The sequence below is a fragment of the Protopterus annectens genome, chromosome 8.part0 (genome assembly GCF_019279795.1).
Source record: "Protopterus annectens isolate FY-2018-M chromosome 8.part0, PAN1.0, whole genome shotgun sequence".
Lineage (NCBI taxonomy): Eukaryota > Metazoa > Chordata > Ceratodontiformes > Protopteridae > Protopterus > Protopterus annectens.
Window position 1 is genome coordinate 698,972,814 of NC_056741.1, and position 72,089 is coordinate 699,044,902.

At 38.6% G+C, this 72,089-nt stretch overlaps 1 pseudogene; it reads right to left on the minus strand.

Moving 5' to 3' along the window:
• Positions 1-364: 364 nt before the first annotated feature.
• On the minus strand, positions 365-485 carry LOC122809853 (annotated as a pseudogene).
• Between the last annotated feature and the right edge of the window lie 71,604 nt (positions 486-72,089).

Sequence of the window (72,089 nt, forward strand, 5' to 3'; positions counted from 1 at the left end):
TCAACCAACAGAATGGCAACATCAATTAAAAATTCAGTTACTATATTTATCCTAATTAACATTTAAAAACACTTGCAACAAACAACTTGCCATATCACTTAATAGTCCTTCTACTGTCTTTTAAAAACATTTAATATTTACTGTTTCATTTTGTCCAGGGAACACATCAGCAGATAACTTTATTTGCCATTCAGTTTCTATTTGCTCAACTTTGTTTTCATAATCACCTCTCTTTCTGTTTTAGGAATGTGTTCATAGGTTCATACGTGTGTACTAGGCTAATGGCCCTGGAGCCTTTACAAGCCTAGCCCCAAAAAATTGCCCAGTCACTGTGCCACCCAATGTTAGTTCACAGTGCCCATATTCAGTAGGGCAACTGGAATGATCCCTGGAGTGAACTTTCTGTTACCCATCCACTCGTGATCACTTTTGAAAGTATCTCTCTAGTAACAAACTATTGAAATGATCCCTGAAAGTATAGTCTAACACACAAAATAAAAACGTTTCATATTTAGTACAACTAATAATGTGTTTATAAAGTGTATTGTTGCAATTCTGAGTTTTAATAGAATAGTAATGTTCTTAAACACATTTACCAAGGGTACTAGTGGGCATTCCCACATAAAATGCTTCACAACCTGAACACTTACTAATATACACAATTCCTGTAGTAAGACAGTTGTATCTGCCAGGAACTTTGATAATGTATTGAAGGTAGTCTAAAGTAATCAATAGTCCTTTATAAATAAATCTGCACACTACACACCTACCACATTTAAATGTACCTAAGCTCCTTTCTGTTTTAGGACATTCAATGTTAGTGTGGTTTCTTTGCAATATCTGTTTAAAACCAATATTTTTCTTACAAACACAAGATGGCTGCAGACCCACTACCTTAATGTAAGGGCACTTCATTTGTACTACGTATGATGGATTGGTACATAAACTCAGTTTGCTCTGATCACTAGAGTGAATGGCGGTACAATAAACAGGGCAGCTTCTGCAATCAGAAAAAACAGGAAATCCCCATATCCTGAGGGTGAAGCAACCTCAATGTTACAATAACAGGGTGCAAAAGACAGGCTGCTGCACAGGTGATGTTGTGGTCTTTATCCCCACAAAACAATTGGTATGAATACTGATTCACACTGTTAAATCTCTGCAAAACTGCATCTGAACAACAGGACCATTTTAAGAGGTAAAAATAAAGCAGAGCAGATGCTCTGTCTTTCTAATACGTGTTTTCATTATTTTCTGCTGAGCTCATCCTCGACTTGAAAAGCAGTCTGCAAATGTGTAAGAGGAAGCAGAAACTAAACATGTAGTTCTTCATTCTAGTACAGAGCGTAGTTTGAGGTAACAAGGCTGTAAAAGTTCACAAAAGATACAGTTTACTGAAGCAACTGTTTCCAGTCCTCATGATATTCTGCACAGGATGGCATCCAACTCCTGCGGCAGCAAAAAATTGACTGTTCCTGTTTTGAAGGATTAGTTTTGGCCAAACAGGGAACTCAAACAGGCAATGAAAGGATCCCTCATTGCCCTCGGTCTGAAGTGCTGGTGGATGGCAATTCTAGGTCAGTGCCCCACTAGAAGTTTGAGATTCGATACTATGAGTCTACAAAAAAATGAAGTGCAACAAAGGGGAAATAACAGCAAAGTTTTACAATCATTGCTACACATTTAAAGCATTTTTTCGGTGGCGCAGGTCACTACAGTCATACTACTTATATTTACTGACTCTGTGGTCGCTGCACTTTAGAGAATAGGGAGTTCTGTGACATACACATATATACATACACATATATATATATATATATATATATATATATATATATATATGTATATGTACATGCACACACACACACATACATATATATATATATATATATATATATATATATATATATTAAAAACTATATATTAATATATAATTATATATAATATAATATAATTATATATAATATATATATAATTAATATATAAATGGAAAGTGTACTAATGTGTTCTCTGAGAGAGCAGCTGATGCATGTAACAAACTACCAAATTACATTAAAGCAAGTAGTAGTTTAGATATATTTAAGAGCAGTCTGGACACATTATGGGAACAACTGTTCTGGTATATTGGCAGGCTAGAAGGGTATTAATGCCAGTGCTTGAAATATTTGTATGTATGTATGTAACTGGAAGTGTGTGTGTGTGTGTGTGTGTGTGTGTGTGTGTGTGTGTGTGTGTGTGTGTGTGTGTGTGTGTGTGTGTGTGTGTGTGTGTGTGTGTGTGTGTGTGTGTGTGTGTGTGTGTATGTATACCATATCAGCAACTTCATAGACAAGGTGAAGGATGTATGCATATGCTCATTAAACCTCTTGGGAATCCTGGACATGAGGCTGGGGTTCCTCCTGAGGGCTGCTACAGAACAGTCACATCATCCTTTGGGTGAGTAGCTGTCCACAATGAGCAGCCCTAGGAATTAGACACACAATCAGCCTTCCAGGGAATAGGGGTCAAAATGATGGTATGTGGCATCTCTTATCATATCAGCCAAAAGGGAATCACCCAGGAAGACTATATTCTTGACCTGCAAGCTTTTTTCAACCTCTACCATACTGTGAAGGACCCAACTGTACTTGGTCCTATACTTACATAAAATAAATGTCTTTACAAACACTCAGACTAAAAGATTGAATCTTTATCTCAAACTTTATAAGATACACTGGAGATATTTATTACTCAGCACATCCCTACCCAGACTAATTGTCCACTACATAAAGCACGTCTTGATGATTGGATGGGGACCTATAGATTCATACAGGGCCTAATCATACCTATCAACTGTCCAGATTTTCGCAGAATGTCCAGATGTTTGCCTCAAGTTTTTGGTGTGTTCCTCATAAAATTTTAGTTTTCTGGCAAATTATTGGCAAATCATTGAGGATTGAAGTCAGAAAATAATGACAGACAATAAATTTCAGACTGCACACCCTTTAAAGAGTCATGCTGATGCAAAACTTGTTATTCTATCCACTTTCCAAGTTTATAGCAGCAATATTTAAAACTTGTCCCTATTTTAGGGCCTGTGTCCCCCCAGTGTTTTTTCTTTGTCCATTTCTTGTTCTAAGAGATTGAGAGGTATGTGCCTGATTTGTTTTGCCCTTCTGAAGGTGGGAGGTGTACTCAGGGGATGGGTTATGGCAAGATGATTATGGTACATAGATTAATTCTCTTAGAAACTCTACAAGCACAGGAAAAAAACACTTTTCCTCCATGATACAGATCATTTCTTTAAGCTTGACACATCCTCCGGAGTAGAGGACAGAGTAGACACTGCTCATCCTCATAAGCTCAGAACTGCTGAAGCTCCTAATAATGTTTTGTTTTAGTTATGCACTTTCAAGGCATCTGGGGCTCAGGGAGGCTGAAACAGAGGACTCAATCTACCTTTTAATAAGCAAGGTCTCACTGATATGGACAGGGTTCAGGGTGGCAGGGTGAAGCTTAAATGGGCACAACGGGTGGTAGTAGAGCAGGAAGGGCCTGCATGTACCAGCTTGAAGCCAGTGAAGTTGTTAACACTATGACTGGGTTCTTTGCCAAATAGAGCAATTATTTAGTATAGCAGAAAGAGGATAGTGCCCATGTGTTGTGGCAGAGTGATGCCTGCTGCTGGGTAGGCATGTTTTATGGACACATACTGAAATGGAATAAGAAAAAATATGCTAGGAGTGCCAATGCTTGCAGCACCAGTCTTGGGTAAACTGGTGCCAGGTAAACAGATAGAGAAACAGATGCCTATGGAGCCAGTGTTAGGGCACACCCTTGCAGATTAGGCATCATGGACATTCCTCGAGAAGCCTGAAGTCAGGCTGAATTGGCATCTGTGCTCTGATTGGGGTCTAGGAATGAGTTAGGTTGCTGAATTGGGGGAAAAAAAACAGATGACTCTTCATCACAGTGATTTCCATAACAGTAGGGAGTTTCCTTTCTGAACTTTGTATCTTTTCTTCATCTTATTTAAGTAAGGTACTACTCTCACAGTTTGTTTTGTATACATCAGTATTAGAAGCTTAGGAAAAGGCAAGCTGAGATCCTTGAGAATTCTTTTTCAGCTGGAAGAACGTCGGTAAATTAAAAAGAAGGATAGTGTTTTGTAGAGTCATTGAATCTGATACAGATATGGCAGTTTGTTAATGTGCTGTAGACCTGAGCAACTAGTATGACAGTGGGTGGTGGTGGTATCTCCTTTCCACAAGCATATTCTGGGGAACATGAAGCTACATGTAAGACAGTAGGGCCTAGGCCCACTAAACAGTCATTAGATTCTAATGGGTGAGCCCAAAACATGCATCTTCAGACAACAGACTTACAGTAGTAAAATCTCATCCAAGTGTGAAATACAGAGAAACCAACAACATTATGTAATCAGTCTGACCAATACTTGTCACTGGAAGCTTTCACAGTGGGAAAATTTGACAGGCAACAATAAGCAAGGCATTACAGGATAGAAAACAAAGGCTAGGAGCTTGGGAAAGTCCTGTTTGCTAAGCGGTCCTAACATGTGTAGCACAATCCTGCCATTTCCTGTATGTGCTAATATGAGCAACAGAGATAAAGTGTTTACAAAAAAAGAAAATTCACCAAGTTCAACTGCTCCTGGAACATTTGCTTTACTTCCTTTTTGTTCATCTTAGTTTTATCGCCTTCTTTGCCTGCATATGTCTGAAAGCAGACCATTATGTTCCGGATAGAATTAGCCAATGACATTCTGAATGAATGTTTTTCACAAGCACTCAAATACCTGTGAAAAAAATGGAGAAGTTTAGTCCAGCACATTACTTTTAAAATACCTCTTACTGCAAACAGCAAATGTGTGCAACTAACAGCATATAGAGTTCTAACTCATTTGTGGAAACACTAAGCCCAGATTGGAGTATTACAATCCAAAAAGAAATTAAGCTAATGTTTCTTACTGACCTAAAATCAAGTGCTCTGCCATTTCATTTTGATCCAAAATACATGGTAAAAGGTCTGACTTTACTCATAAACAGAATGCCAAAATGAAATAACTCATTGGTTCCAACCTTTTAATCATCATCATCATTATCATCAGCCCCCTTTTTGCCATTTTTCTACATGGGGTCGGGGTATCGTGTTAACTGGTGCCAACTCTCTTGATTCAGTGCCACACTCCTACCTTCTTCAACACTCATGTCTAAATGTTGCAGATCTTCTTTCACACAATCCAGCCACCTCTTTGCTGGACATGCTTACTTCCTCTTACTTTCTTCCTGTCTGTCCCAAATCTTCCTCACCAGATTTTCTTCTGCTTTTCTACACGTGTCCAAACCACTGTAATCTGTTCTCTTTTCTGCAATTGGAGCTACTTTAGCTTCTGGTCTTGTGTCCTCATTACTTCATCTGTCCCACAGTGTTCATCCTATCACCTTTCTCAGGCACTTCATTTCCATCACCTCTAGCTTCCTCACCTGTTCTGCCTTTACTGCTCAGGTTTCTGTACCATACAGTAGTACTGGTCGCACCACTGTCTTGTACACCTAACTTTTCAGCTTCTTTGGCATTCTTCTGTCATATACTACACCTGATACTCTATGCCAGTTGGCTGCAGCCCCTCTGATTTTAGCTTTCACCTTTTCATTCAGACTACCCTTCTTCTCAACAACTCCTCCCAGATACTTGAAGCTGTTCACCTGTTCCACTATCTTCCCTTCTACCTCTATTCTTAGCTTCTTCTGATTTCCCCATTTGCTGCCATTACCACCATCTTATCTGTGCATAGTTTCATCCCATGTCCCTTCAGATTTACATTCCATTCTCCTATCTTTTTCTGAAGTCCTAACTCAGAGTCTGCCTGTACTGCCACAACATCTGCATAGAGCAGCTTTGTTGATCCGTCCCCTCCAACCTGTTTGCTAATGTAGTCCATCACCAGTATGAACAGCAGTGGGCTCAGAGCTGAACCCTGATGTACACACCCACACCCACTAGGAACCCCTTTGTGAGGCTGAACACTGTTCGTACATGAGTCACTAGGTCCTTGTACATAGCCTGCACTAATTCTACCAATGTTTCTGGGACTTCGAGCCACTGCAGTATTGCCCAGATCAGCTTTCTTGGGACCTTGCCATATGCTTTCTCCAAGTCTAGGAATGCCCAGTTGGACTATCTCCTCATCTCTAGCTTCTTCTCAAGTATCTGTCTCAGTGCAAACATCAGGTCAGTTGTGCTGCATCCTGATCTGAATCCAAACTGCTCATCTCCTATCTTGCATTCTACTACTCTGCATATCCATTTATCAGTCACCCTGTCTAGAACTTTCATGCAATGTGATAGGAGTTTGATGCCTCTGTACTGTCCACAGTTGTGGATGTCCCCTTGGTTCTTGTACACTGGCGTGAGTATGTTTATTCTCCAGTCATCTGGGATACGCCTTTCTCTCCACACTGCTATGAGTACCTTCAGAAGCCATTTCTCCCCTATCAAATCCAGCATCTTTATCATATCTGCTGTGACCTCATCTGAGCCTGCTGCTTTCCCTGACTTCATCTTCCTTAGTGCTGTTTTTCTAGGGTGGGCTCCTCTTCTTTTCTCATTGTAGGCTGTTTCTGGGGCAGTACAGCTTCTGTGGGGATTTCCTCATTCAGAAGCTGTTGGAAATACTCCTATCTGCCTTTGATGTCCTCTGGGCTGGTGAGCAGGTTGTTGTTGGCATCCCTTATGAAGGGTATCTGGCTATTTTCTTTATCTTTCTGTCCTTGCAACCTGATATAGTTTCTTTGTGCCCTTTACTGAGTCACTTTCCAGAAGGTGGTACAGAGCCTCCGATGCCCTAGTCTTTGTTATTGCAACTTCTTTCTTAGCTTCTTTGTTAGCCAACCAGTATTCCTTCCTAGCCTGGTTAGTCTTTTCTGTCTCCCACTTCTTCCTGCACTCCTTTTCTCTTTTGATGATTTCCTGTACTTCTGGATTCCACCACCAGCTTTCCTTATGTACCTTATTTCCATACCTGGCTCAGCCACATATCTTTTCTGTAGTCCTAACAAATGCTGTTTTTAGGCACTGCCATTCTTCTTCAACTCCACCTATTTCCTCCTCTTCTTGGGGTGCTAGAGCCCTGAGTAATTCCTTGAACTGTTGTACTTTCTCTCCAGTCAACTTTCAGGTCTTCAGCCTGGTCTCTGTTAACCTTAGAGCCTTCTCTGACCACTGCTTGCAGCTGATTGTGGCAACTAGTGGTTTATGCTGTGGGATGACTGTTTCACTGGGGATGACTTTGCAATCATGGATTCTGCCCCAGTGCTTTTCCCTTACTAGGAGGAAGTCTACCTGAGTTCCATGTTGGCTACTCTTGTATGTGATCTTGTGACTGTCTCTCTTTCTGAACCATGTGTTGGCTACTATCAAGCCATTTGCCAGACAGAAGTCTAGAATGGCTTCTCCTTCTTTATGCCTGTTGCTCCACCCATGTGGAACCAGGCAGTCCTCATATCCTGTTCTGTCTGTTCCGATATGTGCATTCAAGTCAGCCATTATCATCACCAATTCATGTTGTCCTGCTTTATCTAGTAGGTCCTGCAACTGCTGTCTGAATGCACTCTTTTCCTCACTATCACAACCCTGCTGTGGGTCATAGGCTGAGATTATGAATACTGCCCTATCATTACATTGAATACTGCCCTATCATTACACTGGAGTCTGACTGCCATGAGTCTGTCATTAATTATAATGATATCCCTTACTGCCTTCTGAAGCCTCTGTCTCAGCATTTCTAGCCTGCCCTCCACCTGAGTAGTAGACTCTGGATCTCAAGCCAAGTGGCTTTGCTGCACTGCCCTTCCATCTCATCTCCTGGATACATAGGATGTCCAGGCTCCTCCGTATCATCATGTCATCCACTTCCAAGCTGTGTCCTGTCAGTGAACCTACATTAAGCGTTGCAATTCTCAGTTCATGTTTGGCAGGTTGGTTGGTTTTACATCCAGCTTTCGCTCAAAAGAGCTATTCCAGGCAACCCAGGCTGGGCAACTAGACACTGGCTAGCCAGTAGCTTATTGACCTAGGGCTGCTGGGCTTTATAGTGGGCACAACAGGGGCACATATACCCCTCCCACCATTAGCATGGGTCCCTGGCGTGGGTCAGAGTAGGCCAGGTCCTCAACCCACTTATCACCGGTAACTACCCATGCCCATTTTGGGCAATATTAGTCAATATGACTGAATCACCTAGAGCCATATTTTGCACCATTGAGTGGCTAGCCCTGCCAAGGCACGCAGTCTGTGATCCGTGATCTCCTATCTTGAGGATACTACGCACCATGGTAGATGCCAAAAGTGGATGGTCTGCACAACTCTTCCCCCTATAGAGCACCATGTAGAGTCTGTGCTGCTGCCAACAGCTCCATTCATTTGTGAGTTTGAGATGGAAACACTCAGCATGTTTTTTGGACATGGGAGAAACCTCATGAAGACCCAGGAAGAACATACAAACTCCAAACAGGCATTGGTTGAGGGTCAGGATCAAATCTTGTACCTTGTGCATGGAAGGCGAAGACCTTAACCACTAAGCCATCTGGTCTCTTTTAATGACCTTTTAATGACTGTGGTAAACCAGTTACAATTTTATTTGCTCATAGTGTTGTCACCTCACAGTAAGACGTTGTCCTGTTTGATTCTCAGCTAAAGCGTCTTCTGTGTGGGGACATGCGTGAATGGGCGTACCTTCGTTGAAGGTTGTGCATCAGGGCTGGCAACTCGGCACATAAAAATCTACTGCCAATTATTAGCAGACCGGAGTTCCACTGTGGTGACCCCTACCTGGGAAAAGCTGAAAGACCCAACAAGGTTCATAGATTCATAGGTTCATAGGTGTGTACTAGGCTAATGGCCCTGGAGCCTTTACAAGCCTAGCCCATAGAAGTGCCCTGGCATTGTGCAGCCCAACGTTAGTTTCCAGTACCTCTATCAAGTAGAGCTACTGCAGTGATCCCCGGGGTGAACTTTCTATTTCACATCCACTCATCAAGATTTCTCTTAAGAGGGCCTGTGAGGTGCTCTGCTTGACATGTATGCGAAGTCTATTTCAGAGCGTGGGCAGTCTCTGGGTTATGAACCTGTCCCTCCAACATGTCCTGTTGATTATGGTAATGAGGTTGAGGTCTCTGAAGTGTGCGGTGCAGAGGGATTTGGATTTCGTTACATGTAGCATTTCTAACAGTGCTGGGTCAGACATGGCTTTCTAAGTCAAGCAGAGATCGTCACTTAGTAGACGATATGAGACAGAGAATAGGTGAAGTTTTTTGTCTGTCCATGCAGGGCATGTGTTTAAGACCTGGGATCCTCTTCATGAGGTACTTTTGTGGCCTTTCCAGTTGTTGCATGTATCTAGTGAGGTACATGCAAAATGGGGCATTATACTCGATGATTGGCCTAATGAGGGAAGAGTAGAGAGAGATGATGGCCGCTTTCTTCCTGGATGCAAAACCCTTGGTAATGCTAGTTTAAATCTGCCTGGTTTTACTTCCAAAACAATGGGGAACCTTGGGCTCAGTATGCTGCTGCTTTATGTAAGTGTTGTCATAATAAAAGGTCACGTTTTTCCTGCCTTATTCATTCAGGTGTCTACAGTACAAATGGTCTATCTCCATCATTACCTCTCTGCAGAATCCAACACCTGAAATTGTACAATCGGCTGCTCTCTTGCATTGTTACACATAAACAAACTTTGACCCACAGGTTACACTCTGCCTCACTGCTGCCAATTACACCGTTGTTTCCATGTCACACTCTTTTGAGTCCCTGTTGACTTGCACTCCCTCCAGGCAGCAATTTTCAGGGGCCCACAACCTTAGAGGAAACCAATTAATCCACTTCCAGCTACTCTCCTCCTCAATCTTATATCACTCCCTGCCTGTCCTCTGTGGAATGCAGATTCATCTCTTTCTCTTTCTGCTTCTCTTTCTCTCTCTTCAAGTATGTGAATGCACACTGGAATCTTTACTCATATTTCAGCTCCTCCTCTTCTAGATTTATACTGTCTGTTCTAAATTACCCAGTAAGGCTAATGTAAAGCCGTATCCAGACGTAGCCTTAGTTTCCTCTTACAACAGCAGAAAAAATAGTCTGCTCCCTGTACAAAAAATATTTAGGCATCTACCTGTCACTGCACAGGGCAATTCAACATATCCAGTATTGCAATGTAATGGATCCTGGATTCTTTTCCTTCTTGTCTCCCCTATTGCCACAACCCTGCTTGCAAGTCCTACAATCCCCTTCCAGAAAAAAATGCCAAATTTACCCATTTTTGCATTAAAACCTGGTTGTCATTTACCCAAAATGGAAACAATTGTGTATTAAGCAGTCAGACCATACCCAAACCTTTAAAACAACCAGTAGTGACCAGGCTAATTTTATTCAAATCCTCACTGAGATAACCTAAATGCTGAGATTGGTTCAGCCTTAGTGAGATGACAAAATATTAGTGAAGTTTTATCAATGACTTCTACCACAACCAATGAGGTACCATTTCTTGCGGACAGCTGAGCCAGCATCTTGACCTTTAACGTATACCGTCCACATGTTTCTGGTTTTCCATGTACATTTTGTTTCACACCACCGACCTCTTGAAAGGCATGGTATTTAAGAACTTGAATTGGTCAAATGATCCACTCATTATCACAGTGAATCAAGTTCGACTGATTAGACTTCAATCACTGAAGGCCATGTTGCTTTTATCCACCATTTAACATTTACAGCTTCACTACCCTTCCCACAGAGTGAAGTGATGAGACTTGGAATTTCAGGTTCCTTTCTGGACATGCCACCCTTGTCAAAGAACTACTGTCACAGACTTGCTAGGACAAGCCAATTTCTGAACAGCTGACTACTCATACCAGTAGTCAAAGAAGAAATGTGAGTCTATGAGTAAGTTATGTTGTTGGTGAACATTGCAGTGACTCAACCTCTGTGGGACTAGCAACTCTGATGGGGTAAGAGGCCCGTTACATGTTGTGCACCCAGATAAGGTTGACACTTTATCGTTTCTTCTCAGCATATATTTTGCAATACACCACTATTGGTGTTTGCTGTTTAGTTACTATGTTCATTCATTCATTATAGTACAGCATTTTAAAATCAATATATTTTCCTTCATCTAACAAATCACCCTGTTTTCTTATATAATGTCTGGTCATAACTGACTGGGAACAGTGAGCAATCTTTCTGAAGATGTGCCATGCATCTGAACCATAGGACAAACCCTTAACAGAGCCAGCAAGTAAAGACATCCAGACAGTTCCAGAAAGTTAAGAAAAATGAAAAAATTGGAACCTGCCAGGCATCACCATTAAAATTTAAAGCAAATGTCATCAAATATTGCTCATATGTCACAGCCAATGATGTCGGGAATCAGAGATGATGCCAACAATGGGTATAAGTACCCCAAATCAGTGTCATATAAATAGCTATGCTATATACTTAAAAAGCTCATTTCCAAACCATACTAAGTATGCAATGTCTGGTATTAAGGACCACAAGGCTCTATGTCTTGACAGAAAATATAAGAGTTTATGAGACAAAAAAATTCTGTGGCAAAATCAATGATGCCCATGAAAACTGTAGGCAACTGACAAGACCGGTGATGTTGAAGTTTCATTTATTTAACTTGCTAAAAGCCTGCTAAAAGAAATCAACAGCTTATATACAACTTTTTTCCAGTGAAGCAAGGACATTGTGTGTGTGTGTGTGTGTGTGTGTGTGTGTGTGTGTGTGTGTGTGTGTGTGTGTGTGTGTGTGTGTGTGTGTGTGTGTGTGAGTGTGTGTGTGTGTGTGTATTTACTGCAAAATTTTCACTTTTTATTTATGCCTCATGGCTGAATTAAAGATGCAATTTTTTTTAAGGTAATGATATGTCAATAGTTTGTAAGATAAGCCTAATATAACACCTTTATTGGCTGACACAAGATGATTGCTTAGGGCATTATGGTTTCCATTTGAAAAATCTTTTAAGATGGTATAGTTCTGTCCCTGGGTCCTCATATAGTCCAAACCAAACCTAACATCAACTCATTATGGTCATAGTGAAATGGGAGGGGCAACATTTTTGTTTGCACAGCTGGCAAAAATGTTTGCCAGGATAATATATAAATGTTTTCAACTTGTTGATGGATTGGGAAATAGGGACGATTGTGTAGTAGCATGCAGGCATACTTCAGATATGTTGTAATTTGACTTAGACTGTCAACTGTTTGATGTGAAAGGTTTAGGTTGCTAACAGGTGTAAAATGAACCAAAACCAGAGTACCAAACAGTCCATCTCAGCAGTTAGAGTAAACATTTGAATGTGTGTTGTACTGACAGGAACTTTTTCTTTCTAGTTTGTACCCTAGCAAGGTTATGGCACACTAAGCTAATGCCACTGAAGTTGGCGTATGGCAAGAGGTTAAGCTATAATGTGCAATCTGGTTTAATCATGCTAATAATGTTGTGCCAGGGTTCTTTTGGATCCTGTCAATGAATCTGCTGAGACAGGCTGTTTGAAAGAAAAGATTTAACTTTGGTGACATTGTTCCTGCCTGTGTTATTTTTAGTCTTGTTCTTCCACTATAGTTTCCAAACACATTCATGTTTGATTATGAGACATTAGGACTATGCAGATGCAGCACTTAACCAGGTTTTCAATAGTGTTCACTTTGAAAAAGAGTCAATCCATCTGGAAGGTTGTTAAAATTGCTCAGAGGGAAAGGAACACATTTAATATGTTCCTCACCAGTCCCCACAGAACTGGTGCAGATTTCTGTATCATGTCCTAGATCCCATTCTGCTCATTCTTAACAACTCTGTTGTTCCTTACCAGTTCTCCTTGATGTGAGCATTTGTTGGAGAGACCTTGTAACTCTTAAGATGAAAAAGCCTATCAACTAATTATTAAGGAAAAGAAATGAGGTTTTCCTTCATAACTGGTCAATCAGAGCTGAGGGCCATTACCCAAAAGTAGCTGAATACTTATCCAAGAGTCCCACACAATGAAAACAGAATGTGCATTTCTGCATTCCTTAAACAGGGCATCTGTCAATATCCCTGTCTAAAACTAGAGCTGTAGTTCCAAGGGAGCTGGTCTTCACCACAGGTCACACAAGTAGTTTAGAATTCCACACCATCCTCACAGGATAAACAGGGAATCCATCTATATCAGTGCCAGTTTAAGCTTAGGAATTGCCCAGATATACTTAAGGAGGTGGCTGGATGGGACACGATGATGCAACTGCACATTAATTGCTGACTCACAGATGTAATTCATCTACACAGACATTACTTATTATGAATAGCATTGGCTTTAGTACGTCTAGACCAACAATTGTGTAGATTAATAACTTGCTGTCCTTTTTGTCACTCACCTGTACTTTTCAATATTTGGAAATTAAAAAGAGCCTTTGTTAACACAACTTGTTATATCCAACTTTAATGTAAAGTACTTTCTTATCCAAGTGCTAAGAGTATTACATCTGTTTGTCAATTTCCATTGTCTGCCTCCTCTCTTCAAGTTGTGTAAGGACTTTCTGAGAAACAGTACAACTAAGAAACTTGTGTCCAGTGATCCATCAAATAGGCATTGTTAATAATACCTGAAAAGGCTGTCATAAGCCAAGCATAACTCATAGTACAAAGTCTAACAACAACTCTGCAACTGATACCCATTGAGTTATAATCACATTTTATAATGTAGGTTCCCACATTGTCAGCTATTTGGTCACTTTTCTCTTAAGGAAATTATGAGAAACTTTTAGATCATTTCTGTTTAAGGATCTCATACTATGCCAGCACCATATGTTTCTATCATTTATAAGCTATAATCCAAAGGGTGACAGAATTATATACTTTTTTGCAAAATCAACTAAGAATCATACTTACTTTATCATTTGTCAAAGCTTTAGTGCCTGGATTTACCTAGTCCCTTCAACTTAATGAGATCTACACATTCAGTCAAGTACCTGAGCTTTAATTAAGAAGTCTAAGCTACTCCTACATTGTATAAACATAGTACGGTTTCTTTGGGGCAGACAAGTGTGAATTAGACAACTCTCTGCTTCCATCGAGAAATGATAAAATAATAGGAGGAATGGCAAGTGCCAGGTGCAGTGATATTCATCATCTCTAGTTCTCTGGAGGTCATCATAAAATGATCTATCATCAAATTTAGGTTTTATACTCCTGGAGGAAAGAAGGCAGATAAAAAGGAATACTCATATCCCAAATCAGTATCAAATCCCTTAAGTATTAAAGTGAAGGAATTTGATTATAGTATGCTAGTAAATCCTTGCAATCTTCAGAAATTCATGCCTGGCAGGCAGTATGTAGCCATTAGTATTAAAGCAGACTACTCCTAGGCAAACTGTATTCCATGGTAAAATACTCCTGGGCAAACTGTATTCAGTGGTAAAAGACTGAGTAAACTGGGACATCCAGGCAAATGACTTCTTATTGCTATCAGTGACTCTGGCATATAAGTACCAGATATGTTGTTCTAATGCATTACTGTTGGCTTAAGTTAGGGCATCAGCTCTATTGATATCTGACACCCAGACATCTTCACCTCAGGTACCAGAAAAATCACCCACTAGTGGAGTGATAGAAACACAGGGAGACTATACAACCATAGGCAAAACAGCTTCAGCGACTCAGACTGCACCAGATGCCTGGGGACTGACATTTGGGGTGAAAGGCTTCTTTTCGTAAATCTTGAAACTTGCAGCGTCAGACACCATTTTTCAAACTGCAATTGGCAACAGACAAGCTTACTACAAGACTTACCCCTCTTACAACCTCCTGCTAAGGGAATAAGATGGTAAGAATGGCAAGGAAGCAGTGTAGACACCACCATATTTATGATGTGAAGAAGGATCTCTGCACCAATAACTGCAGAGAGAGTGGCCTCACTTAGAATTAGAAGCCTGGTTGTCTTGGTCACCACCAATTGTCACAGCTTTTTAGCTGAAGAAGGTCCCATCATTTAGTTTTCTTGCTTTTCTTAAAATAAGAGTCCCTTTACTTTTATTTTGATAAGTTCATTTTCTATTTTATTTACAAGTGGAAGAATGGCTAAGTTAAGAAATAACTACAAAAGAACCATTAACCTACTGAGCTTTAAAAGTCCTATATTTCTAACTGTTCTTGTGATGTTACTCTTATTAAATGCAGTGTCATGTTCACAGGTGTAAACATCATACTTAACATCATAAATAGACAAAGCATTGCAGAAGAAAAAACATACTGTAAATGATGGGAATAAGAGGAATGTGATATCCACAAAAGTACTCGTTGGTAATTTTCTCAAAAAATATGATTAGAAGATACCCAGAATATATGAAAGTCAGTGTCTCTATGAAACAGAGAGCATTAATACAATTTTCTACTTACTACTTGCCATGACTGAGGTTTAGGAAATGTTAAACTCAAAGCAAACTGGTTACAAAGTTCAAATGGCAAAAAGAACAGGGTTGGACACACGGTGTACTTTATTTTATAGCAGGCTTCCTTCTAATGGCCATGGTGTGAAATTACAGCCCTATGCCTCCAATGATATATGATATTATATTGTATTGTATTGTATTATATTATATTATATAATATAATATATAATAATATATATAAAATAAAATATAAAATAAAATAAATAAAATATAAAAAAAAAAAAAAAATAAAAAAAAAAAAAAATAAAATAAAATAAAAAATAAAATATAATATAATATATAATATAAAATTATATATAATAATATATAATATAAAATTATATATAATATAATATATAATATAATATATAATATATTGTATTATATTATATTATATTATATTATATTGTATTATATTGTATTATATTATATTATATTATATTATATTATATTATATTATATTATATTATATTATATTGTATTGTATTGTATTATATTATATTATGTTATATTATATTATATTATATTATATTATATTGTATTATATTATATTATATTATATTATTATCAGGTCAGCAGGATTTGTCAATATTCATTTCTGGTAGAATTCCTAAAGTAATGGTCATTACGATGAATATATTAGTAACACAGAAAAATAAACAAAAGTTAAGAATCTTTATTCCCAACCAATAGCAACTTATATAAGGTTCAGCTTGTGATATTTTGCAAGAACAGACTTTGACTAGCTAATACTGGTTCTCATTACCTGCAACAAAACAGAAAATAGAAAGGAAAGAAAAGGAAACAAGCTGTATGAGATCATGTTATTTGTACATTATACATAAGTATTCTCCATATTTAAGAGCAGAAGAACATTACACAGTTCTTTTACTAAGATCTTGATATAAAAAAGTAAGTTTACTAAGCTATTGATATAAAAAGGTAAGTGCTATACTACTAAAAATATACACAGTGTCTTCTGATTGCAGTAAAACTGATTTCATACTGAGCAGCAATCCATGGTACACGTAGTTCAGCATCTGTTTTGGTCACTGTTTATTTTCTGAATGATGCTACAAAACACCACACAACCATCCTGTCTAAGCTCAGATTAGACAATAATCACAGTTGGTGGTGGAACATTTTCATGCTCTGGAATCATGGTTCAGCTAATGTAATGCCATTCCTATTTAACAGAAGTGCCTAGCTAATTAACCAATTTAAATTTCCAAATATTTAATCAACATCACAGATTCATTGGTTTCTGGGTTTGATGAGCAAACAAAGGGTCTATTAGTTGTCAAGGAGACTGATGCAAAGAGCTTATCAAAGAGCCACATTTTTTTTACATTTATTCCATTACTCAGCTCAGTACTCTATAACACATGACTAATCACATCCATATTCTTCCAGTTATCACATTTTAATCCTAAACTAAATGTATCACATGTCCTGAAGAGCTAAGTAACTTAATAAAATTAAATAAAAAATGAAATATCTGATGTATGCGCAGTTTTACTCTGTTAATATATTTGTTTTGTAGGAATTCCTTTGTTCCAAGTTTCCTTGTGAAATCAGGATGAAGCAAGCTCAGATTACATTATTTTTTGACACATTAATATTTCAACAGGTGTCATTCTACTAGTGACAGTGATATACATCAGTAACTAAATAACACTTTGGCTAGTCTTAAAAACTATGAAACTGATAAAACTTATAAAAATAAAAAATGATTGGCTCCAATTATGCACACCACCAGCTGTGAATTAAATATTTAATGAATACACATAGCATTTAGCTCTTTCATCTCATAACAAGTGAGACTTCATCAGAATACATTCATCTAAAAGACTAAAACATTTAAATACCCTTAACAATTATTGATGTGAGTATCACTTGACAACAGCTATCAATTTTTAAAGGCACCATTACAAAGATAAGCACATTTCTTCATAAAATCATCACATTACTTTGTTGTTAAATAAAACACACACCACACACACACACACACACACACACACACACACACACACACACATATATATATATATATATATATATATATATATATATATATATATATACATATTTACCAGCATGAATATATATCCCACTTTGGCTACTCTTGTTTCAAAGGAACCATTAGTTACCCTGTCCATGTAATCTTTAACATAATAAACCCTAGCGACACCTCCAGACACTTCTCTAGGATCACACTAATAACACCTATAAGTGTCTAATACTGCAGGTTCTTGTTTAATACTTGACCTCTTCATAGTGCAACTAAAAATATTATATGTTTATGTACTAACTATTCATATTGTTACCATTTTCATATTTCAATAAGTATCTCAGCAGCCTAGTGATACAGAATGAACCCCTTAGCCTCATATAAAGGCTCACAGCTGCATAAATAAAATGCTGCTGTAACAGCATGTGTGCAAGTTGAATGGTTACTGAAATACTATAAGTTATTTACAGAATATTAATTATTTACTGTGTCTATTAAATATTATAATATTAGTTCAAGACCCAGAATTTAACAAATGTGGCCAATGTGAAGAATTGTCTGTGATGAACAGTATGCCATTTACATTTCTTTAGTAACATGTATGGCTCCAGAGATATAAACATTTGTTTGAACTATAAGGGCACACATTGATTTTATCAAAAGGCTCAGGATGCAGTCATTGAAAGTTAAGAGTACAAACATTCAGAACTCCATTGGAGGGCAGGAAGTACATATTTGTACATTTTGTTGGGAAAACCAGCCTCACAGAGACAGTGGCATGTTTAAATGAAGGCCCAAACAAGTCTGAGAGTTCTTCTTCTTTTTGACATTTCCTGGTTAGGGGTCGCCACAGTAGAACTCCAGTCCGCTAATGATTGGCAGTAGATGTTTACGGTGCTGAGGTGCTAGCTCGACACCCAACCTTCAATGAGGGCACACCCATTCATGCATGACTTTTGAACACTACTTGACCATGGGGAGGACATCCAGACTCGACACAGAAGGCGCTCCAGCCAAGAATTGAACGGGAGAACCTCTTGCTGTGAGGCAACAACGCTACCGCTGCACCACCGTGGCTGTCTTGTGTGAAAATGTTGTTATTCGATATTCATTTTATGTGGGATCAAACTAAATGCAGGACACCAGTCACTGAATATGTGTATTTGATTGAAAATCAGTAGTAAAATAATAGCATGCTAAGCAAACTCATGAAAATATTAAATTGCATGTTTTCTTGGGGCAGAGACTTTCTGCTTCAGTATAATGCAACATATTCTTTTCTGTATGTAAGGAAGTCCAAGTGACTTCTCTGATGTCTGGAGGAGACTCAGGGGCTTTTCTATGGTTTGGGAGAGGCTCAGTAATAGATTCAAAGAATCCATAATCAATTCAAAGAAGAATAATAGGGATCGGGGGTAATGCAAGCAATTGTACTGCTTACAAATTATGTGAATTCCTTACTTAAAGATGATAATGCATTGTCTGATATGATGGTTTTTGGTATTCTTACATGTTTAGAAACTGCACCTATTAACTTTGCTGTAGAACAGAAATCCATCCACATTTAATAAGCATCTCTATGGACCAGCATAACCCATGTGAAGTCTTTTCAATGGATTCTGTAGATGTTTCCATGAATACAATAGAGTACTGGAAGACCATTTTTTTAGTCGATATGCTGTATGAGGCTACTACTTTCTCATTTCAGAATCCATGTTTGGCCACCGCATGTAACTTATTGCCAAACTTTTCTTGTGAATAACAACTGCATGATATTCATGTAATTTTGTCAACAGAATTTGTTTAGATTCCATGGGATTATGACTCTGTTTCCCCCACAAAATGAATAAATCTGCATACATTAGACAGCTTTTCTGGGTAAGAAAGGAATACATTCCATATTTCCTACTCTAAATTTCTTAGATCTTGTCTTAAAACTGTGGGGCTAAAGATTTTGTGCAAGTGAAACACATACCTTTGAAAGTGCATTTTTGGCTGGGTCTGCTTCTGTAGGTGTTCTGATTGTACTCATGGTGTTTATTTTGGCAAAATAAGTATTATTTTAATAAGTTTAAGTTTGGTGGCACACTCCATGTATGCCAGTGCCAGGTGGTGATACGTGACTATAGCGACATTCCTAGTCACGTATCACCACCTGGCACATATTGATGATGCAAATGAGTGAATAACTTCTTATTCTGGAGTCCAAGAGTTTATGTATTTGAACACAAAGTAAACAAGCCAGCAGTGTACTATAAAACATGTCAGGAAGTTGGACAAGAGTCATTTTTTATATGTTCATAATCTTTTGTTTCAAAATAAAAGTTGCATATCAGAATGAAGTCTGATTTTTCTATTTCTGTGGGTTTTTTTTTTTTTTTTTGTATAGACAAACAAATGTAATTCTGGTAAAAACATCTGGGTCTGGCATTCATTTGATCTTTCTAAATTCAATAATCAGAATATTTTCTTTGGGATGATAAAAGCACCAGCTTCATTTCCCTGTCAAGAATAAACATTTCCTCGTAGTTTATGTTATGGCTTGTTAAACAACGTGTTTTATTTATTTATTTATTTATTTATTTATTTATTATTTACTATTTGATAGCCACGTAGGTGGACTAGTCTAAAGATCCTTTTCAGCCTTGACCAGGCACAGGTGTGAACACAAAATAGAAAAACAAAACAGACTTAAACCAAAGAGAAATGTATATCAAAAATCAATAACTGAAGTAAATAAGTGAAGTTGTGACAGTTTCTTTGCTCACATATAGCTGGTAAAAATTTGTACAATTTGCTATCAAATATTCATGCATTATTAAACAATTAGATTCTACACAATCAAGTCAGACATTTTAATTCTACAATATAAATGTTGCAGTTGCAAAGTAAGCACTAATATTTGACAGGTTAGTACTTCGATTTAAAACTGCAGATTTAATACTATAAAATTTGCAGTTGCAAAGTAAGCACTAATATTTGTCAGGTTAGATCTCATTGGTGGAAAGTGTACACAAGGGTAAGAGAGTGGTGATTGGAGTGGATTTTAATCGGCATATTGGTGAAGGGAAGAAAGGGGATAAGGAGGTGATGGATAGGTATGGTGTCAAGGAGAGGAATGCAAAAGGTCAGATGGTAGTGGATTTTGTGAAAAGGATGGACATGGCTGTGGTGAATATCTATTTTAAGAAGAGGAAGTAGCATAAGGTGACATACAAGAGTGAAGAAGATGCACACAAGTGGATTATATCATATGCAGTAGCGAGGTCTGAAGGAGATTGGAGACTGTAAAGTGGTGACAGGGGAAAGCATATTTAGGCAGCATAGGATGGTGGCTTGTAGGATGACGTTGGCGATCAATGAGAAGAGGAGGAGAGTGAGGACAGTGCTGAGGATTAAATGGTGGAATTTGAAAAAGGATGCTTGTCAGGTGGAGCTCAGGGAAGAGTTAAGACAGGCACTGGGTGTCAGTGAAGAATTACCAGATAGCTGGGAAACTACAGCAGAGGTGTTAAGGGAGACAGCTAGAAAGGTGCTTGGTGTGACATCTGGACAGAGGATGGAGGACAAGAAGACCTGGTGGTGGAACGAGGAAGTACAGGAGAGTATACAAAGAAAGAGGTTGGCAAAAAAGAAGTGGGATTGTCAGAGAGATGAAGAAAGTAGACAGAAGTACAAAGAGATGAGGCGTATGGTGAAGAGTGAGGTGGTAAAGGCTAAGGATAAGGTGTATGGTGAGTTGTATGAAAGGTTGGATACTAAGGAGGGAGAAAAGGACCTGTACTGGGTGGCTAGACAGAGGGACCAAGTTGGGAAAGATATGCAGCAGGTTTGGGTGATAAAGGATAATGAGGGAAATGTACTCACAAGTGAGGATAGATTGTTGAGCAGATGGAAAAAGTACTTTGAGGGGCTGATGAATAAAGAGAATGAGAGAGAGAGAGGGAAGGTGGATGATGTGGGGATAGTGAATCAGGAAGTGCAATGGATTAGCAAGGAGGAAGTCAGGACAGCTATGAAGAGGATGAAGAATGGAAAGGCTGTTGGTCCAGATGACACACCTGTGGAAGGGTGGAGGTGTTTAGGAGCGATGGCAGTGGAGTTTTTAACCAGATTGTTTAACGAAATCTTGAAAACTGAGAGGATGCCTGAGGAGTGAAGAAGAAGTGTGTTGGATCTGATTTTAAGAATAAGGGTGATGTGCAAAGCTCTGACTCCTTTCTTATTTGCAATTGTGATAGATGGGTTGACAGACGACATAAGACAGGAGTCCTCATGGACTATGACATCTGCAGATGATATTGTGATCTGTAGTGAAAGTAAGGAACAGGTTGAGGAGACCCTGGAGAGGTGGAGATAGGCTCAAGAGAAGAGGGGAATAAATGTCAGCAGGACTAAGATAGTATATGTGTGTGTGACTAAGAGGGAGGACAGAGGAATGTTGAGGATGCAGGGATTAGAATTTGCAAAGGTAGGTGAGTTTTAATACTTGATCAACAGTTCAGAGCAATGGTGAGTGTGGAAGTGAGGTGAAGAACAGAGTGCATGCAGGGTGGAGTGGATATAGAGGAGTGTCAGGAGTGATTTGTGACAGGCGGGTACCCATAAGAGTGAAAGGGAAGATCTACAAGATGGTAGTGAGACCAGCTATTTTATATGGGATGATTATTTCCTTTATATTCAGAATCTTTATTTTTTTGTTTTTGGTGTTTTATCACTTTTTGTTTTTTTTCATCTCATATTGCTATTACAGCCGAGGTGCCTTAATGGCAGCACATAAATAATCTCATCTTACTTAATAGTAAAGGTAGGAAGAATCAGGTGTCATCTACCCATACTTTAAATTTAGAAGTGACCAACACATATGAAGAGGAAATTATATGGAAGATAAACAATCTTTAGGGTAGGATAACCACAAACCCTGAAAAAGGCTACAACTGGGTCAAGATAATGGGAAGAATTAACACAATTAATAGTATGTTCAACCCCCCTCCCCCATCCTTGGTTCTTCATCTAGATCATAAAAACATCCAAGAATAAGGAAAGCCCAGCTAGTTATACAATCTTACATAAAGAAAGATTAAGGAAAGCCCAGCTAGTTATACAATCTTACATAAAGCAAGACAAAGGTAACAAGTTCCCTATGAAGAGAATATATGCTCCAAACGAGCTAGGAGGCTGGAGATAAATACATATACCCACTTTAATGCAGGCCCACATTCATAGCTCTCAACCAGTCAGGGACAAACCATAATAGAATCAAGGACAAATCCAGAAATAATCAGTGACAATCAGGGACACCTTCAAAATATTAGTACTATTAACTTGAAACGTTGACAGAGTAAGAGAATGTGAATTGATATACAAGTAAAAGACATCTATAACTCTAATTATTGTCATTATTTACCAAGTGTAATTCGTCACTTTTTTTTCAAAAGTCATAATTTTTAGGAGGGATTAAGAGGGACAGAGCTAAACTTTCAGTCAAAATCAGGGACACTTGAGAGGTATGTATATAAGCACAGTATGTAAGAACCAAGTTGGAAGCAAAGGGTATGTGGGACTGTATTCAGCATGAAGGTTAATCTCACTCCTCCTTTCTGGACAGATTGTCTGGATAATTGGGAATGGGATTAGCAGTATGTGGTGCATTTAGTTGGGGAATGGAGGGGTAACTAATATCTTGAGTTGGGATACAAATTGTTAAGACAATTTTATAGAGTTTGCAAAGAGGGAGGCATTTACAGTTGGAAAGAAATACTGGTAATCTATGGTGGAGAGCAAAGGCAGATTAGACTAGCCTTTAAATTTATTCATTTAAGAGAAGCAATAGAAAATATAGAGTAAAACAGAAAACATAGAAAATTTTGCACCATTTATCTGAATTTCTACAGACAGAAGCACATAATTCATGCCTTGGAAGAAATAAGCTTGTATCAAGAAGGGACAGGGTAGTCTGATATACAAGGACTTGATGGACTCAAGAGGGAAGTCTGCCATACTCAGACTGCAGCATATCTGAAAAGGAGATGAAACCCTTTACTAAACATACCTAATGCAATAAATATGGAAAAGGTATGTACACTAAGACAATGGCCACTTATATAGGATCAATATATACATGTCCTGCATCAATAATCTCTCATTCAAACTAAATTATATAATATGCAAACATTAGCAACAAAATGTTGGAGGTGTAAACAAGAGGGACCATCCACACCCCATATTTCTGGAAATGTAACAGAACACAGAAGTTTGGGGAAGGCATGCTTGGTAAAGAGACTCAATGGACATGGGAATTTCTGAGATCAGAAATAGGAGCAGAGGCTGATGGTTGGACTGAGGCAGATAGTCATCGCAGGCTTTCACTTGCTTGTGCTCACAATTCAACTGCAATGCTAGAATCACAAATTTGTTGCAGAATTTTATACAACTACTGAAAAGGATGGCTATCGCTCCATTTATTTATTTATTGACATTTGATTACTGTGGAAAGTCTGACTGGGTAGGTGCTCTAGCAGAAAAATAAGACAACAAATTTTATTTGATTCTTTACCATTAAAAATAGAATTATCACTAGAGATTCATTATAGATTTACCTAAACTGAATAAATTCCTAAAGGTAACCAGTTTCAAGGTCCCCTCTCCTGCTAATTTTACCAAAGGCTCTATTGTTCTCCTTGGACCTCATGGATGATTTCTTTCACATGCCTATACACAAGCAACACAGGCATTTTCTGAGGCTGAGGCCAGACTAAGAACATTTTCAGTTCACCACACCGTCCCTCAGTCTCTACAAAGTAGTTGAGGAGTTATCAAATGCTCATCCTCAGTGTTTCTCATGTCAGGATTCAGGAAGTCCAAGTATCTATGTAAATATATACCCCCCCCCCCTTTCTCGCTGGCCAGAAATGAGAACGTTTACCTGCTTGCTTATATGGTTTTTCAGAAAAACTCATAGCTGTTCATCTAAAGATTTCTCCAGCCACATGGTGGATCTGGCATAATGGTTAAGGTCTTCACCTTACAGGCATGAAGTATGGGGTTATATTCTAATCCTGAGTTATTAACTAAGCTTAAAATAGCCCCTCATGACAGTTAGCATAGTGTTCAACTATGAACCTAAATTCTTGCTAAAATGTCCACTTTAGCTGCTCAATAGTGCCTGTAATGTTTTATTAATATTAGCAAGATGCAGCCTTGGGATGTAAAATTGTTGGTTGTGATTAACATTCATTACTATACAAAATGAGATGTCTGGCTTACATCACACTAGCTGAAACAAATTCCTTTCTGAAACAAAAGAGATTTTACAGGAACAATGGGCAATCTTCGTGATTTGTGGCAAGAAAACAAGTGCAAATTAAGAGAGTTAAAGTCATTGAAGGGTTTCTGGGCACTAACATCTAGGTAATATTACAGGGAAATACAATAACTGACATGAATTAGCTGCATTAAAAGTGAACTTATTCTTTAAGTCTTTCAGTATAAAACAGGATTTTGTTGGTTAGAACCATATATAAAAGTTAATAAGCATAACACTGCCAGCTACAGCAAACAGCTCTTGCCACCTATGGCCACCAGTATGTCTAAAAATTACTGTAAAGTACTACAGAGGAAAATTCCATTGTAAGGATCTCTACTGTAGTAAAGTTTTTGTAACAGTGACACCACCACTGATAACTGCAAAAAATGTAGTAATTGAAGTAAAAATGTATTATATTTTCTTTTGCCAAGTTTACATAACATTTCTGATCACTAAAAAGATTAGAAAATTTCCATTCTAGTTGTCGTCCTCTTCTTGAGTCCACACTGTGATCAGCTCAAGGAAAGATTTTTTTTTCCATCTGCAGAATTAGTGAGGGCCAAAAAGGTTCATTTTGGAACCTAGCATAAATAAAGGGAGTGATCAGCATTTGTTCAGTATTAGTTTAGTCATGAAGATGTTCAGAAATATCTTTTTTTAAAACACCTTTATTGAATTATCACTTGTGATGTAGGCAAATTTATGTTTATATAAATGTAATCAAACTGTATTAACAATTCATATTTATAAACATTATATTTCACATATATTGCTATATATCATATAACCTAAGCAACATTACATAAATTATTCAATTCCTGCCTTTTTTAAACAAGAAACATCTTTATTAAACTTATCACTTATGACATAGTCAATCATACATTTATATAAATGAAAACAAACCACACTGACACAATCATAGTTGTAAGCATTTTACATCACAAGCCATACTGACATACTCCCAGTTGCAAACATTATACATCACTTATAATCTACCCAATCATTTCAGTCAAACATTACATAGCTAACTTAAGTCCTGCCTTCTTTTAAACCTCATTCCTCCCCCTGTATGTATTGTTCCCACAATACCCATTTTTCCTATATAGTTTGCTTTTACCCTTTCCTAAAGATCTCAATTCTAGTTGTTTTATCTTTATCTGGCAATTCCAGTTCTGTATAACAGCTCAGAAAAATCATCCCCTTCATCTCACCAATTGCCCACCCATCATCTATACCTCTCAACTGTCCAGATTTTCAAAGAATGTCCAGAATTTTGTTTCATATTTTTGGTCTGTTCCTTAAAATTTTGATTTTCTGGTAAATCATTGAGGATTGAAGTCAGAAAATAATCAGATATTTGAGTTTCAGACTTCACTCTTCAGAAAAGTCATACCAATGGAAAATCTGTTATTCTAGCAAATTTCTAAGTTTGTAAGAACAATATCTAAAAATTGTCCCTATTTTTGAGGCTTTGTCACAGTATTAAATATGGCTTTGTCCAGATTTCTTGATTTTAGAGGTTGAGAGGTATGCCACCATCTCTGACAGTGCATCCCACAGGGAATCCTTAAAGTCTGCCAATTCACCACTCTCTCAGAAAATATGTTCCCAATTATCTCTTTCTTCCCAGTCACACCTCCAACATTTGCTGTCTACCTGAGGAAAAATTCTCTGGAGTCTACTTAGGGTATAATAATATGTATGTAAAATTTCCAAGCAAAAATCCTAAATCTTCTAGATTTTATTGCATACCGGGGAGATATAGATATATCCTCCCATTCTTTCTTTGTTAGAGAAGCTGCTCAGAAGTTTATTTGCACAGATGCAAAATGCCCTTTTTTCTTTCATTTAGTTTAGGAGATTAGTAGGGAGAAACAGGAGGAGGCAAGGTAATAAGTGAATAGCATTTGCTCAAGGAGATGACAGGCATAATATTACCAATTCCTGCCATATTGATTCTTTCAGTGTTGATTTGTGATGCCCCTGTGGTCTATGGTAATTAGCAATATGGAGGTGTACACTCAATTTCACCTCATTTTTGCATTTACAGATTATGTGAATGTTCTTCCAAGAAAGAAAATGTCCTCAACATAGGCTAGTTGAGCATATTTAATGCCTTTACTACACAGCTACTAGGTTACCCAATTTTCTTGAATAATTACAGTGAACTGTCTCTATCTCATGTCGGTATTTTGTGAGAAGTGATGAGTGGCAGCTTTATCATGGTGTGGGCTATTATTCTAAAAATGAAATTTAGAAATCCTGCCTGAAAAACTTGGGCCACAAACAGAACTAAACCAAACTGTCAGAAATTTTGAGAGCATAAGAACATCACCAAATGCCATACTAAATTAGACAAAAAAAAACGCTCAAAAAAAAAAATTATCAGAATCCCAAATTATTACCATTTTTTATAAATCAGCTTCTAAATCCTGGCCATAAAAGCAGCTTTCACCTACACCCAAATCTAATAACTCAACTGACATTGCTAATTAATTTAACTCTTCTTCTTCTTCTTTTGGCTTTTCCCGGTTAGGGGTCGCCACAGTGGATCACCTGTCCGCTCATGATTGGCAGTGGAGTTTTACAGTGTCGAATTGCCAGCCCGGTGCTCAACCTTCCATGGAAGGCACACACATACATGCCTAGGGCCATTTAGAGTATCCAATCCACCTAAAGCATGTCTTTGGGATGTGGGAGGAAACCAGAGCACCCAGAGGAAACCCACATGACCACAGGGAGGATATGCAGACTCCACACAGAAGGCACCCCAGCCGCAGATCGAACTGGAGAACCTCTTGCTGTGAGGCAGCAATGCTAACCATTGCACCACTGTGGCTGCCCTAATTAATTTAACTCTAATTTTATTAAATCACTCTCTTTCTTGTTGAAAAACTCTACACAAAATAATGCCACGAAGACATTGTAAACTCTAATTACTCCCCATACTCTGTTTCTCCAGTCAGTCTCCTCTGCTATTATCAAAATACTACTAATTAAACTTAAACCCATCTCCCTAGCACCAGACAATCGACCTGGCAAATATTTAAAAATGTCAGCAGAGGGCAGAGCTTACTCTGTATCATTTCCAATAAACTGATCAATGAATGAATCTTCTGTACCTTTTCTATGGAAAAGATACTGCATCCTCCGAACTCACCAATTATAGATCTATCGCCATCCTCTGTCCTCTATCAAAGATACTTGAGAGGCGCTTTCTGCATTCGGACCCAACTACTATATTATATCACACAAAATGCACTCCTCTCTCCTTCACAGCATGGCTTTTGTCTCCACCACAGTACTTCCATCGGACTCCTTAACTTCATTAGTACTGTTACCACAAAGAGAAGTGATGGTAAGCTTGCATCTGCTGTCTTTCTTGACTTATACAAAGCTTCCAACACTGTCTTCCACCCTATATAGTTACAAAACTCTCCAATCTAGTCCTTGACAATCCACCTCTATCCTGGTTTTCTAGTTACCTGACTAACAGGCTTCAAGCAGTAAAGTGGTTCACTGGCAACTCATCCTTTATCCCCATTGCATTTGGGGTCCCTCAAAGATTAATACTGGAACTTATCCTATTTAGCATATTAATGACCTTGACAGAATGGTTAAGGTGTTTACCTCAGGGACACAAGGTACAAGGTTTGATTATGACCTCTGGTTATTGGGAGGCCTAAAAATGATGTAAGCATCAACAACAGGTCAAAGTGTACATTTAAAAGTGTAATTTAATGTTCGCCAGTAAATAAATACAATGTTCCCAAAGTGGTTTCATCCCTCTCATGAATGAGACTATCACCGATTCCACAGAGTAAAAGTAAATATGCACGTGGCAATGGCATTTAACATGCCTGGTAACCAATCACAAAAAAAAGCACTGGAGATAGATACATAGTCATTAATACCAGTCGTGTCAGCTGGTATGGTATATTTGTCTACCAATGTTTCATGCCTCGTATTTTATGTGGGAAAAAAGAAGGAAGGAACAGAATTTATGAACATCATCATGATAACAAGATTATGAAAACTACCAGTGCTTTGAGTAGACATGCTGTTAAATTTACTGGTTTTAAAAAATTTATTTTTTTTTATTATTGACAAGGTACATTACAGTGTCAGGGGAGGTGATTTGGATAATTTTCTTTAATTCAAAGAATTAATATGGCAGTTATGACTTCATGCAACTGACATGTCTGTCATTAATGAGCATGGCTCAAGGCACAGTCTTGGGACCTCTCTTGTTCGGTATATATTTCTCGGAGGTACAGGCCAACATGAAAGGACTGTGGCTGACCAAGTTCGCAGATGACTGCAAACTGGGCGCCATAATAGACTCTCCAGCCGACACAAGCATCCTCCAAAAGGGCCTCATAGAAACAGACAACTGGTGCCAGAGCCATGGCCTCAAGCTAAGCCAAAAGTGTATAGTCATCCCCTTTGGCAAAAACAAAGTGCCCACAAATTACCACATAGGTGGTAATCCATTAAGTACAGAAGAAGTAATTAGGGACCTGGGGACCCAAGTTGATAGCAATCTCCCATTTGACAACAACGTGGCCAAAGTGGTTAGAAAAACATTTTATATAGCCCACCTAATCATGAAGGGATTCACATCTAGATCAGGGGAGGTCATCGTGCCTCTTTACCCATCCCTCATCAGGCCCATAATTGAGTACAATGCCCCTTTTGGAATGTACCTTACCAGACACCTGCAGCAACTGGAAAGACCCCAAAAGTACCTCACCAAGAGGATCAAGGGGCTCAAACAGATGCCGTATGCTGCCCGGTTAAAGAAACTCCAGCTCTACTCAGTGGCATACCGCCTGCTCAGAGGCGATCTGTGCCTGATGTATAAAGCCATGTCCAACCCAGAATTAATGGACATGCTGCACCTCAGAAAATCCAAATCCCATCGAGCTCTGGCTCGAGGGACTTAAACCTCAGCACTGAAATAAATAGGACATGCTGGAGGGACAGATTCATAACCCAGAGGCTCCCTTCACTCTGGAATAAAATCCCAGTACAGGTTAGGCAGAGTCCCTCATTGCCTCTCTTCAAGAGGAATCTTGATGAGTGGATGGAAGATCGTAGGTTTATCCCGGGTATCACTTCTGTGTCACTGTTAGACAGAGGCACAGTATACTAACCTCGAAAAAGGGCATAGCAAAATTAATTTAAAATGGGTGGTGAAAGCCATACACACTCTGGCTAGGCTTATAAATGCCCTAGGGCAGATAGCCTAGTATGAACCTATGAACCTATGAACCTATGTATCTGTCGCCAGTGTGTTGAAATGAAAGACTGGCTCTTTGAAATCCTAAACACAGCACTATAACTTTTAATGATCTTGAACTTTTCTAAAAAAAAAAAAAAATTCAATCAATATTCACTAGTCACAATATTTTTAAAAATCATTTATTTAAATAACAAGTGAATTCTTACCAGCAGCAAGAAATTTACACATTGCTTTATAATTTGAGTTTTTTTTACTTGATTGAACATTTTGGTAGAGAAATACATTGAAACATATTGTAATAGTTTCTTAGGTGTTTGTATGTAACTTTTAAAATGGGCTATTCTGCATGTTTATTGGGCTTTTGCATTTTTTGTGCATGGTTGTGATTGGTTAACTGGCACATTAAATGCCATTAGTACATTCATGTTTACTTTCACTCTGAAGAACTTCCATTCACAAAATGGATGAAAGTGCTTAGTGAACATTATTTTTATTTATTGGAGAATATTAAATTACACTTTTAATTGTACAGTTTGACCTCTTGCTGGTGTTTGCATCTTGTTTACATTGTGGATTGCGGATTAGGTTATTGGCTAGTCAGCCTATGAACCCATGAACTCCACACCAACCAATTGGCAAAGATGCAGAGGCCTATATCTGATGTGCTAACACCCCCCCCCCCAGTATTCCATTTACACTGACATGCAGTGTCTCTCTCTGATGCCAGCCTGTCAAATTATTAGGCTGTATTTAAATTCTACCCATGCAACTTACCACTTCCACTGCTAGTTTGATGTTGCTATTTTAGGGAGTTGTAGGCAGTAACTCAAGCAAATTTTCTGCCATAGAAGTAAGTGTTCATGTTTTGAAAGGCTTAAACCTGGACTGGGACTAAAAATCAACTCTTGCTTACAACCATAGCAGCCTAAGGTCAAGTGGACTGCTCAAATGCTTAAATAATTTTCAATGCTTTTCTTCATTAAAAACCTCTATGCAGTGTGCCTGATTTAATATACTTAAAGTGGGGAAAGACCTTAAGAGTGTACACAAAACGTATACCTCTGCCCTTGGCTAGGGCAAATACTATAGCTGGTACACTCAGAATAGCTCTGCACTGTATGGCTGGAATGCAAAATTATAGCCACTGTTTTATTTTCAGTATTGCACCCCTTTTTACTTACAGATCAGTGCTCTGAATATTGCCCTACACTATTTCACATTCTCACACACTGTTACTATAACACCATGCAACCACTAACAGATCAGTCTGAAACTCCAAGATCAGAGTTATTTAATGCTTTTAAAATAAGACACGTATCATATTAATTTACAGTAGCTGTATCTAATGCAGCCTCTCTTCAAAGGCTGGATACAAACCCATAAACTCTGCACTTGAACAGAATTTCACATTTCCACTATGAGCCATTGCAAGACAAGAGCTTGCACTGCAAATGCTCAATCACAAAACAGAAAATATGCAGACAGCACTGAAGTAAATACAAATAATTTTTTTGCACCCTCCACCCGTAAACCTATATATACCAGCTTATAGGTGAACAGCACTAAAGAAAAACAGGAAGTCCCTAAAATGACAAACAGCTGTCTCAAATAACCTGATTTTTTTCAGTCGTGTTCAACATAGTATATTTTATAGAACTGAAGTAGCGACCACATAGAGTCAAGCCTAATATGTCTTGTTAAATGAGAACCCAAACTAATATTTAACAAATCCTTTTCAACCATAACAGCAAATTTAGATACAGTATGTAAGGACAATTCAGAGTAACCAATCAATCCCTGAAGTGGAGAGTCTTAAGCCCTCACCCACTATGCTGCTAAAACAGACCCTTTATGCTGTGGACAGGATGGCATCCATAGGTCCCTCATAGCTACAGGAACAATAACAGAAAGTGAAATCTCTTCCACACTTTCTCAGTACACAGAAAGATGAAAAATAAGTGCAAAGGCTAAGATAAATCTTATGTGTTTATACTGGAAGCAGTATTATTCTAATAATCCCAGCATTATATACTTTATTAAAGCAAAATAAATTTATGTAATTGCTAATATAAATTACCAAATTAAAAAACAGCACTTCAACATTCACCTTTTTGGGGGTGTAGCATAGGGCCATATGCTGAAAAGTTAAGGGATTTTATCTTACTCTTTCTAATACTTAGCACAACAATCCATTGGTTCTTTTTTATTTCATTGTTGCACCAATCTGAGAGTAATGACCATGTTAATGACATGGAACCACACAAAGATGACAAACCACATTGCCATAGCATGTGTTTATGGGATGATACAACTTCTCATACTTTATAAATACCGTGAGGGTATTTTGTATAATGTGGCTATCTGAGCTCCAGTGAGACCATTTTGTGTGTATCATTGTCAAAAGAGAACATTACTGAACCTACCCATCTAAGGAAAATCTTTTTCTTCTTCTTTCAGCTTTTCCCAGTTAGGGGTCGCCACAGTGGATCACCTGTTCGCTCATGATTGGCAATGGAGTTTTACAGTGTCGAGTTGCCAGCCCAGCGCCCGACCTTCCACAGAAGGCACACACATGTATGCACTCGCGCCTAAGGCCAATTTAGAGTGTCCAATCCACCTACAGCATGTCTTTGGGATGTGGGAGGAAGCCAGAGCACCCGGAGGAAACCCAAGCAACCACAGAGAGGACCTGCAGACTCTGCACAGAAAGCACCCCAGCTGAGGATCGAACCATAGAGCCTCTTGCTGTGAGGAGGCAATGCTAACAGCTGCACCACCGTGGCCGCCACTACCCATCTAAGGAAAATAAAAAACAGATTTTGAATTCCATGTCCTGTATCTCTCATTGTGCTGTCAATAACCACCCCCAAAATCCATAATCCAATGAGATTAAATGTTTTCACCAGAATGATGAAATGTCTCACTTGTGAGCCAGACAAAAATGCAGGCATTGTAAATATCAATAATCTCACTTCTAAATCCTCATCAGACCACTAATAGGGTACAAGGCAGCCTTTTGCATGTACCTCACCAGACACCTGCAGCAGCTGGAGTGACCTCAGAGGTTTCTCACTAAGAAAATACAGGGACTCCAAACCAGGACCAACATGGACGGCTGAAAGCCCTATCACTTTACTCTGCATCTTATAGGCTGCTGAGAGGTGACTTGTGCCTGACCTGTAGGGTAATCTCCGACCCTGCCCAAATGAAAATGCTGCACATCCACAACTCAAATGGCACAAGAGTCACTCACTCTAGGGATCTCAGCCTAGCTTGTGACATTAGCAGGACATGCTGGAGAGACAGCTATGTCTCCCAGAGAATGCTGCTTCTCTGGAACAGACTTTCTATTCACATAAAGCAGAGCTCCTCACTGACCCTATTCAAACACAATCTGGATAACTGGATAGGAGACTGCAAATTCACCCCTGGGGAAGCATCCATGCCCCTCATGGACAGCAGTAGCCAGTATTAATCACAGACCTGCTCTGTTCATAAATGTGTTCTGGGAACTACACAAAAAAGAAGAAATAGTAATACTTGGTATTAACATGGCTAGGGTTGAACCTATGAATGCTGTGCATCTCATGCTGTCATGGAAATGGCAACAAAAATAAAACACAATTTAACATATTTTAAATTAGAATATTGCACAAAGAATAGTTCCAAATCAAACATATTTAAAAACTCATTTTATATACATGCTTACTGCTGATGTGAATCAGATCATCAGTAAATAAATCAATAAATTCTACCACAAAAATGTTCATACTTTACTGTCATGCATTCTACAGAACTCCGGTCTTGAAGCAAACCTTTCAGCTGAATTTTTACTGCAGTTCAGAGTAGTACTTGTTTATTCACTTAATCAGTGAAGTGATTCTTAACAACTCTTTTCAACAATACTTCAGGCCACAAAGGTAAGGGTAACGGATGTATGCATAGGGCAATGTGATCAGTCAACCAGCATGACTTTTGGAAGTGGTTAATATTCTATATTCTACAGTTAGCATGGCACATTTTCACATAATCAGTTACAATAATAGCAAGAATGTTTGCATATTAATACATTATCTTCAGTTTGTTTGTGTCTTTCGGCTTTTCCCGGTTAGGGGTCGCCACAGCGGAACTCCCGTCCGCTAATGATTGGCAGTAGATTTTTTTACGTACTGGCTTGCCGGGCCTAATGCACAACCTTTAATGAAGGAACGCCCATTCACGCATGTCGCCACACAAAGACGCTCTAACTGAGAATCGAACGGGCAACGTCTAACTGTGAGGCGACAACGCTACCGCAGCACAACCACCGCAGTGTAATAAGTTATCTTCAGTCAAAACAGTTAATATCTAAGATAAAAACTCCCTTCCTTAGTTCTCTGCTGGAAAAGGGTTGTGATTCAGCTGTTTAGTCTGTTGATAAACTACAGTAAGTAGGTAGGTTGGTAGATAGCTAGATAGGTAGATAGATACATACTGCTGAACTGATTGGCAGATTACTACTGATGGAACTGCAGCACATCTCCTTTAAATAACAGTTTTGTACTACCACAAAGGTAAATAATGATTTACTTAGTGGCTATTTAGTACTAGCAATTATTAAACCAAGGGAGTAGCTTAAAAGTAACCAGAGAGTACAGCTCTAATTATTTCCATTTCATACCAGTCGACAACATCCTTGTAATACTAGAGAGAATTATCTCAGCAGTTACCATATATAATAGTTTACATAAGTCTGCAACACTCCTAGTTTTACTGAAGCATGATTTTTTGACTTAGAATAACAGAGAAATGCAATGGTCCTACTGTTAAAAAATGAAAACAAAATAAGTTGTCTTTTTTAGTTACAAAATATCGGTGATGAGCATTTTCCTGTTGTCTGGGATGGGTTTAGGTAGGATAAAGTCTAGCTTCGTTGTGACAGCTACCTCTACAGGAATACAAAAAAAATAATCGAGCAAACAAAAAAAGAAAAAATGCCTCACCTTTACAGCTGTCTTACAGTGAAGAAATGAAGAAAGAGATTTCTGCCACTCAGGCTCTTGTTTTTCTAGTATGTCTGTAATCCAGGACTGGGGTGAATCATTTACCACTGCTTTAACTAAAATAACAATCTACATTTGCCTCCTACAGTGGTATTTGCCTAACAGAAAGCCACCCACTCACTCACTTCTGAGGAATGTGCCTAAGTTTTGCATTGTAGCAACCGAATTTACATCTCATGAGCAAATTTTTCATTGAAGCCTCAGGTAATTTTTTACTTTTTAACTGAAACACAAAGCAGCAGTGGGTGAAATTCAGTTCAGTATAGCTTGATACATTTTTTAAAATGTCCTATGCACTTTTCCAATGCTTTTCCATTTTTTTCCACCATATGTTGATGTCCAGAATACTGTGCTTCCTTTTAAAGTGTCATGTTTGAAACACTTGGTGTGTGCATTTCCAGCCACTTAGCCATGTCCAGAGTGTTGGAGCTATTGATCACATGCATGTTATAAATGCTGCTGACACTTATGATAAGTTTTTGTCACACTGGCTAACAGGTAGTAGCATAAATAGGACCTTTCTAGACAGTTGACTTTGAGATGTACTCCAGTGTGAAACTTTTAAGTAACAATAACATTTAAGTCTTTAGTCAGTTTTTCCATATTTTTATAATATCAGACAGTAAGTATAAATAAGCAAACATGGTTACTGTTTCCTAAAGGCAGCTTTTAGTGAAATCATTCCCATGCTACTTTTAATCAGTGAAAATAAAGTCATACTATCCACATATTCCCCAATTTAGTCATACATGCATCAGCAGTTTCTTGTACCTATTAGGTTCTAATAAACAACAAAACTCTAACAAAGATTGTAGTCTAAGCTGTCTTGCAGTATGTAACCAGGACTGAAGCAACTGAGAAAAACAAAACTGACAAACCGCAAGTGAAAGAAACGAGTTGAGGTTGCAGGATAATAGTAAATCCAAGGTAGCGTGAATAGTTTAAAAGTTCAAATACGTTTATTTTAACACAATCACGTGAAACGCCCATACCACATTAAGTTCTAACACAAGCAATATCTTAAAAACAGTAGTAATAAACGTTTAACATTAAACAACAAGAAATAAGTAATAAAACAGTAAAGACATCATATACTAACAGAAGAATAGATCCTATGTATCTTCTTTATACAGTACTAAATTGCAAATAACACGTAAGTAGTTGCACTGGTGTGTAATGTATTTTACACCCGTAGCTAAATACAGAGCTCACTTTGTGAAATAAGTATGTTTTTATGCTACTGCATTTAACATTTGTCTAAGAACACAGGTTTTAATCTGAGATGTACAGTATGTTAAAGATAATGTTGGAAATGATGTTAAAAATATAAATTATCTAATTATTAGTATATGTGTAGTACAATCCTAGTTAAAAAATGAAGAAATATAGTTCAGTTACCCAATTATTTTCTAATCAAATAATAACCATGGTATGTTTAATATATTCAATATGGTCAATCCATATAATTCCATTAAGATTAGATATGTCATGATGTAATATCTATAAATTTATAAATATACGAATTTAAAAATATCTATATGGATTAAGTAAATCAAAATATAATGTCTATAAGTGTATAAATATACGAATATAAAAATGTATATGTGAGTATTTTAATCCATAAACCTAAAAGGTAACTTATTTATTAAAAATATCTTGTTTCATTCTATTTTATAAAATTCATAACAACTTATTTTGTAGGTATTTTATTTAATATTTAATAACACATTATAGACCACTTTAACTATTCATGTGTTTTTAGCAATTCAGCACTGTATAAAGAAGACACATAGGATCTATTCTTCTGTTAGTATATGATGTCTTTACTGTTTTATTACTTATTTCTTGCTGTTTAATGTTAAACGTTTATTACTACTGTTTTTAAGATATTGCTTGTGTTAGAACTTAATGTGGTATGGGCGTTTCACGTGATTGTGTTAAAATAAACGTATTTGAACTTTTAAACTATTCACGCTACCTTGGATTTACTATTATCCTGCAACCTCAACTCGTTTCTTTCACTTGCGGTTTGTCAGTTTTGTTTTTCTCTGTCTTGCACTATGCCTGGAATTTAATTTTCAGCACTGCTGACTTCTTTTTTCCTCCTTCAATGAACATTATTAAATACCTCGCTGGCTTCCTTTTCTGCGCTGTGAAGAGAAATGGCAGATGAGACTTTCTCTGCTTTGCTACTGAGACAGACATATTCAGATACAGATTGTCATTAGCATTTGTATTTGCAATTTCAGGTCTGATTTGCTGGTAATGCTGATATCTGACTGGTTGCATGTGGTCCATTTTGTAATTAGTGCTTTTGGGAGATAACTATGGTGCAAATTCAATAAAGCTAACATGGTAATGTTTTCTATGTGTGTGTCGTGGTGTGATGCGAACATGAGCATGGCAAGTTTTCAATTCAGTAAATTCCATGTATGGACATGCAAGTATGCACATTCATGTGCACCAGTGGAAGGTTTTGCATCAAATTTTGGCATAAGTAGCTGAATTTCATGCCAATGAAGCAAACCAATAAGGTGGAGTGATCCAACAACCCTACATACAACTGTATACGCTCCGTGTCCGTGTTGGAAGAGTACGCAAAAGAATTCTGTGTACAGGAGCCTACATGGAAGCAAGGGCATACAGAAGTCCTGCAATATATACAGAATACCCATAAAAAGGTAAAAACAGGTATATACTGGCTGAGGACATCCAAAAGGATGTGGAATATGTATCTAGTCACTGTAAATATTATAATTTTTATTTTTGCATAAACTTGCACAATGCACCGCTATGCACAAAACATTTTGAAATAAATAATACAAATGTAATTTTAAAAGTTTGGTGTAATATATTGTCAGAACAATTACAGTAATATCCTGCATTGTAACTTTAAATCCGTGCACCTGCGCTGTTGCCCAGCTTACACGGCTACTATCTGTATAGTTTCCAGGCTGTCAGCATGATTATTATGTAGATGATTTGAAAAATGAGTGGATTTGTTGAATCACAAAAAGCAGGAACCATGTGGTGCTGTACACTCTGTGTAAGCTCCTACACAGTGTGCGTTTTCCATAGATGAGAACTTCTGAGCATCAAGCAAACCAGCTAAATGGGGTTGAGCTCAACAAATCCCCTTTAGTCCTGTGACTGTGACTGTTAGGTGTTGCACTAGGGAAAAGATAGCCCAGAGATCAAGTACAGGCTATATCAACTTTTAATCATACTGTGCTGGCATTGTACATCATAGAAATGAAGTGCAATTATCTGAAATTAGTGCATTCTGTACGTATCATGACAATAGGGATGATATTATTAAATGTTTTACATGATTTGCTGTCAGTATGCATAGCTGCACTCTGGTGCACAGAGTGCAACTCTTCACACTGCAGCAGGAGTTCTCAGTCCTATTAATTATACCCTAAGTAGGTGAATGTCATTTAAAGCAGCCAATACCAGATGGCTGTCCTGATCAAGAAATGTATAAAGTATGCATACAGCCTACAGTCTGATTTTCCCTCGATACTTCAACAACATTGGAGTAGAGACTTGGAACTTTTAACTGACATAATGCTAGGGGCTGCTACAGCTATTCTACATCTATATGAGCTCGTGGCTGAAGTCAATGCTGCTTGTGCTGATGACAACAGTCCTAGGCTGAGAAGGAGAACAGTGTTCAGGCTTAGGGTGACCTACCAGGTGCGACATGAGCTGGAGATTATACAGCACTACAGGGTTGACAGGAACACATTACAAAAACTCTGTGAGCTCTGCTGGCCTCAACTTAGAGCCAGAGCCAAATGAGGGGAACTCATTCCAGTGGAAACTAAGATATGTGTAGCCCTTAGAATATTAGCTACAGGTACTTTTCAAAGACCAACTGGAGACATCATGGGGGTGTCACAGGCATCAGCATCCAGGATAGTCCACCAGTTCCTGGATGCTATGCTCATACATGCCAGAAAACACATGTTTTCCCCTCACTGCTGAGGACAGGACCAGTGATATGCAACACTTCTATAATGTAGCGCACTACTCTGAGGCACTGGGTGCCATATACTGCACTCATGTACTCATCAAGGCACCACCTGGTGAGCATAGTAGACCCTACATTAACCACAAGGGATACCACTCCATCAACTACCAAGTTATGTGCAATGCCCAGGGGATTATCTTAAATGTGTGTTCTGGCAAACCTGGCAGTTATCATGACTCCCATATCTGGCACACATCACAGCTGTACCAGATGTTTGCTAGGAGGGACATCCCACAGGGCCATTTACTTGGAGATGCTGGCTATGCCCTGGAACTGTGGATGATGACACCCATCAGAAATGCACACACACCCATGGAAGAACACCATGATGAGGCACACACAGAAACTAGGAACATCATAGAGCATGTGTTTAGGCTTCTGAGGTCATGGTTGCTGTGCCTAGATATATCCAGTGGAGCCTTGCAGTATACTCCAAGCACATGTACACAAATTTTCATAGTTTGTGCACAATCTGATCCTGTGGAAACAGCTGCAGTAGGATCAGCAAGGAGCATGGCCACACATCCCCCCCAACAATACCTAGGTCACAACAGCCACATTCACAGGAGGACTCAGAGGAGGAACCCCCAGCTGCTGTCCCTATAGGAAGACATAGACATGCTCAGTATGCTCTTTATTTGGCTAAGAAACAATGCATACCACATGCACTGACCAGCTGCAGTCTAACACCTTCTTCCTACTCACATATATATATATATATATATATATATATATATATATATATATATATATATATATATATATATATATATATATACACACACACACACACATATATATATATATATATATATATATATATATATATATATATATATATATATATATATATATATATATATATATATATATAAATTGATGTCAGGCAACTCACACAACCTTTATCTATACATTTATAGGCTGTGTACTGCTTGCATCAGACACAGTCATCCCTGAACTAATGCTTTGTCAACCAACACATATGCAAGGTAAGGCCTGAACCTAGACTGCACTGTTCTATATTTCCAGCTGTTGAACACTATTATGACATATCCTTGTATACGTCTTACCTTGTTACAGTGTGCAAGTGTATAGTGGTGCTTTTATTGATAACTTAAGTTAACATGAGAGTACACACACTTAAATTACTGCAATGTTACCATATGTAATTGTTATGCATCAGGATTAAAACACTCACAGAGTCTAACTACAGTTGAATACTGTTACATTATGCAAGAGAGAGGTTAGGAATTGACTCCACACAATTGCAGTTTCTGACTTTAGTCTACATAGCATCATAACAGTAAATGTGTTCTCCCCAAACACAAACACAGGATCATAAGACAGAGAGATGTATAGGTATAATAATATATTTGACAGGAGTTGTGTCTACTAACTGGTTTGTGTCCAAATGTAAGTCATAGAAGTACTTGTACAACATACTGTGCATGGTTTGATAGCAGTGTACAGTTTCTGTGAAGGTGGTTGTTTAAGCAATGAAACCCGTTTATAAAGCAGCTTCTGTGGCCAAAAGGAGTAAGGTAGCCATCCTGCTTGATGAAACTTTGATGGTGTTTTGGGTTCTAATCCTGATGTAAATCAAGGTATTGGAGGTGTTTTTGTTATAGTTTGTGTTTTGAACAGACTGTGACTCTGCATGCCATAACGTTTTCATCTTTATATTTTTAGTACACATTTGCACGATGCATAGTGTGCTGAAAACAGTTTTAATAATGCTTAAATATATTGCACAAAGCACAAAACTGCAGATAAAGGACTTATATAGATAAAAGTTAGAGATTGCCTGTAACGATTTTGAAATCACAGTCCAGAGTACTGAGAGGAGTGGGCTGTAATAAGACATATAAATTATGTAATAGGAACAATGGATGTTAGCAATTCTCCTCATGTTTTCACACTGCTTAACATCATGCAAACAGGTAAAATGGTGAAAAGTGCATGTGTGTACACTTAGTGCAATACTCACTGCATGTTCACTATGCCTATCATAGCTTTAAACTATCCAGATTAATGATGAATGTCCATATTGTAATATCTGTACTCTTACCCATCACTGAGAATTTAGTCAGAAAATACTGACATACATTTCATTTATGGATGTAATACCCTTCAGAAAATGCATGCTAATGCAAAACATGTTATTTCAGCAACATTTTAGGTTTGTAAGGGCAATATTTCAACATTCACATTATTAATTATGGCTTGGTGCAGACTTTGTGCTCTATGACGATGAGAGGTATGCTAACTATTACATCACATACACCGATCTGTGTTCTTACTGTTCTGTATTTCCAATATGTGGAAACATTGCAAACTGAGGGTACATTGTAACTATCTGTACAGACATAAAAAACAACCCAACACCAACCAGATATCTTTGCTTGAAATAAATAACAGAAACATTGAATAAGTAATAAAAAGCAAAGACTAGGCTCCAGCTTATCTCCAAAGGCAGACTGCTTTAATGGTGCACACAAGCTCTTTCACAATTAGCTTCTTCAGGTGTATGAAGGTCACCTGAAGAAGCTAATTGTGAAAGCGCTTGTGTGCACCATTAAAGCAGTCTGCCTTTGGAGAGAAGCTGGAGCTTAGTCTTTGCTTTTTTATTATTTATCTGTACAGACAGTTAATAAACATCCATATGCAACCAACCTCAACAACAATCAGTACGACCATGGGAGCTCCTTAATTCTACAACACATACATCTAACAGAAAATGAAGATGTAATAATGTTGTGTGCTACCTTATGGACACAGCAATAACATTGTGTTCACAGGCTTGAACTGCCAAAGGAAGATATCTAAATATGCTCAATAAGGGACTTGTGCTATTGCACAGCTATAGCTTCTAAACAGTATACTACTGTTAGTGTACTAGCCTCAGATGGCACTAATGAGCAATGTGCACATGCAGGCCTCCCAGGCTGGTGTTCCCTACATCCCTTGATGATGCCATCTAAAATACGTTCACATTAACTCATGTTAAAATCAGACTTGTGTTATGGTGCTTGCATACAAACTGTGTTCATTAGTCTGTGCACTTAGGTAGAGGTTCGGTTCTCACTGTAGTATTGTGTGTGTGTGTCTGTGTCTGTCTCTATAAAGATTATTGGGAGTCTAACACTGCCTTGGAAACTGGCCATGGTGTTTGCTTTTATTTTGTGCTTGCAAAAAACATCCATGTCTAGCAGTCCTCCAAACTCCTGTCAATGTCATATATTATAATTATACCTGCAGTCCTATTAAAATCAGACTTATGCCATGTTGCATGCCTTAAGTACTGTGTTCTCTAGTCTGTAAACCTAGACAGCCAGGGGTTCTAATCTCACTGCAGTCAACCTGGTATTTGTGTGTGTCTGTCTTCATTATGAAAACTGTGACTGTGTATTCAAAATTGACTTGGAAACTGGCATAGTCTTGCATTGTTTTGTGCATGCAAAACACATGCATGTCTAGCAGTCCTCCAACCTCCTGTCCCCCACAGGGCCGACTGATGTTATCTACGATAAGATCACCTGCAGTCATGTTAAAGTCAGACTTCTGTCATGGTGCATGCCTTAAGTACTGTGTTCTCTAGTCTGTAAACCAAGATAGGTAGGGGTTCTAATCTCACTACCGCCAACTTGGTGTGTGTGCGTGTGTCTCCATTACAAAGACTGTGCCTGTATATTCAGCACTGCTTTGGAAACTGGCATGGTTTTGCATTGTTTTTGTGCTTGCAAAAAACATCCATGTCTAGCAATCCTTCAAACACCTGTCCCCCACAGGGCATGCTGATGTTATCTACGATAAGATCACCTGCAGTCCTATTAAATCCAGACTTGTGCCATGACACGTGCCTTAGGTACTGTGTTCTTTAGTCTGTAAACTTAGATTGGTAGGGGTTCTATTCTCACTGCAGCCAACTTGGTGTGTGTGTGTGTGTGTGTGTGTGTGTGTGTGTGTGTGTGTGTGTGTGTGTGTGTGTGTGTGTGTGTGTATTCAACACTGCCTTGGAAACTGGCATGGTTTTGCATTGTTTTTGTGCTTGCAAAAACATCCATGTCTAGCAATCCTCCAACCTCCTGTCCCCCACAGGGCCTGCTGATGTCATCTACCATGAGATCACCTGCAACCCTGTTCAAGTCAAACTTGTGCTGTGGTGCATGCCTTAAGTACGGTGTTCTCTAGTCTGTAAACCTAGATAGGGATAGGTAGGGATTCCATTCTCACTGTTGTCAACTTGGTGCGTGTGTGTGTGTGTGTGTGTGTGTGTGTGTGTGTGTGTGTGTGTGTGTGTGAGAGAGAGAGAGAGCTGCTGGTGGAAGTTATATACATCATTTTTCTGCAGCCTATGGCACACTGTCCTCATGTCTTCAACCGATACTGCTGATGTCATCAGCTATATCAGATTATTGGATACATATTGCTCACAACAGGCAGTGGGCACACCATGGCCTCCCAGACAGGCAGATGTCACCTCATGCAATATAAGGCAGAAAACATTAATGCTCCCTTCATGCTATGCTCAAATATCATAGCATCTCTTTACAATGGGGATGGACATATTAACACAAGTTCACACAGGGGTGCCTATGGACTAAGATTCTGTGGTTGATATTATGATCAGAGAACATATTTAGGAGACCCTGGAGAAGTGGAATTATGCTGTACAGAGGTGAGTATTGAACAGCATAAGGAGTAACACAAAATATATGTCTGTGAATGTGAGGGAGGATAGAGGAATGGTGAGACTGCAGGAAGTTTAGTTGGCAAAGATGTATGATATTCAATACCCAGGAGATAAAGTTCACAGTAACACTGACTGTGGAAGGGAGATGAAGAAGACAGTGCGCGCATGGTGGACTGGGTGTAGAAGATTGTCTGGAGTGATTTGTGACACATGGGTACCAATAACACTGAAAGGGAAGTTCTGCAAGACTGTACTGAAAACAGCTATGTGATATGGTTTGGAGACGGTGGTACTGACAAAAAGCAGGAGTAATAACAGGGGCTGAAGAGTTCCAGATGTTAGGATTTGCACTGTGTGTGCTGATGATGGACAGGATTAGTCATCAGTATATTACAGCACAAGGTTGTATGGTTTGGACACAAGTCCAGAGAGGTGAGGATTGAGTTGCTTTGGACATGTGGTTAGGAGGTATGCTGGGTATATTTGGAGATGGATGCTAAGGATGGAGCTGGCAGGTAAGTGGAAAACAGGAAGACCTAATATTAGGTTCATGGATGTGGTGACCTAGGATATGCAGGTGGTTGCTGTGACAGAACAGGATGTAGAAGGAAAGGAGAAACTGGAAACAAATGATGTGCTGTAGTGTGCAGTGGCAAAACATCATGGTAGTAGCCAACAGAATAAGAACATTAGGATGACATCTGTTTTAACAGAAATCACAGCTGTACACATCTGGCAAGTGTGTACTGAAGGAGTCTCTATTCAAAGGTTAATGTTTCTGGACCTAGTGTGAGCTTTAACAGTGTTTCATTGGATTACCTACTCGGTTGTGGTTTATGTGCAGATGCCTCAACATTTTGACTATATACATACACAAATGCCAATAGAATTATTTTCAAATAAAATCAGATGCTATGTTACAGAGCAAAACCTCAACAGCTGTAGCTAGCTGTCATGCATTCTGTTGCAAGCAGCAATTAAAACCCTTACCGATCGATGACAGAACTATGCATTCACCTTAAGAAGGACCTCAGTATGTACACAACCTAAGTTACTCTGCAGAAAATACATCCAGATCAGATAGACCCCTCCTTTTAGCACTCTTTATGTAGATAAGAGGTTCAAACCTCCCATCCTCACCTATCAGCTACCCTCTGTTCCCCCTGCAAGACAAGTTGACATAATTTTATTTACCAGTGCATATAATGCCTCACGTGGATAATTATAGGAGGACAAACTCACTTGCACAAACATAAGTAGATTTTGCAAAATTAGATGACATGGAAGACATAGTGCACCACCCCACAAGGGTCTGTAATATATCAGACTTGTTCGTCAACAATATGAGTGAACAACGTAATGGTACATGTGTAGTGCCTGCACTGTCAATCCAACCATAAAACAGTATGTGTGGACTTTGTAACACTTAATAAACTCAATAAAGGAGGACTCAGGTTAAAAAAACATAATCCAAGGTAACTGCATATTCCTATGGGATGGGATACTCACTGTCTAAGCTCAGGTTTCCACAAAAGACATTGACATCTGTGATAAGTTACACCCTGATGCCTTGTCTACAAATCTATACAAATGTATATTCACAGCCGTGCCTCATATGCTCAAAGACAAATCTGCTCGGAAATAACATCCATACTGGTGTATGTCTGTCATTGCTACATTTTACAAATACATGTACAAAATGGTCTGGGAAGCCCACTCACCTCAGTGCACCCTAAACAAAGACACACCTTGAAGAAGCCGTATATAGCAACTATGCTAGTAATGTATGACACATATCCAGCCATAATCATAAGCCTGTCATCATTTACATCTGCAAAATAAAATATATCACTCAGATGTATATTGAAGTAATTCTGGATGGTACTGCAAACACTGACCTAGTGTAAATTCCAAAGCTGCTAGTAGACACAGGTGGCTGTAAAGTGTCCACCCTCACAACACCAAGCTTACTACATTGTTGCATCATCATCACCTCCAAACCATAATATCTACATAAAGCAAGTTATCACTGCTCAATCCAATATGTGGAGCACAGAATCAATTGGACCAGATGACATTCTGGGCTGTGTCCTTCATGTACTGCAACAGTGACCTACTGCACTATGCACCATATTCATTCATGGTCTGACTACTGCTGTTGTCCACAATAAATGGAATACAGTGACCATTTCCCACCCACACAATGTAGGATAATGAACATACAAATGGAATTATACACCCATAACTGTATTCAATATTTGCTTTAAGGCAATGGAAACAATATGCATGCAAGTCACACAAAAAGGACATAGTTGACCTCCAAAAAGAAGATCTGTTCCAGTTAACTATTCACATGGGTAACTTGTGCCTGCAAAAACTGTAGATAATCCAGAATGTGAGCAGAGACATATGCAAGGCTGTGCAGTCATCCTATCTTGCCTTGGCCAGGCACTTCAATGTAATCCAACATTAGTTCTCATTGAAAAACTAACCAAGGGGAAAATCACACCTTCTGTTAATACATGGTTTGCAGACTGGATCACAGACCAACAATTTACAGTCAAATTGGGAGACCTCACCTCAAGCAGCTGACCTGTCAGCTGTGTGGTAACAGATGTGTTGGTGTTGTCTCCCCTCTTGTTTGCCATATACACATCATAATACCCAATACAAAGCAGAAGATGTGTGGTAAAACATCTCTGTGCCACTAATGACTGCTGACAAAGCTATGGGTTTTATAACAACTGCACAAACATGCATCACGATACCCTGTATTAATATATGTTCCTGCTTATTTAAAGAAAACCCCAGAGTACAGTATTTTCCAAGTATGCATTAATATACCTTGGAACACATGTCAATTGCCAAATGTGTGTACTGTATGGAGGAAGGCATTCATTATTTTACATCTGAGTAAGACCGGCATTACACTGACAACAGTTTTATCAGTCTCCTAAACTCATCCATCATCAGCCTTATTAATGTATACAATCCTCCCTTTGATAAGTATTGTCCCACACACCTGCAGGAAGTTGAGGCATCAGATATTTCTGAGTAATAAAACATCGGGGAGTCTCCATCATGTTTCTTCTGTGGGCAGAATGAGGTAGCTGTCAGTGTATGCAGTATCAGATATATACTAGCTGTGAGCCAGAATATGTAAGCAGTACATGGCTGTCTTTGGGCCAAATCCGATGAATATGCTGCACATCCTTAAGTCATATGGGACCATAGCCACCTGTTCCAGGGACCTCAATGTACAGTATGACATACATAGAACATACTGGGTAGACACATACATGTCTCAAGGGTTGTCACTCATCTGCATTATGATTACAATGTAAGTCAAGCAGAACACATCCATAAGACTGAGCATAGACTGGCAGACTTGATGTGAACATGTTACCTGCCATGGATCACTGTTGCTTCTATGCTGAGCATGGGTGGTCATTTCTGTAAGAATCCTGGGCATGCATTATACATACCAGTGGCACCTCTCAACTGTACAGATTTTCGCCTCATATTTTTGTTCAGTTTTTCATTAAATTGTGGTTTTCTGGCAAATTAGTGGCAAATCTTAAAACAGTGAAGTAAAAAATAATGATAGGCATTTGAGTTTCAGACTTCATACCCTTCATAAAATCCATGCTAATGTAACTGTTATTCTATCAACTTTCTAAGTTTGTAAGAGTAATATTTACAAATTGTCCCTATTTTTGGGCCTTCGTCCCACTTTTATAAAACCAGATGTCTTGCTTTAAGAGGTTGAGAGGTATGGCCAGTGCATATCACATTGTGATGTATCAGCTACAGTTCTAAACATCATCAGTACAATGCCCTTGTCACAGCCTATCAACCTCCACATCTATGGTGATGTGCATGAAAAGCAAAACATTATAAGAGTATTACTGACGTGAGCTTTGTCTGCAGTGCAGACATACAATTCAGAGCTCAGGATCCAATGGATTGACTTTGGATGTGCACACATAATTTAGCACTGAGCAATCATGAAAAAGAAGGTTAGTTATATTAATGATACATATCATTGACTGATTTTGCAAGCCTTACAAAAGCATCAACTAGAAAGTAAAGGAATTATGCTAGCAATTGTGTAACTGGCTAACTACACCATAACTTGACAGTTACAATAATCAGTACAACAGCACAAATAGACATATAAAATTCATTATTAGACATAGGTATTCACACTGTGCATCAGACACATACCTTTAGTATCCTGAAGCCAAAGGATAGACAACAGGGATATGGCACAGTCATCACTTGCACAGAGTGGTTTGTGGCGCTGCAAAATTATTATGCTAGCAAGTGTCTAATTAGCTAACTACAATATATATGACAGTTACAATTATCAGGAAAACAGCACAAATGGACATATGAAATACATATGAAATATAAGTAGTCATCCTGTGTATCAGACACATATCTTTAGTTTCCCTGAAGCCAAAAGATATTTTACAGGGATGGACAGGGTGGTTTGCAGGGGTGCAGGAGGCCTAAGCTGACACAAAAGGTTAGTGAGTGTGTGTGTGTGTGTGTGTGTGTGTGTGTGTGTGTGTGTGTGTGTGTGTGTGTGTGTGTGTGTGTGTGTGTGTGTGTGTGTGTGTGTGTGTGTGTGAGTCACTAAGGGCCACAGCCAACGGGGGACATGTAAATGTAGTGTGTGTGTCAGTAGGTGCCCTCAATGTGACATTGGTGAGTGAGTCCTGCGTGAACACAGCCAAGCTCAGTTCTTGCCCTACGTGTCTATATATCAGACAGCTGTGCATGGCAGAGCTGACAGTTCATCATCTTTGTCACCACAAAAACTGTCTCTTCCAGGAGTTGCACTAGCACCTCCACGCCCAAGGTCAGATGGTGTGCTACTACCTCAGGGTGACTGATATCTGCTGGATGTCCTCCCTTCATGAGAACAGCCAGGAACACGACCCCATAGCCTGCTACATCTGGGTGTGGACAGCACACTCTCTGATAGCACAGCAGATGTACAGCCACTACAGGAGCTTGATTGCATATGGCCCTGTTAGCTCTCAGCAGATGTAGTTGCTGATCTATGCCCACAAGTTCGATATTCTCCTCCCAGCAGACATTCCAGCACAGGCAATGTGCGTTCCATGACAGATGATCTACTCTCCCTCATGGCCACATCCCCTTTATACATGTCACTCAACTGATCCAGTGCATCAACAGCATTGGTGGAGGCAGTCAGGGATGTCAGAATGTGCTGCATCTAAAACCCTAAGCATTCTTTGAAGTGACATTCTGAATGTGCCTGTGCCTCCATTATGGCCCTAAACATACGTCAAGTGACACATGATGACACAGCTGCATCAGGTGGTGGAGGGACAGCAGGCTTCTGACAAGCACCCCTATCAATCCATCTGTGTGGCAACTCGCCAACAGTTTGGCTACAGACAGTGGCAACAGGCACTGAAGTCATGGTAGCCACACTTTCCTGGTCTATGTCCTCAACCTCCAACTGTCCAATATTTGTGGCCTCAGTGGACTGCATATGCATAGGCATACTGGCTGTGGCTGAGGATCCTGAGTGTGGGTGCTAGATGTCAACTTCTGTGTCACATTTAGCCTCTGCAAACCCCACTGTGACTCACTTTGGCCACAATCATCATCAGGTTCTGATGAGATACTGACATCTGGTGGCACAGGGGACACAGAACTATTGCCATGTTCACCTGTGATTAAAAAAAAAACGACATTAATACCTGCCCTAGTTTGCTGTGCTTTACACTGCTGTCACTATTACAGATATTTAAACCTGTCAATCACTTACAGCAAGAAGTGTGGACAAAGCCATAAATAGTTGTTGTGCAAAAGCTAAATAATATGGACAAACGTTACCTAAAATGCTCCTAAAAACATGGACAACTGATGGAATAACAGGTTCTGCTTCACCATGACATATCTGAAGGGGATGCAGTTTGAATGCAGTATTTGTATCATATAATGTAATGTTTGCTATCATCGCTGACTTCACAGTAATCTAACATACAATTACAATGATCTTAAATACATGCGTACAAGATGATTACCAAACCCTGACATTCAGAAAAACCTGCACAGTGGACAGGTATACAAACAGTGCTTAAATACATACAGCAGGCCTGAGAGGACTCTATAACAGATATGTTGGACTACACACACACACACACACACACACACACACACACACATATATATATATATATATATACACACACACACACACACACACACAGTACAAAAAAAAAACATAGCCCACTTACCTACTGCTGCAGCCCTTACACGTTGAATTCCTGATGGTCCTAGGAAAGGTAAAGGGAGACATAATGGCAACAGCACCACACATTTAACTGTACAACAGGGCTTAATATTTTACTACTCTATATGTACACTCAAATAAATGTTATCAGGAATGTGGCTAACATCCTTTACATGAGCATAAATCTGCAGCTATCTGAAATACCCGAAAACAACACATGTACATCTTGACACAACTATATACACTTATGACAGAATGCAAAATATTTTAATGATGATGTAACAAGGCATTCCTGGCAGCCCCATATGTGATGGAGGAGTGGCATCCACATCCAGAACATAATGGCACAAGGATGACTGGGAGCAATCCTGTGTGGGGCTGTGTGCCAGGAATCACTCTGTGGCAGTTAAAGGACCTCAACACAGCATTTATCTCACTTACACCCCACCAATGAAGTAACCTGCCACACATTAAAACTATTCACAGTATTATAGACTGACTGCAAATGTATTCTACTGATGATCTGACCACAGCCTACCTGGGCACTCATCTTGAATAGCAGGAGCGGCACCCACATCAAGGACATATTGGCTGTTGGACTGTTGGGAGCTTTCCATACTGGCAATATTTGCCAGAAATTCTTCAGTGGCACTGAGGAGTTCTTCTGTTGTAGGCCCATCACCCTTGATCTCACAATTGCATGTGACTTCCTCTGCATGGATCATGTCAGTAGCTCTATGATGCACCTGCTCATACATGGGACTCTGTCCGCACACCCTGTTGATATTTCAGACAAGGTCATCTCAGAGTTCCACATGCTCAGCCATTCTTTCCCTCCCTCTTGAGAGCAGGACCTCATGACATTGCCTGAGTGCATTTATAATCAGCTCATTTTCAGCCTCAGAGAATGGTGGTCTCCATCTCGGGGAATATTGTGCAGTAAAGTAAGGCTTCCAATACTCAAAAATGGATTAAACTGTACAGATTCTACAGTGTGCAGTAAATAGCAAAGGTGGTTACAAGCCTAAGAGAGTAACAAGATTAGAATATTACGTATTGTGCCCTAACAAGTACTGAACTATGTCCCCCACCCAACATAAAATTCCACTCTAGTTTGTTCCATAGCAAGACTTCATCTCTCCCACCAGTCCCCATAACATGACAGATAACAGAGTTAGGAACGATGTTAACCAAACAAGGTGGAAAAGTTAAAAGTATCATCAAAGGATCTTTCCATGGAGCATGTACACATAGTTACCACACAGCATTATACTTTATGCCTACCCTACAGCCTTGGTATCTCTAACATTACTGCTGAAGAAGGCCATGTAATGAGTACATTTCTAAGAACGTCTTACAGAGTTACTTCACTGTAATTGCTATCTACATTACGGCATAGGTAATACTTAGGTTACAACATGAATACATATGTGATGGAGTGCAATACTCCTCTGCCAAAATATAGTAAATCTGAAGAAGTTTATCTCAGTTACAATCATGTACTAACTCTCATCCACATCAGTTTACCCAGCTACTTATTTTCCTTTTTATAATGAAGTACATCAATTGAGTGATTGCATATGCCCTACTCTGTGCTTCAGAGATGCTAATTACAGCACACACAACTGAACTGCATGCTAATCAAGCCATCCTGTGGAGATAGTCCACAAGATATAAAAGCATTAATGCTGTCTCCACTCCTATTTTTTATGGATTGAGATAATACTTCAGTGCAGACAGAAAGCAGGCATAAATCGATTTTCATTACCTGCTGCTTTTTGAATGCATCTGTCTATAATACAGGCTGAAGACACTGCTGCTGCTGGCAATAGCCATACACAGTGAAGGTGGGGATTTTTCTAGGGCACATAGACCCTGGAGGAACCGAACAAACTTTGTCAGCACTGACTCACAGACAGATATGAGGGCAGGAAACCCTCCCAGTGGAAAGTAAGGTATGTGTTTGAATGCAATGTTTTAGTCACTGGGACATTTCAGAGAGTAGCAGGGGGCATGCTTGGTGTGTTACAGGCATCACCATCCACAATCTTTAAAACATCACTGCAAGGTATGCCATGACATGGCAAATGTGGACATTATTTTTGAGTATATATTCAGAGGAATGCTACAATTGTATCATGTATTGCATTATCCTTAATTAATGTGTGGCTCACATTGGAGTCATGTACACATGACAGCAAGATATGTGGAACAGGATAGGGTCTGCAATAACCATGAGGTGTACAACTCTAACTGCCAAGGCATGTTTAAAAGCATATGTATCATATGCCACATGTGTGCTAGCAAGCCTATTATTTAACATGAATCCCATATATGCCCCATCCGAAATGCTCAAGATATGTGCTCTGGGGAATATCTCACAGGCTCACACAGGGACGGATGCCTTGGATTCACACCCACAAAATAACAGTCAATGCTTGTTTATGGTGGTCAACATAGCTTTACTTATTTAGTGACTGAATAACATATTCCCACATATAATATCCTTAAACATTGTAAGGGCAATACTATAGATTTGTTTTAACACACAGTCAGTACCATGGTACTGGTCAGATGACTGCTGACTGACCAAGGGAAACAACATGTCAGGACACTGTTGTATATTTGCAAACGTTTATATATTTATTTATTTGCATTTTATTGGGAAAGTCTGACTGGGCCAGAAGGCGAAGCCCATTTTCAGTGAAGGCCTGGGAAGAAAAGCTCCACAGAAATATAAGCAAAATGCAGTAATTAGATTGGACAATAGTACACATATAGTAAGATGCAGAATACACATCATCCAGTTAGTCTATACAAAGAAGTATTCAATATTGTTTTCTAGTAGATACAAGTACAAAAAAGAAAATCACACAAGCATTTCAGTAAAGATCACTGTGAAAATAATAAAATTAGTAAATTAGTACTGCATACATATTACTTAATAGTTACGAACAAATGAGATGTCCTTTATTCTTTTTTCTGTATGAGAAGTAGTAACACTGAGGAGAGGAAGAAACTGAGGTAAGGAGTGGACTGTATGGTGAGAGAGTTATAGATATCTTGTCAGTCAGGTATGGCACAGGAACAATGCCAGTTTTTGGATAGATTTTCAAATAGTAGTTGTTTAAAATTAGTAGATTTAGGCATGCTTTGGAGGGTGTGGGGTAGAGAGTTCCATGAATCATAACAGCCTGTGTAAGGAGAAAGTGAATTATATTCCATATTGAACATTCAACTATGTGTACATCTTAATATGTACTATGTCAAAATAAATGTACATTCCCTGTTGAAATTGCTAGTGTGTTGAGTGACTGTTACTGCTTGATACAGTGGCGTATGTGAGAACAACAGCTTTAAGGCAACCATGCATTCCTCTGAATGTACATTGCATGTTGATTTGCATTGCACAAGTCTGTAGGCATATTCCCAGTGTACTAAAAATCTGGAATGTACATATCATAAATTAATTTGTCTGCATGCTGTCACTTAATTTTCCTATACTGAGTCTGTATGAACCTTACAATAAATAAAAATGTATCCACAGGCTATGTAACATCCCCTGTGCTGCAAGGAGTTAAGTGTCACTTGCAAGTTCAGAGGGTCCTGGGTTCAAATACAAGTAATGCAGCCTTAATTTCTGTAATGTATCCTTGTAATGGCTAGCAATACAATGAATCCTAGACGTGTATATCTACATTCTTGTTGTGGGAACACCTGTGATTGCAGAACTGCAATAGCTAATGTTAAGGGTTGTAATGCTGCATAAGTCTGCCCTTTTTAATGGTGTCCCACTTCACATGATAAATGTTAGGAATAGAGCTAGTGCTTCCTATATAATACTTATTTTTGTGATGGGTGAGGCAAATTTCATAAAGATATCTGTATTACTTCACATATTGTGCATAATTAGCTTCTCACAAACACACTGCCTGTGTTTGCGCGATGGTAAGCAGTGTCCAACATTTTCAAATGTTGCAGATCCAAACATCATGCATTCTCAGTATCTGTTATAACTGTAATTGGCAGGAAAACACATTGCACTTTGGTGTTTGACTGTATTAACTCATTCACTCTAGAGCAGCTCAGAAAATGCTGTCTGCTTACATCCACCATAGGAACAACAGTGCAGCCTGAGCTCATTTTCAGATAATCCATTTGTAATACCATAAAGAAAACGAATGTTCATAACTCTTTAACCATAATAGCTAGACTAAAAATGTAAATGTGAAAGTTATTCCGCAGACACTGACCTGTCCAACAGTAAAAATGCTGATAGTGCATATCTAAGTCATTATTAAATATCTGCCAAGGAATGCTGATATTATGCATATTTTTTACCTTTTTGGTAAAACAAATCACAATATCTTGGTGAATGTGCCACGTAGACCCATACAATTTGTAAGTAATTTGTTTGTATGAATGTCAGCTTTAAAACAATATATTAACCATTACTGTGTGATGCTCCATTACTGAGATATTCACAGATTATGAATGATATTATATTTCTCATAATTGATAATTAAACAAAGCATAATATCTCATTACCTGTAACAGACAGAGAACACATATCAGTGTACAAATTGTGTGGCTCAGTGTCAGCTTCAAAATGATGCATCATGTGTACCGTCACCGTGCTCTGTTGCAAAGATATGGGCATAATAATGAGAAATGTGGCAAATGTATAATTTTCATACTCCTACAAGATTAAAAAACTATGACATTTGTACATGTGTACAGCATACAGGCACAGTTATTTTACCATATGTTAAGGACTAATACTGTCTTCAAAATGAAGTATTACTTAGCACATTGACATGCTCACTTGCAAAGTTATTTACCAAAATATGAAAAAAAATCATAATTTTTCATAGCCTAAGTCCAAAACAAACTGTGATATCTGTACATGTGTACAGCATACAGACACAGTTCTTTTACCATGTTAGACATACTGATACTGTCTTTAAAATGAGGTATTAGCATGTTGGCAAGTTCCTTAGCAAAGTTATTTACCAAAATATGAAGAAAATGTCATAATTTTCATAACCTAAGCCCTAAACAGATGATGATATCTGTACATTTGTACAGTATACAGACACAGTTATTTTATCATGTTGTAAGGACTAACACTGTCTTCAAAATGAGATATTATTTAGCACATTGACATGCTCCCTCGCAAAGTTATTTACCAAAATATGAAAAAAGTAATAATTTCCATAACCTAAGTCCTATGCAAATCAATGTGATAATGGCTTTTAGTAATGTGAATAACACTGGCAGCTGCTGAGAGTTTTACCTGATAAGTGATAATGACTCAGTGTCATGCTGTAACTGCACTTATTGTAAATAAACACTGTGATAATGACTTGCATTTCATTACTGCAAGGTCCTGCATGCTCAGACTGAGGTGATAATTGCTACACATTACCTGTTGAGCAGACATTCATTACATTCCTAGCGCAGGTGTCATGTAAAACTGAGTCATTATCAATCTGTTAAGAAAAGGCCAGAGTAATTCAGTAAAAGTAGTGTTAACACTTATACATTACTTAGCCCTTTCTCTAACCTAAATTCTACATGACTGACAAAGCCAGAAATATTGTCCCAAATGTATGGTATCCGTGTGTGAGTGTGTGTGTGTGTCTTTATATACACACACACATACATACACAAATTATATATATATATATATATATATATATATATATATATATATATATATATATATACATATATATAAATATATATATACACACACACACACACACACACACACACATACACACATATATATATATATATATGTGTGTGTGTGTGTGTGTGTGTAGCGTACTCTTATTGCTGCCCCAACCAACCTGTCATTTAAAAAATTGAAACTTCCACTTCCTGGTTTGGTACCTATGTCTGTAATAGTTAAGCTCCTCCTTTCCCTACCCTTATCAATGCCTAAAATACATATGTAACAGGAAGATCATATTCATAATGTTGGTGACATTTATCACCAATATAGTTATAAAATGGTGCACATAATATGCTCATTTGTTAATTTACCTGCTATTACTATGAAGATATATTTTCATACATTCAAATCCTCCTCTCCAAGCCAACTCATTATCTAAAGACTATCCTACATTTTCAGAAGAAAGTTTTATTTACATAGTAAAAAACATGTTGCATTCCTGTTCACAATGTGAGTTTCTGAGCTGTTCCTTTTGCGTCTGGGGTAAGATCTTTGACCACAGCTTCTTCACCAGACTTTTCCTGTCACCATGTAACTAGAACTGCATTTCTTGACATATTCCCCCTTTATCCACCTTCTGGTAAAGTAGCCCATCCTGTTATACCTACAGTACTCAGCAATCTACCCTCCTCTCCAAACATCTGTTACACCGTGATAAAGCAGATAAGAAGCAAACACCTTAACCGGTAAGAATCTCTTAGACCAGCAGTGGCCAAGCTGCAACCTCTCAGCCTTTTTAGTGCAACCCCTTTAACTTTATTAGTACTGCAGACAGCTCATCACTAAGAAGAAGGGGGTGTACCTTTCTTTCTTCTGACAGTAAGGATGTTGTTTGATTTTAGCACAACCTTCTTCATCACTTGTCCCATCAAACTGGGTTTGTAAAGATGTTTAAGGGCAACATACAAACTGTAATATTCATATTTGCAGCTCCACATCCAATCAGGCCAGGAATGCAGGTAGCCACTACAAAACAGCAACACCTAACAAGAACATGAAGAAGAAAAAACATTGTCAATAAGAATGACTGCATGAATTCAGGACCATAACATGGGAATAAGTGCCAAAGTACTGATTACTGTTCAGTGAAGGTGGTGAGCTATCCATGGCAGAATGTTATAGAAAGGGAAGCAAAAAGGGAACCTAAAGTTTCTATTTTATTATGTTATGAATTTAACTGAACAAATAAAGCAAGACAGAGAATGCCATGATACAATATTGAATATAAAATATAAATTTACAAAAAGTGACTCGTTCAGATAAGTGCAACATATTCAGGAAGGAATTATGATTTCATGACAACAAATTTGCTGGCTGCTGCTATCTGCTATATGCTGCAGTACTGTGCAGTACAGTAACTGCTATCTACTACATGCTGCAGTACTATGCAGTACTGTAAATGCTATCTACAATATGCTGCAGTACTGTGTAGTACAGTAACTGCTATCTACTATATGCTGCAGTACTGTAACTGCTATCTACTATATGCTGCAGTATTGTGCAATACAGTAACTATCTACTACATGCTGCAGTACTGTGCAGTACTGTAACTGCTATCTACTATATGCTGCAGTACTGTAACTGCTATCTACCATATGCTGCAGTACTGCAACTATTAAATTGTGCCCTGACTGAAATCAAGAATCACATCTGTGGTGAATCTGCAATGTGTACAAGTGCGCTTATAAATGCAAAACACTAAGCATATAGTTAACAATTAACCATTGAATACTTTCAATTATACAATATTGAAACATCAACTGTTTTGTGAACACACTGGCATAATGTTTCTCTGCTAATGTTTATTTGTCCTGTCGTTGTTACAAGATGTCACTTCAGCACAAAACTGTACAATTATGTGCAAAGCAAGACAGTGAGAAACTTGATGAGAGATGAGCTAGCCAGACCTAGTTCAGTTTTTTTTTTACTCCTGTATTTGTCAGACAATATGCTATATTACTAAAAAAATGGAATTAGAAATCACAAATGAGGTTATGTGGTTTCCATTTCACTTACTTATGGATGCTGAAAACTGCAGTTTAATTAGAACTGACATGGTCATATGCATTGTCATTTCAGACTCAAAAATAGAAAGTTGCCTTTACTGAGTGCACAAAGGATTATGGGCCACAATCGTTACTGAAGTGCACTTGTTGTTTGTCTTTTGACTTTTCCCGGTTAGGGGTCGCCACAGCAGAACTCCGGTCCACTAATGATTGGCAGTTGGTTTTTATGGTGTCGAGTTGCCAGCCCGATGTCCAACCTTCAATGAAGGCACTCCCATTCAACACATGTCTTTTGAATGCCCACTCAACTGCAGGGAGGACATGCAGACTCCACACAGAAGAAGGCACTCCCAACCCAAGCCGAGAATCGAATGGGAGAACCTCTTGCTGTGAGGCAACAATGCTATGCTGCACTACCGTGGAAGTACTGAAGTGCACTACCGGTTTAAAATGCCGGCATTCTAGTTGCGGTTATGACTGAAGCTGGTTAGTGCCTAATGTGTGCTGAAAACTGTAGGAATCTGATTGCTATGAATGTAATGACCAGATTTCTACAGTTTTAAAGAACGTTTCACTGTCAGATGGTTAGGAATCAGAATGTCAGTGAATACTATATAAACTATACCTTGCTAAACCTAGCAATAAAGAAATCTTTTAGTGAAGAATTCAGAAAATGATGATCTAATCCCTAAACCACAAAAACAAAAAAATGTGCTTTTTATACTATGCCAGACTTGCTTACCTGAATTGTCCCTTGCATTACTGTCACTTGGGTTATTTGGAGCTTATGTGATGAATCCTCTTGCAGCAATCTTATTGACTGCCACTGCTTGCATTGCCAGCTGGGTCAGTGAAAGAATATGGGCTAAACAATAGTGTTAGCTAGTTACTTTTAGTGCCCTTAAATAAAGTTATTGCTTTTAGAAGGTTATTTTTACACTTCCTTATATTTTTTTATCTTGCTTTAATGCAGGTAAAGGAGGGATCCTAGTGTTTGAGCATACTATAAGTGGTAAAGCAGAGAAAATTGACTAGCCGTGAATGATCACAGCCATAGAAAGGGTGCACAGCAAGCCAATTTTCTTCAAAAATTCCTATTTAAACAGCAGCTAACTCCACTGTGAAGATAAAGTTGAGAAGGTAATTAACAAGGTTCAGGTACCTTTTCACTTTAGTTTTCAGCAGTGGAGTTCCATTGTGTTAGTGAACTTAGCTGCTCTCCTAGATGACCTCGGATGTAATGTATCAAGATAGTTAACATCTCAGGGAGTGCTGAGATGTAACCTTAAACACACCCTGTGACGGTACTTGGGGGGGGGGGTTAATGAGTTAAAGATGGCTGGCGTTCACTGTGAAGGATTGAGATTTTATTCTCAAAGTTGGGGTTTGCAGGAGTCCAAAGTGTTTGTTGGACTCCTAGTGAATGATTATGGTCCCAGGCTGTTGCAGGAGCACTATCATCAATCTGATTACAAATTGGATGCATGTGCTTACTATAAGTGGTAAAGCAGAGAAAATTGGCTAGCTGTGAATGATCACAGCCATAGAAAGGGTGCACAGCAGTCTGATTTTCTCCAAAAATTCCTATTTAAACAGCAGCTAACTCCACTGTGAAAATAAAGTTGAGAAGGTAATTAACAAAGTTCAGGTATCTTTTCACTTTAGTTTTCAGCAGTGGAGTTCCATTGTGTTAGTGAACTTAGCTGATCTCCTAGACGACCTTGGATGTAACGTATCAAGATAGTTAAAATCTCAGGGAGCACTCAGATGCAACCTTAAATGCACCTTGTGATGGTACTCGGGGGTTAATGAGTTAAAGATGGCTGGTGTTCAGGGTGAAGGATTGAGATTTTGTTCTCAAAGGTGGGGTGTGCAGGAGTCCAAAGTGTTTGTTGGACTCCTAGTGAATGATTATGGTCCTGGCTGTTGCAGGAGCACTATCATGGATCCGATTAAAAATCGTTTGCATGGAATAGTTTGGCCCGTAATTTGTTCAGTGTTACCATTATCCCCTGCACTGGTGAGCAGTGTAGGAATAACTATCAAGACCTCAGGAAAAGGAAGAAGGATGCCGTTGAAGGTTGGATGGATGAATGTAGAACTGATGGCACTCCATAGGTGTGTGAGTATCACTTACAGGCACTGCTTGAATGATGTAGCACCTTTATCTGTTTCTCCTTGCTGATCTTACTGTGCTTAATTTATTCTCACATCTAATACGGAGAGAACACAAAATGTGTGAGCCTATGAGGGAAAATTCAGATGGATGAGTGATGTAACAGATATGTATGCTTCAAAACAGTACTGCTATTTTTAGTATTAGGAGTAAATACAGCTTTTTGTGCTAAACACTTGTATCACTGTAGATATGCATTTGTCCAATGCAATGCAATAGGGGGCATGCATTACCATGTTTATGAAAACAGTCCGGTACTACAAAGTGGATAGGAGTTGTCATGTAGAAACTACACTTCCAAAATATACAGGACACATTTCAGTTGACATACAGATTGCAATGTAAATCATTACATATACACCAGGGACACCAACAGCATGCGGCAGATTGTTATCATTATAACAGTGAACATGTAGTTATAACAGTGTAAAAGGAAAGAGTGCTGGTATTAGGCTGTATTCCAAATGGAATGTACATTATTACTTGGTCATTGCTTGTGGTTCAGATAACATACTCCCGATATGTAAGGGCAGCTCTTTGCAATAATGTTTTAGGTTGTCTACAGTAACATTGAGTACTGTTACATATTCATAATGATAGCAGTGGAAGTGCATACCTCTACCCCCGATGGCCTGCTGTCAAATGTAAACACTGTACATGCAACGCGCATATGTTCAAGATATGCAAGCATGAATGCTGGATGCAATCTGATCTATAGTATAGTGTGTCTGTGTTAGCAATAGGGTAGTATTCAACTTAATAAAGATATTTATTACCATTTGTTATAGTTATAAGTAAATGTAACATAATATTGTACATTACTTGTAGAAAGCTTTGTATATTACTTTTACAGGTATTAATGTTCTCTTTTTTACTCTCACCCCATCCCTTCTCTTCTTTTATTTTTTGTTTTTTCATTTTGTTTTCAAATACTGTTATTATATTATGTTTCTAACCATATTTCCATCAAAAATATTTTTTTTATTTTATGTAAATTTTACTTTGTACATTATTTTGTGTAATGTTTATTTTATTTTTTGATATTTATTTTCATTTCATATTACTACAACACAGCAGGGTAGGTCAGTTAGCCCTGGAATACCTACAATCCCTCCACTGGCTACAGCACCATGGCTCAGCACTTCTCGGCTGCAACCTGGCAGCACCACCTCTGTAGCCTCTGCCCTACTTGCACCCTCAGTTATTAATGCCCCAGACAATAGGACAGTGATTTCCTCTGGGAGAAGAGGCAGGGGGTGATTTTGTCACCCAAGCTGAACTGCCAGGTTTGGTGCATACAATTGTGCACCACACAATTGTTGCACACTACGTCAAATGGAGACACTCCTCTCCATTGTCACAATGAATAAAACAAGGAGACACAGACATCAGATACAGTAGCCATTGGCACAGTGAGGTGACAGTGATGACAGCTCATTGGGGGGACTTGATTCTCACTGTCACCAAACATGACATCCATAGCCTCACAATTCTCCCATCCCCACACCAACCAAGGTGTTCACCCCCCAGCTTGTGTCCATCAATGACCCTGTCCTTGTCTTGCATGTCTTGTCTGTCTGCAAATGCTTTCTCACCTTCCCAAACTACCTGCCCCAGACTTGCTTATGTCTCTCTCCCAACATTCTACTCTCTTTATTAAAAAAATAAAAAGGGCACCTGTCCCCCTAAAAAATATCGTCCCATACATAGCTCTCCAATTCGCAGATGTGTCTACCTGACACACCTAATATGGTCCAATTGGCTTCACAACACAACTATGTTGTTGTCACCTCTCTCTCTCTCTCTCTCTCTCTCTGGAGGTGACAGTCCAAATTCAGCTTAAAAAGTGTACATGTGCCAGTTGTTACTGCTAATGAAATGGATATCTATGGTTCTTCCCTACACCGTTCCTGCACATTCCTGCTTTCCTGTCATATGGGGTGGGGGTGAGAGAAAAAAGGAGAACATTAGCAACTTTACACCTTACACAACAAGCTTTCTAAAATAACTGTATTGTCTTGTGTTACAGTCTGTTTTAAACAATAACAATTGCTAAGAAATTCCTTTATTACTTGGACTACATGTACAGTGATTACATATGACAGCAGGCCATTGAAGCCACAGGTGTGGAGGTCTGCATTTCAAATGCTATAACAATGATTTCATAGTAGTACTGTAATTTTTATTGATGAAAAGGTAACAAAAGTATTGTAATCAGATGATTTATATATCTAGGGAGTGTAGTACTAGATGAATGTTAAAAAACAAATGGATCAGTACCAGAAGCCACACAATCATTTAATGAATAAAAATGTAATGTGGGCATGAATACCCATAGATGAATATAGAAAACTCATAACACCCAAAGGGTGAACAAACTGAAGCATACTGGTTTCAGCATAAAGCCTTCATCAGTGCTATCTAGTTAATCATATGACCATCAGTTTATATATAGTAATAAACAATTAATGCACCACACAATTAACCAATCACAATTTTTCATTGACTCCTGGAAAGAATAAACCACCTAATTTAATTATCCACATCTTTTCTTTAAAATTCAAAAGAGAATATAAATTCTCAGAAGATGTATTTTGTTTATATATTCTGTCTATAACTGGGAACCTGAACCTGGCAGAAGGATGTTTTATCTGGTGTTTATATAAGGCATTTGTATTTCTGTGGCACTTAATGTCACTGCTATGTTCTGATTATTAAGTTTGAATGGGTGAGAAGTTTGTCCCATGTAAAAGGCAGAACAAGTGCAATTCACTAAATAAATTACCCAATCATTGCCACAGTTTCCAAAAATGTTTATATCATACACTTTGGAGCAATTAGAAGAAGTGAATGAACTTTATTTGGGGACCATATAACAAAACCTGCAATGGCCACACGGGAAACTACATATTAATGGGCTCCCTTGTAGTGTAGTTTGTGACCAGTTATGAACCGGCTGATTTCTCTTTTTATAGTGGTTGAACCAACCACACATGTTTTTCCTCTTCTATAACCAAACCTACATCTGAGTAGCAAAAACTGAGCTAATCTGTCCTCCATATGTAAGATTTCCCAATGTTTATGTATAATGTGTTGTAAATGTCTGGTGTTACCCCCAAATTCAATAATAAATCTAAAATGTGAATCAGATGTATGACTATTATCCCTATAAGAAAGAGTCTGCTTTCTATTGACTTGTTGTACCATCTTGGTGACTACATCTACATCCTGTTTGCAATAACCTATCTCATAGAATCTGTGGGCCATGTGACATACCTAGATGTTATAGTTATCCAGAGTGGAACATATTCTTTTAAGTCTTAAAAATTGAGACTTGGGGATGTTCTTGATAACATGAGGGGGATGACAACTCGAAGCATGCAGCAAATTGTTGAACTGAAATATTTCCTATAAACATTACTACTGAGTGTACCATCTTCTAATATTCTAACCTCAGCATCTTAAAAGATAATAGTCTCCCAATGGTAATTCAGTGTAAATTGAATCCCCCCATTTATTTTCATTTAGATACTCAACGAACTCACTCAAATATTGCTCATCTGATCACCATATTAGCCAACAACCTTCTAAATAATGGCACCAGATGTCAATTTCCCCAAGAAATAGATTGTGGATAGTGTCATAAATTAAATGATGTTCTATAAATCCCATAAACAGATCTGCGTAAATAGGTGCGAAAGACGTTCCCATGGCAGTAACCTTCAATTGTAAGTAAAAACATCGTCAAAATAAAAAAAAAAAATATTAAGCACGTGTTCTGTTAAGCGTAGGAGAAATGTATTAAATCCAGGTGGATAAAGGGAGATTCTTGAAAGCCAAATCTCCAGCCCTAACAGACCCACCCAGTGTGGAATATTTGTATATAGTGCACGAACATCCAACATGCACAATAACCAGCCCTTTTCCAACTGTATATTAGCTATGATATTAAGGCAGGAGTCAGAGCTTGACGTGGCAGAGTTGAAGATGTTAAGATTTGCACTGGGTGTGACAAGGATGGACAGGATTAGGAATAAGTATATTAGAGGGTCAGCCCAGGTTGGAAGGTTTGGAGACAAAGCCAGAGAGGCAAGATTACGTTGGTTTGGACATGTGCTGATGAAGGATGCAGAGTATATTGGGAAAAAGATGCTAAGGATGAAGCTGCCAGGTAACAGGAAAAGAGGAAGGCCTAAGATAAAGGTTTATGGATGTGGTGAGAGAGGACATGCAGGTGGTTGGTGTGACAGAGCAAGATGCAGAGGACAGGAGGAAATGGAAACACTTGATCTGCTGTGGCGACCCCTAACGAAAGCAGCCGAAAGAAGAAGAAGAATATCAGCTATGATATTCAAAAATTGTGTGGTGTCCTGAATCCGTACTGTAATTTGTATTGATGAAAATGTAACAAATGTATTGTAATCAGATGATTTATATATATGGGAAGTGCAGTACTAGAACCCTCAAACAGTGTTTACTGTAATAATGTACTTTTCCATTGGAATACAACATAATGAAAAACACTCCTTCGTTTTACACTTTATAGACTCATGGTCACTGTTGCTTTGCATTTCTGACCACACATCTCCACCTCTTAGAGCAGGATATCTGAACATATCATTACATATTGGGTGTACAGGGACCCATTATCAGGAGCATATTGCAAATGCTGCTATTCCACATATGCAAAGTTGCATAGGATTTCTGTTAACAGAACTTTTAAACACTAATTTATTTATTGATGTCTACATTAAGTACTTGCCAGACAGCCATAAACCCTACAATGACCAGGGCAAAGCAGTGATTCTTAAATCTGGATTTTCAGCAGATATAAGTAGTATTGAAAGGTACTATACAGATATGCATTTTCAAAGTCATTACAATGTATGATATAGCTAATAATCCATCCATGACTGTTAAGACTGCACTAAGTGTGCTTTATATAATTATTCTTACTTAACACATACTTGTCTCATCCACTCCAGTAGCCTTTCATGGGATGTCACATTCGAGGTCCTCTCCTCTGGAGCTATGGAGAAAAGGAAAAAGCAATTATGAATACCAGTGTTTACCATAGCCATCTTGAGTATGTTCAGGTAATACATGTAAATTATACTTACACATCACCAGGGTGTTCCCCGCCTGGCAATTCCAGATCCACTGATCAAGGGTATCCCTCTTTCTCCTGTAGAGGTCAGCATAGTGGTGATGACACTGCTCACTGGTGTGGGGGATATCAGTCACACTGGTAAGTGCCCTAGCCAAACTATCCTAGGCTACCACTTTTTATCAGGTGCCAGTATAGTCCTCCTGCAACAGGAGTGGGCCATGATCCCTAACCAGGAGCCCAATAAAAACCTTGGACTCCTGGACACCCCAGCACTGTGCTCTAAAGTACACACCTTCAACTGCTCCAACCATTGCTGCACAAGTCGAACCTCAATGTATAAAGTGCAATTCCCGGTATTTACCCTTTAAATACCATGGTTTCCTGCCACTTGTACTTACTAAGAGTGAGCACTGTGTACAAGTTGATACTATCTCACAAACCCAATAGTGTATAAATATATGTAGAAAAAGCACTGATATTTGCACAATGCTATGCGGCTCACACTTTTTTCCTAAGTATTTGCAAAATCCATTATGAAGACAATTACATGGATATTTCCTTGCATTACCAATTTATTTGGATATGCTGTAATGTCAAACCATCATATAAAACCTATGCATTCCCTCGATTAGAAGCCGGGACCATCTGCACTCTAGTCCAACACTTAACCCATGTCACCACAAGGGGAGTGACATCATCAAAGTTGTTTTAGTAGTTCTAATGCCTTCCAATGTGTAAGCATGGCACAGCACTGTACACCCAAATTTATTGAAATGTATTTATTTATTTATTTATCTACATTTGTTGACCAGGAGTGTCCGACTGGACGTAGGTCCATTTTCAGCGGAGGCCCGGGGAGAAAAGCTCCACAGTTAAAATAAACAGACAGTAGTTACATTGGATTATATAGTGATTAACAATATAACATAGCAATTACTTACAACATATTTACAGATGAAGAACATAGTACATCAGTAGACAACTAGAATCTTTATCTGTGAAGTACATAACAGACATTAACAAATGTTACAATAAGAAGTTCCTGCTGTATAATAAGTACTAGGCTTATGAGCATCTGAGCTTGCTATAATCAAGGTAGTTAGTGGAGTGGAAAGAAAGGTAGTGGTTGGATGGGGTGGGTGATTTTAGAGTGGGAGTTGCAAGGGCATAGCCAGCATGTTTTAGGTGCACTTTTAGTAAAGTTTTGAAGTGGGTGCATGATGGTACGGAGGTAATTGTGGGTGGGAGGGAGTTCCATAATTTGGCTATGGTGCAAGAGAATAGTGCTTCACCAGCAGAGTTATTGGCTTTAGTGATCTGCAAGTGATTTTTGTTGCTGGATCTTAGTGGTCTGGTGGTGCGATAGGGTTGGAGTAGATTCTGGAGGGATGGGACATTTAGTAGATTGTTTACTAGTTTGTGGTCGAGTGAGAATTGATACCATTGAAGGAGGTGAGGGAGTTCAAGCCAGCCCAGTTCAGCAAGTGAGAGACAGTGGTGACTATGGTAGGATGCCCCTGTGGCATCCTGCTTCTATTTTTAGATATCTGGGTCATGTCTGATACATGGGTGGCCACACTGTGCAAACTCTATAAGCATCTGCAAGCAACGTGGTGCATCAAGCAAATGTGGGAAGACTAAAAAAAAAAAAGAGGACATATGATGGGAGATGATTTGTGGAGTTCAGATAGTCATTCAGGATGGATGTGATGTGGGAGGACCGTCGATGTGTACACAGATTCATTGTCCATGCTGTTTTGCAAAATTTCACTGCCAGTGTTGCTGGGGAGCACCACACAACCTCACTTAGATACACTGCACATCACGAAAATGCAGTATGTGCTACCAACAGCACGTCATGGCCACGTACATGGATACCTTCCATGTAGGCTGTACACAGAGTTTATTGAATCCTGAGGTATGTTTTTTATCATTTATTTACATATGTATTTTATTAGTGGAGCTTAGTTTTATGTAGGTGAGTGGGTTTCTGTAACATCTAGGCATTTAATTAGGGTGTGAACTTTTGTGCTTTCTTTATTTTCTCAGAAGTAGGATGAGAGTTCTATGAGCTGCTGATAAGCCAAAGATGTAGATAATGCTTTGTGATGTGAAAAAGAATGGAAATGAACATTTAATAAGGTAATAAAAGTGCATTGAGACAAAAATATCTCCACATGTTGCCAGATAACGCATTTTCCCATGCTCATTATGCAGAGTCTATTGCTGGAATTATTAGTGAATATATTACTGTTGCACTCAGTTCACTTTACAGTAAATTCCAAACAACTGAGCTTGTTCTGTGAGTTCAGATAGACAAATGTCTGAACTTTCACTGACATTGTGTGACCTTGGAACAGGTTGCGTTAGTTTAAATAGATACAGGAGGCTTTGGAGAAGAGTCAGGTTCATGCCTCCCACTTTAATTTGCACATTCAGTTGTGTTCAGCAGAATGGAATCAAGTGATCTGCATTCACTCTGAAGTGAACTGAAGACACACCATGCTACACACACACACACACACACACACACACACACACACACGTGTGTGTGTGCATTGATAGATAGATTGATACATGTGTGCTGTAAATACATAATAACGTGAATTGTCTTTGGTTAAAATCTATGCATACACACTGCAGATGAGATGAAGAGAATAAATGTGAATAGGAAGTTGAGTGTGAAAAACATTGGTTATACAAGAGACAGTAAATAAAAGAAGATAAAATGGTCAAATATATAAAATAGGACAGTGGTACGGATTTTCAGTAGGAAACTTAAATGTTTTAGTAGTGAAGAGATGAGAAGTATTGCTGGGGAACAGAAAGAACCATTACTAGAATTTGGTAAGTGGTAAAAAAAATGCAAATTTCAAGAAGAATAACAGTTTATATGAGGAAATGTTGCATAATTGTTTATGGAAATAAGAGTGGCTGAACTGATTATATATTTTATGATACTGGTGTAAAATAAAATGCATGGCTTAGATGACCATTTGGAAAGCTGAAGTGTATTGGATAAGGCTTATAAAGTCTACTAAATGAATAGGGATAACAATGTTGTTAGTGTAAGGGATAGGATTTAACAATGCACAATTAAATTTGGGGGTGATTGATAGCCAACTTTAAAAGTAGAAGAATGATTTATAAAGTACAAGGGAAATACATTGGTAGATGAGTAAGTACCACAGTAATACACTACATAGGATCATAGGAGGTTACTAGGCTAATGGCCCTAGGGCCCTTACAAGCCTTGACAAGTACAACCCCTGTTTCCAAGAATATCAATGTATTAAGTGGAACTAAGTCAACAACTACTGCCGCTGTCGAAGAGGGATATAGGTGAAAATCCTGGAGTGAATCTGCAGTTTCCTATCCAGTCATCCAAATTACACTTAAATAGGGTCAGCAAGGGGCTCTGTTTCACTAGAATTGGAAGTTTGTTCCAGTGGAGAGGTAACCTCTGTGAGACATACTTGTCTCTCCAGCAAGTCCTGTTGATGTCACATACTAGGTTGAGTTCCCTAGAGCGAGTGCATCTTATACCACTTGATTTATGAATCTGCAGCATTTCCATTAGAGCAGGATCTGAGATTGCTTTACATGCAAGGCAGAGGTATAGAGTATAGTGACAGTAAATTCAGTCTGTCAACCCTGAATTTTCTTTGCAAGAAACCTTTGAGGTCTTTCCAGTTGCTGCGACTGCCTGGTAAGGTACATACCAAAGGTAGCAGTGTACTGGCCTGATGAGTGAGGAGTACAAGGGGGTTATAACCTTTTTTGTTTGGGATGCAATGCCTTTACTTAAGAGGTGGGCAATGAAGAAAGCCTTTCTTACCACTGTGGAGACGTGACGGTGGTGGTCAAAGGAAAGGCTGTTGTCAACCTGTGTGTCCAAATCTCTCGCCACTGATTGTGTGCTTAGGGTGCTGTTATTAATGTGGTAATCTGAGTAATTTTGCAGAATGTCCAGATTTTTGCCTCATATTTGAGGTGTGTTCCTCATAAAATATGTGTTTTTTCTTGAATTTCATTGAATAAAGTCATTAAATAATGACAGACATTTGATTTTGGATGCAAATCCTCAAGAATAATAATAATAATAACCACCATACAGAATAAGCTGAAATTATCACAAGAACTAAACAAACATGACAATGGAGAAAGGAGATTCTGCTGATAGAGATAACTGCAATTAGAATAACAGAGAATAGGCAAGAATGGGGTGGAATTTACAAAATAAAACTGGCAAAGGAACCAATGTAGTGGGAGCAAATAACTAGAGAGGAAAAGCTAACAGAGATGGATGAGACCAAGCAGAAGTTTGGACTACTGGTTAGAGACTGGTTTTCCTACCATGGATTAATATTAAGAGTATTGACAAAGAAAAAAGGGATATGGGAGTGTTAGTTGAAAGACCTGCTCTAATAGCATTTTTAGGTAATTCTAGAATAGAAGCTGCTGATAGGAAAGGCATAATTAGTAGGGAATATAAAATACTGCATCAAACTTATAAGAATCAATCAGAGGATTAAAAAACTGGGAAGAGAGACTGGAAAGGAAATTTACAAAGAAACAATGGGAGTACATCTGTGTGCCTTACAAGTATGCAACAAAATCTAGCAGTTTTAGGATTTTTGTTTGGAAGTATATTTTTATCCCCTAAGCAGGCTCAGGTAGAGAGCAAATGCTGGAGATGTGATTGAAACAGCGAGGTACAATGAGTTGGCTGATTTTATAAACCCACTGCAGAGGATGTATTAGGTGAACAAAGTGAACTAAGTAAATTATTTTTTTGACCTGGGACACAGGATCTGAAGTGACTAGACATAGTAAGTTTTATGCTATTGGCTGCTAAAAAACTATTTTCAATAAAGGTAAATCAAAATCTAAACCAACTGTAACTGAAGTACTGAATATTGTAAAGGAGATAAACAACTAGAAATGTAATCCTCAGAAAAGGGAAGGACAAACTTACATACAAATAAATAGATTTTGTGGGAAAAATAAATGCAAAATATTGGTTGTGAAGAGGAGTGAGTTTTAAGGGATGGCAGGAATTCAGCAACTTGATTAATGTTAAGAGTGAATAACCAATAAAATGTACACTACACTACATAAAAACAATGAAAAATATTGCTCTGCTGCATTTTCATTTCTATTAATGTATGTATGGCTATGTCAAGTTTGCAACTGTGATTTAGTAAATAGCTTTAAAAAATAATGCTGATAAACTCATTAACTAACTACAAAACCATATTAGCATCCCTGGTTAAGGATAATCACAAGATATTCTATAACTACATCCAAAATCTTAAAGGAAAGGCTCAAATTTGTGCCGAACTAGTAGTGGACGGTACCACTCATATGGAACCTGTGAAAATTGCCAGTCTGCTACCAGACAGGTTTAGCAAAAGCTACCATTCCACTTTCCTCACCAATCATACCCCAACATATACTTATCACCAGTCGTCTACCTAGTATCTCCTGTGATCAGATCATAACTGCCATCTGTAAGGCCAAAAACACAGCCTCTTACTAAATGGTCTAAAACAGGAGCTGGAAGAACCATTGGGTACTCTCTTCAACCACAGTTGAGGTACTGGTTTGTCCCACCCAAATGGAAAACTGTAACTGTGATCTCCTTACACAAAGGGGGTCCCTCAACCAACCCTGGGAATTATAGACTCATAAGCCTAATCAGCCTTATCTGTAAGGTCATGGAAAGAATCATGGACCTAATTAACAAGAAAATAGGTGACCTTCAAACTCTTAACCCAACCCAATTTGGTTTCATTAAAGGCAGATCATGCTTGTTAAATCTGGTGGACTTCTTTGAAAACATCATCAAAGCCTTGGATGAAGGCAAAACAGTACATATTGCCTTTCTCGATTTAGCCAAGGCCTCTGACACTATCCCCCACTCAGACATCATCAATCAACTCACCCAGCTGGGGATAAACCCATATGCTATTAGATGGGTAGCCGGCTGGCTCACCGACAGAATGCATACAGTCAAAGTAGGGGATTCCACCTCTACCAGCAGAACTGTTACTATTGGTGTTCCACAATGATCTGTGCTGGGTCCACTTCAGTTTGGAATCTATTTTTCAGAACTTCTAGCAAAAATAGATGGCCTGTGGCTTGCCAAGTTTGCTGATGACTGCAAACTGGTTGCAATCACTGAAACCAAAATGATGTCACTGTACTAAAAAAGGGCTTACACAGACAAATGACTGGTGCCAAAGCCATGGACTTAAATTTAACCCAAAAAATGTATCATCATCCCCTTTGGTAAAGGTAAAGTCCCAGCAAACTACATTCACAATACCCTCTAAGTTCAAGCCCAGTGGTGAGATTTTGGAACGCAGGTTGATAGCAGCCTTAATTTCAATCATCATGTGTCAGCAGTGGTGACAAAGGCCTTCTACGTTGCCCATCTCATAAGTAACGGAATAGAATCCAAAATGAAGAAGGTTATAGTACTTCACCAGACAGCTGCAGCAGCTGGAGAGACCTCAGAGATTTCTCACCATGAAAATTCAAGGCCTTCATCGCATGACCTGCACAGACAGATTGAAGGCACTATCACTATACTCTGTATTGTCCAGACTGCTTAGAGGTGATTTGTGCCTGGCCTAAAGAGCAGTCTCAGAACCTGAATTAATGGAAATGGGACTCACTTGCTCTAGTGACCTTAACCTAGCTGGCAACATAACTAGGACTATCTGGAGAGACAGATATGTCTCCCAGAGATCGCCACTCTTCTGAAACAAGCTCTCAGTTCTAGTTAAACAGAGCTCCTCAATGACCCTATTTAAGTGTAACTAGGACAATTGGATGAGAAACCTAAATTCACCTCGGGGGGGGGGGGTTCACCTATGTCCCTTTTAGATAGGGGCAGTTGGTCCTGATCATACATTTGTGCACTAATATAGGCTATTTCTTTTAGTCTGTGAGGGAACAAGGGTAAAACATGGCTAGGCTTG